The sequence below is a fragment of the Apis florea genome, unplaced genomic scaffold (assembly GCF_048593485.1).
Source record: "Apis florea isolate Af1SG1 unplaced genomic scaffold, ASM4859348v1 contig_3203_pilon, whole genome shotgun sequence".
Taxonomy (NCBI): Eukaryota; Metazoa; Arthropoda; class Insecta; order Hymenoptera; family Apidae; genus Apis; species Apis florea.
In genome coordinates this window covers 2899136-2971224 of record NW_028256723.1, presented here as the reverse complement: position 1 = coordinate 2971224, position 72089 = coordinate 2899136, and the positions used below count along the sequence as shown (strand labels likewise).

Here is a 72089-nt window from a genome sequence, read left to right as displayed (position 1 = left end):
ACTCGATAACGAAACCATAGGACCCTATCTCGCCTCGGTATTCTAATGGTAATAGGCATGCAGTGAATATTACTGGGAGCATTCGGCACGATAGATACGGATATAGAGGGATGCGAGTAAAATGAATGGGAGAGTCAGGGGTTAATTTGAGACAACGCGTATAAATGTAGTTAATACTGGTTGGAAGGGGACCGAATATATCGGCCAGGGGTGCCACCCCCCGGAAATCTTGTCACCAGACACCCCCTGCAATCGAGTCTCATATGCCACATCTGTCCCGATTTTAACGTATTAGAAAACGCGTGTCAATGCGTGACAATGCGAATTTTTCATTAGGTTGTGCCAATCGACGTTTTGAACCCACCCCGTTCATCCATTTATAGATATAAAAAATTTCTTAACGTTTCTTAAAATTAATTCTTTAAAAGTTTTAAAAACGAAAGTAAACTTTTTATGCCATTCGTTGTTTTCCAAAGGAAAATCAATATCGATTAAAACGTATTTAGATTAATTTTGAGCTGTTTTACGATTCTCGGAATATTTATTTCCCCTTTCATCGCGTATTTCGATTCGTAGAATTGCTTCAACATCTCTACCTTCTTTTTGCTATCATTGGAGACCAAATAGCGGTCCGGAGAATTACTTCCTCGCAATATCTAACTGCAAGTGTTATTGTCGTCGCTGCATCACATTCAAGGTACACATTCAAGGTACACATTCGTTACTATTTTATCCTAGCATATGATGTATTCGGCGTAAAGTATCTAAAACTCAGAAGCAAGCAAGCGTTTCTTTTATCTCTACGATCTCCGCGATACAAAATCTCCTAATTATTTAAAACTGACGATATAAAAAAATATATACTGCTCGCAATACGCTTCAAGTCGGTGAAAGACACGAATGTATGAATGTAGAATTTCTCATAAAAATTGTACAAATTTCCCGTTGTTTTTCAATCGATCCGTTGATCGTACGTGGGCAGCTCGTAACGCGAGATACACCGCGATCAAATTGGCCGGCTCGAGTCGCACAATTCCCGTGGCGCATAAAAGTCAACCTGGACGGACAAAGTTAGAAGATGATCTTCGTTATGGGCGCCGTCCAGTTACAGCGAGTTAGGGTGCGATTCGGACAGGGTTGAATGTGGCTGCTACGTATAATTCGATTAGACGTTAACCTTGCAAGGCTGGGAAAAGAGGCGGACCGAACGAAGAAACTCCATGAACCTTCATTATGTTACCTTGCCTGCTACCTCGGCCGGCATTAGTGTTAGCCGTAACGCTTCCCTCCGCTAAATTAAAGGAATTAAACGGACGTAAGATGACCGGAGGACAGACCTGGCCCGGCCGGATCTGATTATATCGCGTCTTGCGATTCGTATCTTCTTGGTTAGCTAATGGGTAACCGCATTCTGATCCTTTAATTGGGAAATTATTATTGGAAAATCATCTAAAAAATTATCTAAAAATTGGATAGAAAAATTACTTTATACGTCTTTTTAATTTTTTGATTTTAGAAGACAAGATTGGATTTATTACTTTAATTTTTAATAATTTACATTTGCGATGAAATAAATACGATATAAATAGAAATATGAATAGTAAAATCGATTCTAAAAGAAATTTCGCTTCAGCAAATGTTGTTTAAAATATATATTTCGAGTTTTTTTAACAAAAACTAGTTTGAAAGACTGCGATATTTCTAAAATATATCCGTAAGAAGAATTAAAAATTTATTAAAATCTCTTCAAGCTTAATGGAACGATGAAAATTCTTCTTCGAAGAGAGTATATATAAATATATTTCCGAATTGCACGGGGTAAGCTTTATCCCGTAAATTTCAAGAAAGGTCGAAAACTCCATAAGCCCAGCGAATAATCGAATGCCCGGTTTAACGACTGCTAAGTTCCGTAATGGGTGGTGGTGGAAGTGCAGGAAGGACCGCGAGGGCATCGGTGAAAAATGGAGACGGTGGCCCCGGAAAGAAACACTGGTCGGTTCGCATCATATATCGCCTGGAACCGGGAAGGAAAACCGGTCTCGAAAGGAGGGCTAAAGACGCTGCAAAGATGGCTGTCTCGGTGGAAAGAAAGGGCGCGCAGGCACAGCGTCACCAGGAGGCGTAAGATTTGTTGCCATAAAGAAGATTGCTTGGTGCTAATGAAGAAACATTACCACGACGATATTGCGCCCTCTTTTACCGCGCCTGCTTGTATTTATGGATGAGGAGATAAAAAGGATCGATCGGTTCGAACATTACCGTCTTCGAGAAATTGAGTTTGCAGTTCGATGGAACTTTGGCCAAATGGACGGGGGTCGAATTTAATTATCCCATTACGCATTAATCGTTATTCCTACCATCGTTCCATCACGTTGTTAAGCGTTTTCATCTTTCGATCGATAAATATAACGAGAAGGTCGATAAATTTAATCGTATTGTTAATATAATTAATTAAAAGAAAAAGAAAAATCTCGAATTTCAGCTCTGAATTTCCCTCAATATTATCTTCGAATCCTGTACTCATTTTTTCTCCGTTTCTAACAACAAAAAAGAAACGCACATCGAAAACTTCTCGAACCCTTCCTCGCCAAGAAATATCAATCGAAAGATTACAATTATCGAGAAATACGAGTTGCTCGAATGCCAAATATACTGGAAAACGAAGCTTTTACGCATCGATCGCGCGCTCATCGAGCCAAGCCACGATTAATACCGGAAACTCGAACTCGCATCGTGGCAAAAACCGCATCGTGTACCACGAGCGGCCTGCGTAGAAAAAAGTCGGTAATCATCAGGCTGTGGCCGATCGGTTCTCGTGGCAGCGGCGAAATCTATCGGGCGCTTTCACTCGCAGCCGAGAGATCGATCGTCCGGGCGAGGAGTCTGACAACGAGAGATACATTCAGTAACACACCGATGATTTGTGAAACTGTCCGGTCAGCAAGTATGCTAGAACGTGTATGGGGTCCGCGCAAGCGCAACCCCTTTTTCCGACCCCATGTATTGACGCGGTGGTCACCCTCAGTGACCAGCACCCCTCTGTTCCGTTCGACCGGAGAAGGCTGTATGTCTTACGGAATGCCTATGATGCCTTCCTACCAAGCCCTTCCACACGTCCCCTCGCACACACACCCCCTCCACACACCGTCGAGCCTCGTCTTCTGCGACACGCCGGTGACAAGTGCGAGGCGGCCATCCAATAACCCGCACCGGCCACTGCCCACCACCACCACCACCACCACCACCCAACCCTCACCTCAACTTATTGAGAACTAGGGAGGAATTAGGAAACGGAGAGTGCCTTCCTCTTCCTCCTTCGCTTACTCTTCTTCTTTTCCTTCCTCTTCCTCTTTCCTCTACTTTCTTCCTCCCCTCTCGTCTTTTTCCTTCTACTTTCGCTATGTGTTCCTCGATGTCCATCCCATCTTGGCTCTCTCTCTTACAGGGTTATGACCGGCGACCACGAAATACCCGGAATTTCGCGTGGCCGCTCTTCTGAAATTCGATCGGGGGAGATACGATCTTTTTACCCGATAATGAAGGCTTGTCCACGTGGAAAAAGATCAGGAGCCGGGTGAAAGAGATGATACGGAATGCCGTTATTGCGACCTTTGACCAGTTTCTGATCTACGATTGTTTAATCGTGCTTTGGAATCTTTTCTTTTCTTTTTTTTTTTTTTTTTTTTTCATGGTCGAATCTTCATGGTAGATTCTGAAATCTTCGTGTAATTTTTCGATATCCTTTTTTTCAGTGAACCTCGCATCCGTGATTGATAGAATTGATTGAAATGAGAGATTGAAAGCGATCTATATAAAATATTATATAATTTATCGTTTATACGAAACAGTGTTCGATTATAAGTCTATCTTTATAAAAGAGAAAAGCTAAATTCATATTTAACATGAATTTTTCGGGCTGTTTCACGAACAAATGTTTCGGAAAATGTTTGGACAAAGTTGACAGAACGAGTCCCATTACGTGGTCCTCACACGTAACTCATTTGTCAGCAATTCCTTCTTAATCTTTCTCCATTCGACCTTACAACCGCTCCTCTGCAAGTCTCGACCCGTAAACTTCGAAACTAATCTAATTTACGGCGAGCAAAAAGGCCGGTCAGCATTCACGATCAACCTTGCACCTTCGAGCGACTCGTTTGTCCCGAGATTCCGAACAGAAAACAACCGCCCTCCCTCCGTTTCTCTACGTGAGAACGAACCGCGCAAAAGTTTGGACGTTGATTCCATGGCTAATTAATTCGTTTCAACCGGAATATTTCCGGAGAAATGTCTAATTACTCTCTACAAATGTCTTGATAATTCCTCTTAGAGCGAAATTAATAATTCGGCAGTGACAAATTATTAAAATGTATAAACATTCTCCGTAATCTATGCACGATAGATAAATATTCGAGACAATTAATTTTAAACTCGTCAAAATATGTGTAACAGGAAAGAAAAAATTAAAATAGTTTCTATCGTATGATCTAGATTCTAAAATTCAAGATATGATAAACGATCGTTCTAGTTGTTTTAAGATTTAAAAATTACGACGAAAGAAAGGAATCGATGGAAGTTACTACAGAAATGCTTTATATTTGTATAACGGTTAATAAAAATGTATAATTTATCGATATAGATATACATTTTTCAGAGAGAGCTTCTCAATTATTATATATCGTGTAAAGTGGTAAAAGTGATGGCCGCCGATCAAATTGGAGCTGCAACGTTAATCCGGTAGAATCGAGCAGACTGAAATATTTTGCGGTTAATTCTGAGGAACAAGCTGTCTCGTTGCAGCAACTGCAAAATGACAATAACATTTCCACGATAATCGGTTTAACCGAGCGGCGTAACTGAACGCCGCGGCGTAATTAACAAAGGAAAAAGCAATAGCGGTGGTCGCGCTTGTATGGCCCCACACGAACACAGCCGTGCTTCAATCTGATCGCAACACAGGGAACCGGGCTGCAGTTCCAACGAAATACTCGTTACATTGTAACGACAAACGGCTGTTTTTAACCATTTCGTCACGATAACGGTTTTTCGATATTTCCGTCCGCGAAGGCTTTGAAGTGTATTTTGCATTTAAACGTTTCTCGCCCCTCGCCCTCTTTTCTTTTTTCTCTTTTTTTTCTTTTTCCTTTTTTTTTTTTTCACTCCAATTCAATTTCGAGTTCTGTCGTTCCTGATGACCGCCGTGGACCGAAGATTTTTTGCCGAACGCGCCCCATCGGATATAGGTAACTTCAGTCAGAGAAAAATTAAGATTAAGGAGGAACGAAATATTAGCTCGAAGACACTAATATTGCACTTCCTTGATATAACAGAGTAGGATATTTTTTTCTGAATAAAATATTATACAAGAGAACGTGTATCTCCGATTTCTTTATTTTCTTTTTAAAAGAAATTATTAATATTTCGCCCTTCTCGAATTCCTCGAATTCTGTAGAAGAAAATTAAAACTCATCACCAGTCGTCAAAAACATGGATAAGAAGATTAAAACTTCCGGAACACCCTCGAAACCCAGCCTCCCCGTTCCATATCCCAACTATTCCAAAACATTCCCCAGATTCCGTGTCCAAGGATCGATCTCTCTCTTCTCACCGATCGTAATACAGGGAGAACGATCATTTAAAAAAACACGAAACACAATTCCTCAAACACTCGTTCGTTCCACTTACAAACTTACTCTCATCTTTCTCCTCGGAGGAGAGAATCGTCTCGAAAACGCGCGATCCTCGACACCCTTCGCTCTCGCTCCGTATAGCCGCTACTTCGTTATTCCTAAAAAAAAAAAAAAAAAAAAAAAAGAAAGGAAGGGAAAAAAGAAGAAAGGAACACTTACACATCGAAACACACATCCTCTCTCCTGTCGGGCAACAAAAGAACGAAAGAAGGAAAGAACTCTCGGAAGAGAGCGGTATTCCTCTCTCATCGTCTCTACGCGGTTCACTCGGGGTTGTTCGGTCTCCGCGTGTGTCTCGCGCACACGCACACGCAGAGCACACAGACACAGCCGCAGAGGGAGAAAGGACGGAGATGAGGCACGTTTATATGGGCACGCACACGCGCAAGCAAGTCCGGCGGTCGGTCCAGTGGCCTGTGCTGCGGCCGGCAACTGCGGGGGTGGCGATCGGGGCTTCACCCCCGTAGAGGGTGGCGAGGCGTTGATCAATACGTGAAGATAGAATCCGATGCTACCCATCCAGCCCCGCAAGCCCCCCTTCGAGCCTCGACCGCTGCCCGGTCCGGCTCAGGGTATCGCGGCTCAATCGACTGATTTGTCACCCACGCATCATTTTCTTCGACGCTGCGGGGAACAACTGCCGCCTCCCCCCCCTCCCTTGAATCGCAGACCTTATGGCATCCGCTTCGTTAGGGATCCGTTATTAGGGATTGGACGGGGACTCGACGAGAAACCGGAGGCATTTTCCATCCGCCGCGTTCAATCGGCCCTTTCGGCCGATTATTCATTCGTATTTTTCGTTTATTTCCAAGCGTCGGTTTTAACGAATTTATCACCCGAATTGTTTGTTTTATTGTACGATGTGAGGGCTCGTTTTCAATCGATGGCCGTTCTTCGATTAATTTCGAGTTTCGATTAGATTAGGAATAGGAGAGAATAAGGGGATAATTTTTGAAGATTTAAATTACTCGGAAACTTAACGTGTAAGTTAATTATATCGATTTTCTGGTTGAATCGTTTTCAAATTCAATTCTTCACAAATAATTTTAGGGAAACATATTTTTCTTTACAACTCAATCATCACAAAGGAGTAAACTTTTTATTCTATTATTAAAGGATAAAAGAATTCACAAAACTTCTGATAAAAGAATGCCTAATATTCTTCTTCATTGAACGAAAGATTATATATACGTAAATTCCAAAACGTGGAAAATAGACAAGCTCGCAACAATTGTATCACCGTTTTCCAGTATTCACTGTGTAAGGCTGGCCTGTGGTACGTCTAAACTTCTTTTTCGACGATTCGACGCGGGGGATGTCGGTAATGGGATATGAAAGCCGGGGAAAACAACGGGCAACAACGCGACACGGAGGATTAGCGCGATAGAAGGGCCGGTTGTCTAGAATTTTCGTCGGGCAGACGAGGAGGGTAGGGGCGAGCCGGTTAACAGGAGAGAGTCTCATCGTGAAAGGAAAGTTAAATCCCTTTACAGTTTATACGACAGGCGCTGCTGTTTCCAACTTGGCTGTTTTAGGGTTATAAAGCTCGGCCGGGCATGGAGAGAGGTGAGCGCATTTATAACTAACGTAACGCTCGCCCATTTAGCTAAATAATTAAAAGATACGGGCACGTCCTAAATACCACCGACCCCCATCTGACGATTTTAAAGTGACGAATTTCCATCCGTAGTTTCGTCCGGATATGAATGGCAAGGCGACGAGGTGTATATTCTTAAAAAGAAGAACGAGAGTTTCGAGTAGAATTTAATTGTGGATAAAGTGGATTCGATTAGAAAATATATGGAAGACTTCGGTATTTTCAATCAATACGTGGATTCGAGTCTTTTTAACTTATATCAAAAATTATTGATATTATCGACTATTTGACTTTTTTAAGAAAAAAAAAGAAAAAGAAAAAGAAATTTTAAATGCGTTAATATCACTGAATATTGAATGCTAAGAATGCTTTTTTGAATACAAGGATAAATGTTCAAAACTAGTCAAACATTGATGAAAAACGTTAAATGGAAAAATAGAATTTAGAGCAATGGCTCCCATGATTCCCGAAATCAAGAATCACGCAAATTTGGAGCAAAGAGCCTCTCGAGATAACACGAGCGAGTGAAGGAAAAGGAAGCATCAAAATTGATGCGGCTTTCGGTCGATCGCTTATGGCCGCCACGGGAGCAAACTCGTTAAGGAATCAATTGCCTCGGACTACGACTTTAGTTGGCCCTCTTTTCCACTCCGTTCGACGCAAGAAACTCGCTGAACGAACTCAGCAACCGGCTTCGAAGGGGATCGGGCGCTACGTGGTCAGACACGTCACGCAAAATCACGCATCGATTTCTTCCCCATCGTCTTCTTCTCTTCGTTTCAAGCACATCAAGTAATAATTAACGACAAATTTGATGGAACTTTATCCTCTCTTCTTTCTTAATTCCAATAAGAAACTTTCAAATATTTAACAAACTTAATATCATCCATAATACAACATAAGCGATAACAAGTACAATTCAAAAAAGTAGTAGTTCTCCTAAAATTAACATCTTAAGAAACATTGCGTTACACTCTCGCGCAAAAATAAACCATCCATCCATCCAGTATCCATCAAGAAAACAAAATTCGAGACAGATTTCTGTTTTAAATTAACACTAAACCTACCAATGACCGTTTTTGAAATTTCGTTTAGAATTTCTTGTATACAAAGTTACTGTATCGTCATATGACTTATTGACTTTTCCTATAATGTAGATACAACCCATTTTTCAATATTCACAACTTTCTGTATTGTTTACTTTACGAATCCGATTAGCTAAAATCTCTTTCTATATTAAGATACAAATATTTTTTTGCAGCGGTCATTTGACCGCTCATGGTAGGAATAGGTATAATGCGAAATGTCGGTAGGTTTAGTATTAAAAACCCACGACACGCGGATACAAGTGTCCCTCTTTCTACGCGCCTCACCTCTCTTAAGAAGAGAGATTCCGCGCGAAAATTCTGTGAATGGTGCGAATGATTCGAAAGGAATCCGATGGATGGCGGCGGGAGTAGGCCGGTGATGAGACACGAAGCTCGATGCTGCGCGAGAGGGAGAGGAGGAGCGTAACGTTAGCTTTATGTTAATCCCGGCCGGCGCAGCACTGCGGCTGATAACGATGCTGTCGCTGTTAATATCGCCGGCTGACGTAGTAGTAACTAGTTGCTGGTATACCTGCCGACCAAACCTCGTTGCGCCAGGGGCTTCGGTTGAGCGGTATATACGGTGAAACGTAGTAGCTCTCTCTATGCAGCGTACAGGACGGACTGGGTGGCGAGGTGTACGAGGTGGGGGGGGGGGGGAGGAGGAGGGGGACATCGGTGGTGTAGCAGTGGTGAGGGGTGGCGACAGGGGTGGCAATCAATATGGGCCTCAACGCAAACACGGCGCCGCTGTTGTACTAACATCAAATAGGCGGATAGCGACCGGTCGCCTGCCTCGTGTGCATTGTCTGCTCTACTGCTCTGTATAAACCGGCCGGCGTTTTTCAGACACGAGTCCCGCTGATCGCCCGGATTCCGGACGCTCCAAGATGGAAGGCGGAAAACGGTTCATCGGTTCGCGATCGGCTCGATTATTACTCGATTCGATTGATTTTTAAAAAAAGAAAATCTGACTTTCCTTCTCGTCTCTCTCTTCTTCTTTCTTTCGCTTTCTTCGAGAAGTTGGGATCGATCATTCGTCTCAATTTGAATATTAATTTCAATTTCGGAAGAGTATCGAAACTCTTTCTTCCGTATTTTCGGAACGGAATCGTTGGATCGATATTTTATGTGAAAATCCTTTCTCGACCAACGAAGGCTTCCTCCATGACTCAAAGAGCGAAGATTTCATGAAAATTCCTAGTCGAGGAGGAGGGGGAGGCAATTCGAATTAATTCCTTGCGGTACACATCAGTGGTTGAAAACGAAAACTTCCACGGTTTTGCACGAACGAAAGAAATTCGACGTAGGAATTCCTGTCTGCGAATTTTCTTTGACGAATTAAGCTCCGCTCCCCTGGTGATTGTGAGGAGGAGGAGGAGAAAAAAATTCAAGACCGAGGAGGGAACAATAGCGGGAAAATAAATTATGCAAGATTACAAAGAAGGCAGGGTTCGAGGGGACACTTTATATTATCCGGGGACAGCGGTAGCATAATTACCACCCTCCTCGACCCTCCTCCTTTCTAACCCCAAGAAGGAAGGAAAGAAGGCGAGAGGAAACGAACGGCCCTGTTATGAGATGCGAGCTGGTTTTCTTGGCCGCCAGTTTTCCGTGCCATTCTTTAGTAAGATTTCCCCAACGTAAACAGCCGAGGCTGATTCCACCACGGTACTCGACTTGATTCCACCCTACCACCCTTCGAAACGAGCGAGCGCACTCCACTTTGTGTGCTCTCGGTCAACGGATACGCAAAACAGTCGAATTACGTGGACTTGTGTTCCACCACTTCAGCTCTCTCTTTTTTTCCCTCCTATTTTTTTTTTTTCCTTTCTTCTTTTCGAACGCTTTTGGGGTTTTCGAGAGCACTCTTTCGAGGAACAAAATACGAATTTTCTCTCGGTTTTTTTTTTCTTTTTTCGTACGTTGAAGTCGTGCTGTGAAAACGATTCCGCGATATGATTAATATTTCAAAAATACCGTGTCCTATAATAGGTAATTTAAAATGGTATTTTGTAAAATATATTTTTATAGATATAGGTTAATATTAAAAAAGAAATTAAAATTGTTTTAACGAACAAACAAGATCGACAGGGTATAAAATGTAAGTAGATATTGATTTAATAATGTATATTAAATTGTGTATATATATATATTCTTATGTAATAATACGAAGTAAAACATCTCATCAAGCTGTCGTTATAACATCTTCTTTTGATACGTTCCGACTTTGTGCTTCCCCATCCGCAAGCTTCTGTCAATTTGAATATTGAAGTCGCATCTTTGAATATTGAAGATGGGTCTTTGAACATCTCAGGCACGATCCTCATCTATTATAAAATCCTCGAGTATCCTGAAAGAGGATGACACTTTCAACAGACAATCTTAAAATCCTTGTTCCTTTCTGCAAACCTTCATGTCGAATTTAAATATTTGTCCTCAATTCTCTAAAAAAAAAAAAAAAAAAAAAGAAAGAAAGGGACATTTCTTATTGAATTTCAATAAGATGCATTACAAAAATTAAATTTTTCTAATTCAATTTTCTAAATTGTTGTATTGAGAATAAATGAGAATAAATGAACACATTATACGCGTAATATAATAAATACATAGACCATAAGAATGTATTCCCTACGCGAAGATATGAAAGGAAGTTAGCACGAATGAAGACGGCCTCCTTGAACTACGGAATGGAAAGGGTTGAGGGTTGATGGAAACGCAAGATGTTAATGAGGCTGGAGGGTTGGCATTCCTAGCGGCCTCCAAGACTTCCAAAGATTTCTCCTTGGTGACGTCAAGATTTTGCTCTTCCTCCGTTCTCCGTTCAATTATGATGCATGCTGTTTTCAATAATTTATTATTATTAATATCTATTACTGGAATAGATATACTACGATGAAAAATCTTCGAATATAATAAATACAAAAGGAATTAAAATATGAAAGCATCTTTGAATTTTTTTTTTTTTTATGCAAAAAATTAATTTTAATATATCGTCACTTAACAGTAACATTTTATTTCTAATTTATATAACATCATAACAATGTTATAAGAATGTTACAATTTTAATGTTATCGTGTTGTAGATCTTCATTTTTTTTTTTCCACCTTTTTTTTCTCTCCAGCAATGGCGGTTGTGGCCAACCCCTGCTGCTCTTAAATTATTGTCCCTCGGGGTGGAGCGATACCGCGAGGGCGTATCATCGGAGAGATATGATATTTCCACCGTTAAGGGTGGTTCCATGTGATGGACCAACGGACCAATAACGTTCCAGTTTTTTGTCCATTCATATTCGGTTTCATAACCGAGCTGCGCGCACCACCCACTTCGTACGAGTATCATCGATCGTTGATTAAACGATCAATTTAATCTGATATTTTTTTATAACAATAATAATAATAATATTAATATTCTTTCTCATAAATTCTATTCTCTTTTACGATTAACCGATTTTTATTAAAAATTTTTCCTTCTCATTAAAACAATTATAGCATAGAACAAGTTTATTCAAGAAGTTTTGATAGAAGAAGATGGGAATAGAAGAAAGACGCGCAAGACGGTCCGTAACCATCGCAGAGGGCAGAATTGTCTGGACTTATAATTTTCCAAGAGTTTTCAGCAAAATTGCAAATGTCAAGTACAGCGCAACGTCTAGAAGATCCAGGAGAGGGTGAGTTGCGGTGAAAACGCAAGGCTGCGAGGGCTCGGTTAAGGGGATAGGGGAATGCTGTCACAAGCACACCAGCTGTTACTTCTGCTCTGGTAAATTTTGCGCTCACCGAATGATCTTCGCCATCTGCGATCGGTTTCTAATGCCTCGGCGAATCCGCGTTTTGTCCTTCGTTGTCACTACCTCCCTTCACCATCTTATATCTCGTGAGAAAGCAATGAATTTTGGATCCACGAGCACCAGAGATTTAACTATAAAAGGGGCTGAGAGAATAATTATTCGATAGACGGAAGTAAATCTACGAATAAAACTTCGTGTTTCGAGTTTATATACAAATAAAGATTAATTTTATGAAGTTTTTATTTACAATAATTCATTTTAATAAAAGCCAATCTTTAATTTTGACCGAACATTACGTGTATTATTGAAGAAAGAAAAGAAATAAGAGAAATCCTATTAATCGTTTAATTTTCTCTCTCGCTTAAAAAATTAATTTCTTCTTTCCATTCTCAAAAATTTCGTTTCCCTGATTACGAATGATTACAAATTTAAATACAATTATTACAATCTCGTTCAAAAATGTGTTCCGACAAATGTGAAAGTTTCTCGAGTTGGAAAGTGATCGAAAATTTAAACACGTCATTTTTCACCTCAAGCAAAACACGTTCGGGCGGAGTGCACAAAGAAGCACCGCCTTAATGGGAGGAAATTACGCGGCACCCCCCGGGAACGCGGCGCTGAGCCGCATCCCCCGCGGAATATCGGGGCCGTTTAAAAAGGGAAACGCGGTTTTACGGTCCCATCCCCCGCGCTGGCGTATCAATTTATACACGGCATCGGGAAATCAAGCGAAGGAGCCATCCCCAAAGCACATCGAGGGGTCGAAGCGGCGGCGGATCCGCCAGCCTTTGTTTTATACTTACACCCGGTTTCAGATTCGTGATGCATTCAAACGAGCGATCTTCCCTCCTCGTATCCGGGAAAACCTGGGGCGAAGAAGGGGTGAAGAAGAAGAGGGGGAGGGGCTCGGCCTCGGTAGCGGAAATCAAACTGCGATTGCCATTTTTATTTCCGCGCGATACCTCCGGTGATTTTGATCCGCGCCGATCTTCTTTTTCTCCCCGATTGAATGCTGCGGGGAAAGTGAATCGAGTGGATGAACGATTGCCACGATTATTCCACGACACACCGTCTCTCCTAGAAATACGTTTCGCCAGCGAGGATGTAGTTTTGAGGAGGAAGAAAAAAAGCGAACGAATCGAGTGATTGCGAATCATAATGGGGAATAATATAATTCGAATAGAACATAGAAACGTGGAGGAATGCAATTAATGAAAATAATTTCATCCTTGAATTAATATTATCAATATACAGATAATTACAAATACATAAACGATTTCCTTCGTAATTTTAACTTTTATCAAAATTGAAAATTGTCACTTGTCCCAATTAATTTTATGCGAATTTACGCATATCCGAGATCAGCTCAGGGTGTCGCGAAATTGCGGGACTCACGAGTACGGAATCACGAGTACGGCACCGGTATCTCGTCCAGAAGGGATCGCTTCCGACCGAATAAGCCGAATAGAAGGAGGAGGAGGAGGAGGAGAAGGAACACCCTTCCTCCCTCCTCCTCTCTCCCTCGCGAGAATAACGGCGGCAGTATCGTTCGGCAAATATTTCGATAAATCAGCGCGGCGGAAGGCGGCGTGGCGGTAAGGTATACAACGCACACCTTAATGTCGCATAAATCTCCCACTGGAAAATTACACCGATGTGAGACAGAGGGGGGGGGGAGGGAGGGGGGAAACAGACGCGAACGGGGCGAGAAGGAGAGGGACGTAAGCTCTCCGGGCCGAGGAGAGGAGGAGGAGGTGGAGAAGGAGGGGGAGGAGGAGGAGGAGGAGGAGGAGAAAGAAAGAGTCAGAGAGAGAGTCTTTGGGACTGGGAGGGTTGGCGAGATGGGCGAAGGACGGAGTCGAAGGGGTGGCGGAGCCGAGGAGCAAGGCGCGCAGCTTCGAGATCCAGAGGGGTGAGGAGGGGAGGGATGGGGAGGGAGGGAGGAAAGGGGGTGTAAAGCGTACGTTTTCCCCTCTCCTTCGCCGGGGCCACCACCAACAGAGGCAGGGACGAGGAGAGGGTTTCCTCGTCTCTTTCTCCAGCGCCATTGCAACCCCAAAGCCAGGGGCAGCAACAGCAGCCGCGGCGACGCAGCAGCTTTCCCCACTTCAGAAGAAAAGCACTTTCATAAATCTGCCAGCAGATATATGTGCGCACAATTTCCGAGATCCGGCCATTAAAGAGCCGCTTCTCCGCTCCTGCTCACCCCCCCGACTCGGCCACCCACCCACCCATCCCGTCGTGAAACAAACCCTACCCTGCCTACCCCCTCGATCCGGATGGGATTTATTTGTAATCATATTTTGAGGGATTAGCATTGTTAATTAGGTAGGTTTCTCGTTTATCTGGATCGTACGTAAAACTTCGTTAAACGTAAGTTGTTGTTTATTTAGATGCGCGGAACGGAGATGTTTTCGTTGGGAATGAAAGTGAAAAATTATTTTATCACCAATGCGAAGAAATAGGGATGGATCTCTTTGTTAACTTTGAAACGACGATACGGGGTAACGAGTGTATAATAATTTTGTTTCTTCAGTTAGGTTTTACTTTTTATGTAGAAATGATTATTGATATACTCGATGATAGGTAATTTCAGAAATAGGAATAATTCGATCGGTGTCGTTAAACGATCCTCGCTAATATAACAGTGCAAGTTTCGTGAAAAATAGAAATTATGCGCCATAATAATCGGTACGTTTTAATTGAATTTTTCTTCAATTGCTTCGTCAATCGGATTGACTCGGGCGAAGGGATTAAACAGAGAAAATGCGAGCCGTTTCGTAATTTATTTATCACGCTTGAAATAATTGAAACGTTTTGTTCAAATAACAATAAAAGCAAGAAAAATATATCTCCCTCTTCAATTTCCAATATACCCAAAACATCGTTAATTCGTAACAAAAATTAACGAAATCCAATTTCCCTATAATAATCATACAAATACATAATACAATCTCAAACTTTTTTTCACACACGATCACATATCTACACCTCGAATGAACTAATACGTTAAACGCCAAATTCGCCCGTCAATGGAAAATATTGAGCGGCCAAAATCCAAGGAAACACCCTTTCTCGCGAGTAATTTTCTCTCGTGGTTATATCCCGATTTCATCCCCGATTCCTCGTTTTGGGTATGCAGCTTGCTCGAAATGCTATGAAGAATAAACAGCCAAGCAATGCCACCCCTCTCTACCCACAGCTCTCACCTCGACGAAAACTCGACGCGTTTAGATAACGCGGCTTGAAACGGCTCACACCCCCTGTTACCCTCGACACCGAGCGCCACGTGGAGTTCACCCTTTCTCCGGCAAGAAAGAGCGACCGAACGAACGAAAGAGAGAGAGAGAGAGCAAAGTGTGAGGAGGACGGAGAGGAGAAAGGGAGACGGTTGGCCCGCGGACCGAGAAACACGCTGTAAACAGTTTACTTCTAAACCGGAGAGTTACCTATGTATTTTCAGATAGGGGTGAGTTATGCTCGCCGACGCCCCCAGTGAACGCGGACCGTTTTTAAAGATTTATCCCACCCGTTGTCGTGGAGGACCTGCTTGATAAATAAGCGAGATACGACGAGTTCGGAGGGAGTTTCGGGGCTGGCTTCGCCGGATGGGGATTCTTTCGATTCTTCCTGCTTCCTACCCTAGTTGAAGGGAAGGACTCTTTGTTAACGCGTTTTCTTCGACGTGTTGTTAACTTTCGGCAACAGGAAATTTCGATATGATATTAATAATTAATCGTCGATTAATTTATTATTAAATTTATCGTGTTGTATTGGAATGGGGAGGAAAGATAAATGAAGGAATCCCAAAATATTGATATATCTACTCTATATTTATTTGGAAGATTTTGTTATTATAAGATTTCCAAATCTTATATGAGTTTGAAATTCGTATGGATTTTTTTTTAAATAAGTTTGATCGAGTTAAAAAGTTTGTTTCGTCTTATTGGTAATATCTCGGGATTTCGTAAAAGGGTATAACGGATTTTCATATATTCGCAACAATTAAGATTCTTAAAAACAATTTCTTTTCGCTTCACTTTTCAAGAAAATATATATTATTCGAAAAGTTCATCCTATATACTATACCAAAGAAATATCTTTATATATAAATCATCCTCCTGATATTCGTTCAATTAATTTCCTTCTCTGACCAAGAATTTAATTGGAATTGTTCCAAGTTTTGAGATCCAGCTCGTATCGCGTCGTTCGAGCTTTGAGCGTCGAAATAGCGAGGCGAGGGGGGTGGCTTCTCCCCACGAGCAGGGAGAAACAGATGACCGACTTAACTGCGGCATATTATACGAATTAATTACCCTGCTGGTGAATGGGACGGACATATTATTTATCTGCCCAAGTTCCACCCCATCTTCGGCGAAACATCCCCGGGTTGTAGCCAGCTACCCTCATCGCTGGACGAGCCGGCATCGTTTGTCTATCTTTCTATATCCACGCTCGAGTAACTCACAATTCCACCTTCAAACCGGGACAAAGGGCAGGCCAAGTTTGCTCGAAGCTTCCCGTCCTCGTAGATAAGGGGAAGTTCTTTCCGGGGGTTTTAATCGGCCGGATTTTTGCTTCAAGATTTCACTGTGCGAGGCGCTGAATGAGATCAGTCTTCGCTTTTTTCTTCTTTTTTTTTTTTTTCTTTCTTTTAATGCGTAATCGCTCGTCGTTTCGCTTTTTAAGTTGAAATCGAAATCTAAGTAGAAGTAATAATTAATATTTTAAGACAAGCTATTGTAATATACAAATCTAAACGCGATATTAATGGAAATCACACGATCGAGAAATATTTGCCAATATTAAACGAAACGTCAAAATAAATTTTCAAAAATGTTTAAATTACTTTCCATTTCGTACGGGTTTCAACATAACAAAAAAACATGGAACACAAACATCGTCACTGGGGAAAAAATCGAGAGGCAGAGAGAGAAATGAGTGGAGAAAAGCGAGGAGTGATGGAAAATAAGCGGACGAAGCACACGGGTAAAAGGGAAAAATCGATATGGAGTGGCCATCAGCTCCCAGCAACAATCAAATTCGAGGAAGAAGGAGAAAGTTTAGGATACAGCGACGGGGGTCTCGCTTCTGCGAAGTTTCCGCGCGAAACGAAATAAAAAGGGAGAGGAAGGGCTACAAAGGGGATATTGCCCTTCCACGTATAAGCGTACCGAGAGATCGTTAATTCTGGCCGGTGATTACGATCTAAATGAAAGGAACGCGTCCTGAATAACTAGCAACGTGTTTCCGTACTTTTTTTTTTTACCAAATTATCTCGAATAATATTTCAAGGATACTTGAAAAAATTATTGAACGTATAAATAGCATAAAATAAAAAAATAATAATATATCCATTTTAAAAATCTTTCATTTTTCATTTTTGTTCTTCTTTGATAAAAATCTACAAGAAAGAATAAGGTCTTAACGAAATAATTTTTAAATTCTGGCAAAAAAAAAAAAAAAAAAAAAAGGAATCGATTTAAAAATCAAATATGTCGAAAAGAATATAGCATCGATACATATGTCTCTGAAAAAAAAGAAAAAAAAAAAGAAAGAGCAAAAATTACACAGAGTGAAAATTTCTCGGAAGAGCGCGCTGTTCAAAAAAGCCGTGGAGAATGTGGGCAAAAGGCAGAGTGGCCGGTAGACAGTCGTTGAACGGTAGCGAAAACTGGCCCAAACCGTCGAGTCCATTTGCCACAGCAAAGCGCGATCTCACCCTCTCCCCCTCCCTTTCCTTCTCCTCTCCTCTCCTCTCCTCTTCTCGAGTCTCACCTGTACCCAGGCGAAGGGGATGGCAAGGAAGGAAGGAAGGAAGGAAGGAAGGAAGCAAGCAAGCAAGCAAGAAGGGTGGAGAAGGCGAAATACATCAGGATTGCATCCCCACCACCAGACACCTTCCCCTTCTCGCGGTCGCGCAAGGGGTAGGAAGCTGGACGAGGGGGTGACTCGGTTGTGGCTGCGTTGAACGGGGTGTCGGCAGCCCCGCCCGTCATATTCCGCGAGGGCCAATCCCGCGTGTGCTTTTTATTAGATCCATAAATCCATCATATCGCGCTCATCCCTCCCCTCCTCCCCTCGGGGCGCAGCCATTGGCCAGGCTTATGACTTCGCGGGCCAAAAACGCGTGCAGCCGAGTTTATGGCGGTGGCGCATTGCGGACGTTCCTTCACCCCGCCTCGTTATTAATATTGAATTTTTACCCGCGAACGAGACAAGAAACCCCCTGCGGTGGGTTAGTAGACGCGGGGCGCACGCGCACGCTCCCTCGCTCTCAACATCCACCAGCTCTCTGCTGTCCACCGCTTTTGCTTTTCTCTCAGCTATCCAGCTATCCACCTACCTATCTACCACCTTCCCACCGTGAGACAGAGCCGAGCCGTGCAACCAACCCTTTTCGAACCGATCGGTCAAACGCTGGCGCGCAAACAACAGCGGCGTCCAAACGCGACGCGTGTCGTCCGGCGATCGTCTCGTTGAAAAACTGCACACCGACGCCGGACGAGATGATCGCGACTGGTACAGCGCGATCTTTCTTCTTTTCGGGGGGTGGGAGGAGGGGGAGGAAAGTTGGAGGGTGGAGGAAGCGGCTGAAAGGGGGATGGCGGTGCGGCTGGAAGACCAGGGGACTCCTTGACGGACGCGGGGATCAATAACCTCCGATAGCATACTCGGAAAGCTATATACGGGGCCATTTCCAGCGGCAATAAAACGCCATAGCTACGTGTATTGCGATTCTCTTGCCGGCCTCCTATTGGCCGTAAAACACTGGCCGGCTGAAAGGTTGAATTTTATCGTGGGGGGGGGAGGGAGGAGGGAGGAGGGAAGAAATATCGATGGGAAAAGGAGAACGGCCACCCCGGTCCCGTTTCTAGAATACATGCATCGGGGAGGAGGGGGGGGGAGGTAGGGGGGTGTCTTTGGGGTTGAATTGTTGCAGGGGGTGCGTTTACGTTGCTCCCCGAGTATTTGATGGGGACAGGGATAAAGAGTGGAAACGAGGGAAGAGTGGTGTGTATGGTTTACGGTCTCTCCGCGCGAAAGTAGTCGCGATTTCGGGGTATAATTTTTCCTCGATAAATACCGTTTCGATGTATTTATGGAGATATTTGTTTCGGGATAGATTTCAAGGGATTTCGTCTGAATGGTATTTCAGAGACGGGAACTTGAAACTTGGCCTTTACACGAAGGTAAAAATCGGTATCGATGAAAACTATTTTTAATCCCTTGATATCGGTCGATAAAACGGTTTACTACGTATCTTTATACGGCGTATCTATATTGGAATTGATTGGGCGACGTCGAGAAGACGTCAAACTTTAATTAGCAATAAATGGTATCTTAGAAAAACGTTTTTATTTTCTCTTCTCTTATATAGAGTAATTACACGTAAGTTGCTTGGCGCTTATAATAAATTTATTTTTAAACCGATTCGATGAAAACGTTTGTAGTATAAAAATACTTTGTTGGTCTAATATTATAAATTAGTTAGTTAATTATTGGTATTAGTCAATAATGCAGTAAATTAATTCGCTGATGAAGTAGGAAAAAAGGGCAAGAATTCTTCAGGGAAACATTTTATTTAACTACGCTGTTGAATCGCGTGACAGGATTGTAACACGAGATCGATTCAAATACATAAACATCGGGAACAGTTAAATCGAAAGGAGAGGGAAGCAAATTCATAGTTAGCATTTTTTTGTTTTTCATAATGTTCATTTTACGTTCATCCTACGTTCTAAAAAATACTTTTTATATTTACAAAATATAAGATATTTTATCTTTCTTACAAATTGGGGAGAAAAAAAAAACAAATCGTATCGAAATCGTATTTTCCTTTCTATTTTTAATAAAAAATAAATAAACACCAATAGAGACGATTCCTAAAAATCAAAGATAAACTCTTACATCCATCTCTTCACAATTTTTTATCGCGACAAAAAAATAATCGATAAACAAAATTACTACCCCAATCGATCCAGTTAAAAATACATCCAATACTATAACTCCTCCCAATATGATATAATATACCAATAAGATTTCAAAGAACTCCGGTTCTCAAGTTACCCCCAAGAGTTCAACTTATCCCCCAAGTGGAAGATATTCGCGTATGAATATGAACGAAGCTGGTGGCGCGAGTTCATTGGACGATGCCAACCTCCAATCATAAAATGGCTCGATATGAGCCGAGCTATGATATGATATTATCATAACACGGCCGGATTATTATTGGTCGGAGTCACCCTACTCCGGTTTTCCTTGCTCCTTCCTTTCTTCCGCCGTTCCAGCCACCCCCGAACGCATACGTTTCTCGGCCGTCGAGGTGGGGCTCAGCCCCGCCAGCAGCCGTCTCTCAACCCTCTTCAACCCTCCCTCCCAACCATCCACCCCGCCGACACCCTCCAACCCCCCGAATTATGAGGATCAATACACGAGGAAGCTTGCAAGGGCAGCGCCGACGCTACTCGCTTGTCGACCTCCTTCGAGCACGGACTCCCTCGACAAGCTGGACCTTCCACAGCCTGATGGCTGCTCGACGGCTCGCTCCACCATTCGATCTAAAGTAGCTTTTACAAATGTTCGATCGTTGCGTTTTCGCCACCACTTCGACCATCGATTTTTCAAATTTACATACCCGAAAGTTTGACGCAATATTCCCTCTCTTTTTTTTTCGAATCTTTTCTCTTATTTATTTTTTTCTTTTCTATTTCTTTTTTCTTTTTTTTCTTTTTTTTTTTAATCTTTTGAAAATTTATCATTGAAACATTTGAAAGGCGAATTAAAACTATTCTAGTTTTTAGACATTTTTTTGAATGGGATTTAAATTTTTGGAAATATCGAGATAAATAGGATTTCATGCGATTATATATTTCTAATTATTGATTCTAAGTTTTAAGAATATTTATCTTTTTATCCGTTAACTACAATTATTGACAATTATTTATTACGTTCCCATTTTCTTCAAAATGATTTTTTCCGTTTTCAAAATATTCTAAAAATACGAGCAAGCTATAATATCCAATTGTTATCAACAATTATCCAAACAACTCTCTCTCTCATTTTCAAACATTCTACATCGCGATTCCCAACTCAATAAAATATTCAATCCTTCGTAATATCCAATCAAACCCGAAATTCTCGCCCCTGTTTTTATCCAAACACGTACGTCTTCCAACTTCCATCGATTTGTCCGTATGCCGATTTCCAAATCCTAAGGGCACTCGCCCTTCCTCGAAATAGTAAAATATCCATGGACACGCCGCCAATTTACCGGCCCCGAAGACAAAAGAATCGCGGGGAACACGCGTGGAAAGGCAAACGCAAAAACGAGCCTCCCCCTATCTTTCTCCATCCCTCTTTTTTCGCGAGGGGCGAGAGCAAGGGGTGAAAGCGGCGCCGACTGAACTTACCTATCCCTCGCCAGATCGGGACGTATCAACTGGTGGGGCACAGGCTGAATAAAACACGCTGGAAAAGACGCGGCGCGGCGCTGTTGGACACACGAATTCATCCCCTGTGCGGGGTTGCGCGGTCTCATATGTGCGTGGCTGGCATTATATCGCGGAACAATCGATACATGCCGTCAGCACCACCAACTCGCCGCTCCACGAACTAAGCCAACCAACCCTTTCCATCTTCAGACCGCAAACTATCTCGTCTTCGCCGCTCTCTCTCTCTCTCGTGGCCTCTCGCTCGACTTACTTCAACGAACGATGATGTCTCGGCGAATATTTGTTGATATTCCACTCGAATTTAACGAAGAAAAATTTTCATTTTTCAATCTTTCGAATTTCATTCGAATTAATACATTACATATAACAGATCCCCGCGTTAATCTTTTGCAACGTTTGCTGCTAAATGATTTCTTCTTTTTAAGACGTTATCAATGATTGCAATTTATATATATATATATTTTTCGTTTTAAAACATATATAATCATACACGTCAAAATAATTTCATAATCTTACAAAATTATTTTAAATTATTTGAAAACCTTTTCGATAGTCCGAGAATTGTAAAAAATACGATAAACTCATCTCGTTCCGTCCCCTGCCACGAAAAAAGAAAGAAAGAAAGAAAGAAAAGAAAAACCTTTTCGCAAAACCTCCTCCGCCAACTGTGCTCGCGTCTCCTGTACAGTCGTCGCGCAGTCTTGCGCGACGGGGAGGGAGAGAGGAAACCCTCCACCCCCCTCGCTTATAACGGTCCGTTTGAACGGCCGTGCACACCGCCAGCGGGCCACTCTCGACGAGACATCGTAACAGACGAAAGGTGTCGGCGTGTAAGTATCCCCCTAGAAAACGGGACGGCCGGGTGGGAGCCGGCCGGTGGCCGAGAAGAGGAGGGAAGCGAGTTTTCCCCGGGCAAAAGGAGGAAGCCGAGTGAATTTTTTATCGGTAAAAACTCCATTAGAGAGAGAGAAGTGCCGGTGTTTGTTATTGGTCATCCTCGGGAGGGAAGACGCCGAGCTGGAGGGGCTTGTCCGGCGCAGAGATATCCATTGATCGAGGGGATGGTAGATCGCGAACGCTCTCTCTCCATCCCCTCCTCAACCATCTACAATGTTCCTTTCGTGCGGCCGCTATCAAAGAAATCAATTACCCGGCAACACGCGCGAGTTCCAAACCCCCTCCCTCTCTGCCCCCGGAGCGGGAAGAGGTGTATATAGGGGGAGGTTGAGGCGTTGAAGGAGGAGGATCGAGAAAAGGGGTGGAACGGACCGCTGGCCGTCGCACATATTTATTTTATACTGGCCGCTCCTTACGCCCCGGCACGGATGGAATCCTTTATCAAGTTGCGCCCCAAGCGCGGAGAACTCCGCCTTTTTCTTTCGCCGCGATCGATGCAAGTGTAGCCCCCTGCCCCCCCCCCCTCCCCCGTACGCCGATACGAGACAACCATCCATGCCCGATGATTTCCAGCTTCGTTTCAATTCTCTGCTCCTCGTTTTCCAAGAATTGTCCTTTCGAATGTATCGATTTTTCGAGTTGATAAATGGTGTGGATTGGAAATTATGCGAATTTGAATATTGTTAGGGGGGGAGGGGGGAGGGCTACGACAATGTGTGTTGATACATCGTTTTTTTCACTTTCGAGGAAAAAATTAGAAGACAAAGGTAGATTAGGTAAAGATGTTCTTTTCAAAAGTGGAATGACCTTTTATCAAAATTAATGAAGATTTTGTTGAATATCTCTGATTTCTCGAAAATCAGGCGGACACGTCAAGTTGTGACACGGGGTATAGGTGGGGCTGATCAGACAGGTGAACGAGCGAGGGTGGGCCAGCACGATGAACGTCGGTCGGCTGCAGGAGACCGATAGGATACGGCGGGGATGGTGGTGTAGGATCTCTTGACGCGTGCATCGATGTCCACCGGCTCCCAAGGGAAATCCACTTCATGATGGGAATCCCATTATTTCCCGAGCGATATAAAAGTAGGTAGTCCACGTGCTGTCCAGTTCAGGCCATTCCACTAGCCCTCTCACCCCCCCGGCTCTCCCTTTCCTCCTATAGCCGCCGTCTCCTTTCAACCGGCCAACCTCTTCTTCCTCCCTTCGCGATTGTCTCTCGATCCATTCGCAATTCATTCTGGATTCGAAACTGCCCCCCTCCGTCCAAGACGACATCGAGGGTAAATCGTTTTTACTTTCGATTAATACGTCGTCTTCGCTCGAAGTGAATGGAAATCAAATCGTTTTCCAGCGTGTTTCTCGCTTGAAAAATTCTTGTACTCTTGCTTGAAATGAACGTGAAGTACGTTCAAGAAGAAGTAATGATTTCGAGAATTTATTTGTACGTTTTGAACCGAACCTCTAATCGATAACTTTGTATTTTTGATCACTATAAGATAAGAAAATATTAATTTTTCGCGTATTCACGAAAGCCGATAATTGATCGTAATAATAAAAATGAAAAATAAAAATATTTTATTGTTAAAATCAATGTCGAAGTTGCAATAGTTTTTTTATCTTTGTTCTTTCCTGCCGGCTTTTGATTGTCATTTTTATTAATACGAAGTGATAAGTGAACAACGACGTGAACACACCACACATATTTGTTTTCTCATATTGAAATTATAATTGCCAAAAATATTTCAAATTTAGATGGAAACCAAATTCAAATTTGTCACGAGATTGTCAAATTTCGGTATATTTTTCTATTGAAATACTGGCAATTCTATTGTAATTGTAGCGCATGTATAAACAAGGAGAGCGAATAGAAGAAGAAGGACAGAGATAGGATAAAAATTGGGGAATCAGCGCCATCTCTAGAGTGCCGTAAATGAAACACAGAAATAAAGGACAACAAATAGTAAGAGAAGGACAGAAATAAAGTAAGAATTGATTGCTAGCTCCATCTTTTGAGTATTAAAAATATCTCTTAGAAAGATAAGTTAAAATAAATGTTCAAGAGATGGCGCTGATACTTATCATTCTATCTTATCTTAACTTTGAAGAGATGTCTTTGGTGCTCAAGAGATGGCGTTAAGCGATACTTATTCTATTTCTATCCTTTTATTTTATTTACACTCTTTATCTATATTAGTATACTTTAGAGATGGCGCTGATTCCATAATTTTTATCCTATTTCTGTCCTTCTCCCACTATTTGCTTTCCTTGTCTATACTTACTCTTGGCGCGTACAATCACGATATGTCAATTCATTATTTCTCTTTTAGAATGCTTAATCTTTGATGTAAAAAATTATAGATATTATATTCTAGGTTTTACAATATATCTTTAGAAGGAAATCTTGGAATGAAAACAATGGTTTAAAACCCAAGTTGTCGATAAACTGAATAATGATAATAGAGAATATTGATATAATTACTTTTTTATAATTCATAATTTCATAAATTAATCTCAAATAATTTAAAAGTTTTATCGAATCAAATATATTATAAGCGTTATGAACTAATTTTGGCACAAATTCATACTATTAAAAGTAATCTTATCGTTTAATATATAAAATAAAATATATATAATTCTTTTCTTAAATATACTTCTTTATCTCTTCTTCTAACCTCTAGATACTAAAATTCTTACTTAGTTCTAAAGTGATATATTAATTTTCACGACTATTCATATTAATATAGGAGAACTTTTTATGGATCTCAATTGATAAATGCTATAGCTTAATGCTATATTTTGTCTGTAATCTTAATAATACTACGAACGAAGATGTCTGCTCTGATGATTTTGGCGCCCTAACTTCAGGTAGTATATAGAGGGAATTGCTGCTTTGAGTTTGGACACTCGTTTAACCTGTTTGCAGTGTGACAGAAGATTTAAAAGAGCGATAAGTGTTTTACAAAGCTTTATTTCGCTTAAGACATACCAAAACATCGTGTGGAAAAACGAGCATACAAAGAGGTATATTATAATATTTATTTCTTTCACATTTGCTTAAACAAGTTGCTTTTGTTTATCTGAAATACATAACCTATGTTTTTATCTATACATTTATTTAGTAATTAATGCTTCCTAAAATTATTTCTTATTATTTAATATTATTTTTTTAACAGATTTTATATTAATATTATATTTTGGTATTTTTATTTACTATAAGATCGTTATTAAATGACGATACATATTTGCGCGGACTTCTAACCTTTAAATTGAAATGTTATTTACCGATCACTTAATTCATATTTGTTTAATATTTTTTAATTTCTCGTGTTTTTTACATATGAAAATAATATTTTTAAACTTAAATTTATATGTTATATAATAAATTTTATTTAATATATAATAATATTTATATGTATATTTACAGTGATATGAAGAAGGTAAAACTGTGACAGTGGGAATTAAACATAAAAATAGCTCCGGTGACGACAGGAATATCTAACCTTATGCCCTCAGCTACCGGTATGTATTAAATACATTGTAAATATATAAATATTTTTTTTTTTTTTGCAAATTTGCTTTACATATAATATTACTTTACATATAATATTTTTGTAACTTCATCTTAGATCAACAGGAATTACAGTAAAGTTTAAGTCAAATTAAGCCTTGAGAAGTGTTGGACTTGACACATATTTATTTAAGTTAAATAATAATTGATTGTATAATGAATGCCAAAGGTATATGCCAAAGTTATATGACATTTAAATAATGAATGTGGCACATACGTATTGCAGGAACTGTGAAGCAAAATAGATAAAGTACTTTGGATTTGTGTGGATGATATTACGTCAAACATCCTTCCAGAAGAACTACATAATTGAAGTCCTCTTTGAAAGTAGTAGAATAGATTAAAACATGCAATGAAGTTCCCAAGAAATATTCAGTCGCTGTTGCTGCAAGAAAAGGTGTGCGCTTTCAGAGAATTTCAGAAGAATGCACAAATCATAGAAGGTGCAGTTATACGAGCCATTATGTAGGCTCTGTAAGATAAATAATAAAATTATTAATTTATAAAAAAAGTACTTCAAAATATTGCAAATATAAATAGTATTTATTATAACTTCGTATAATTTGATGATAAATAATCTTTGTATAATAAGTTATAAATCAATAATAACATAAGGTATACGACCATTGATTATAATAAAATAATAAAATTTTGTTTCCATAATAAGATTTGACTGTATATTAAAAAAAAAAAATTTAGTACAATCTTCATTTATGGTTGGTCTATACCTGTGTGTAATCAGTTTATGTTATTCAAGAACTAATGCTTACTCAAGGCAATTGATAAGAGTGTTTATACAAATAGTACCAACCAAAAATGGTCTTTTCCACAATTTAAAATGAAACAATTAATTACATTATAAAATATTATTATTTAACTATGTGTTACTATGATAGAGAAAATTATTATATGGAAAAATTACATTAAAATTTATAATATATCTTATGTAAAATAATATTTATATTTTTATATATTTTCAGGAGGAACTAACCCTATAGGGCAGCAGAAGGGTGGGGCGACTATGCCCAGTAATGAAGAATGTGGGATCCGAGATGTTTGGGGTCATAATCTCGAAGAAGAATTTCGAACAATTCGGCAAGTCGTACAACAGTATCAATATATTGCAATGGACACTGAATTTCCTGGAGTAGTTGCTAGGCCCATTGGTAAGATATAAAATGATGATATTATAATTCAATTTTAAAATAAAATTAATATTTTTTTTATTACAGGTGAATTCAGAACTAGTGCTGATTATCAGTATCAGTTATTACGATGTAATGTAGATCTCTTACGAATAATTCAACTCGGTCTTACATTTCTCGACGAATCGGGAAATACACCTGGTGGTAGTTATACGACATGGCAATTTAATTTCAAATTTAATTTACAGTGAGTTTGACATATGTTCCAATATAGAATAGCATAAAGACAAAATACGATAAAATACGATAATAATAATATGTTATATATATATATATAATTTTATAGAGAAGATATGTATGCACAAGATAGTATAGATATGTTGCAAAACAGTGGTATACAATTCAAAAAACACGAAGAAGAAGGCATTGATCCATTAGATTTTGCTGAACTATTAATGACATCGGGAATTGTTCTTGTTGACGACATAAAATGGTTATCCTTTCATTCTGGTTACGACTTTGGCTATCTATTAAAACTTCTTACAGACCAAAATTTACCACAGGAAGAAAGTGAATTTTTCGAACTTCTTAGGATATATTTTCCAACAATATATGATGTAAAAGTATGTTTTTTTAAATTATTTTCCATTAAACATTAAAATCTGAATGTATAATTTTAATATGTAACGTTTGGTTCACAGTATTTAATGAAATCTTGCAAAAATTTGAAAGGGGGCCTACAAGAAGTAGCGGAACAATTGGAAATTCAAAGAGTTGGGCCACAACATCAAGCTGGATCGGATTCGTTACTTACCGGAATGGTTTTCTTTAAAATGCGAGAGGTAAAAAAATCTTTTAATTAAAAATATGTATTAAAAAACATATTATAGATATAATAATAATAAAATTGAAAAAAAATTCAATTTTAGATGTTTTTCGAGGATAACATTGATGATGCAAAATATTGTGGTCATTTGTATGGTTTGGGAACATCATTCGTTGTAAATGGTTCAGGAGGATATCTAGACAGTAATGGAGATAATTCTTCGTCTTCGTAATGTTAAAAGCTATCACATCTCAGTCGGAACAGATTATTTCATTACAAATAAAATGTTATAAATAATGTTTCACTTAATGATCAAGCGTATAGTTCATATTCACAATATTACATTCAAATCACTGCTGTAGATTATAAAATATCACTAATTGAAAATGAAACTATAGGAAGATTTTTTCATATTTGTGCATTTTTTGTATCCTCGAATTTGAGTCTTTCGTAGGTTTCTCTTCTGTGATACGTGCTATTAATCGAAAATATTTACAATACTGAACAACATAAAATATGTAATATAGTTTCTTTACAAGTGTTTATGACAATATTGGTATACAAGATACAATTGCAGTACAAAAGAAAAAAAAAGGAAACAAATCTACTTTTAAGAATTTTGCAAAATCTCTATTGGGATATGGAAGGTTGGCTAAGTATAACAAAAAGAAAAAGTTAAAAAAAAAACAAGATTGCATTGTTTAAGTACATCTATCAGTGTTCATATGTACATTTATCACGCAATGCATTTATAGATCAATACATTTTTAAGCCTGATTTCTTATTTAATGTTTTAATAAATATTCATCAAAATTATGCTTTGTGCAATTTTAGATCAAGTGAAAAAAATATTAATATTTGTAATATTTGAAAACAAAATTCTATAATTTATACTGAATCCGATTTTATAGAAAACACAATTAGCAAAAAAAATTTTTTTTTATTATTATTATTATTATTATTTATTTTTCAGGTAGGATCTCTTATATTATACTACATATTTTTTATTGTGAGAAACGCAATTATGAGACTAAAGATAGAATGATCTTCTGCCACACTTTAAAAATGGACATCGCAAAACACATTTCTTTTGTAAATAACACGTCGTTCCAGAAATACAATAAACAACTTACTTAAAAAATTTATGACTTTAATTGATTGTATATAACAAAAATAACAAGAAAAATTCTATCAATTAACATTCCGTGTTATTCGACAAATAATAAAACAATTTCCAATTTCATCTCGTTTAAAGAGCGTTTCGCATCCTCTAAAAGTAGGGCAGTAGCCCTTGCTTCATTTTGTTCGTTCAAATTATAACGTTACCTTATCCACCTGTAGTAAGAAGATAAACGCGTTATCACAATATAACTGATATCAGTACTGTTATCATTACTTGTTACCTGAAATCAAGCTCAGTCTCTTTTAGTAAATTAGACAAATCGGTTCATTTACCCTCATTAAAAATGCGGAATGTATCCCATTTTAATGTTTTTGCAATTCCAAAGTCTATCTTTTTTTGGTGCTTTCTTTTTCTATTGACCAGTCAGATATCGGCGCAAATCAAAAATGAAACGTTTGAAAGTGCATTTGGATTAGACGATAATCAATCCAAAGAATTGATCTTCCCGGAAAATGATGAAAATAACGAACAAATATCACCAAAAGATGCGTTCAATAGTTTGTCAGAAGTAATGGATTTGAATAAAGATAGAATTAATTACAATGAAAAGAGCGAAGAAGAAAAAGAGGAAGTTCCAATTGTCGATGACAATTCTAAACAACAACAAAATACAGTTAAGAAAGAAATCACGGATAATGGCCTTTCTGTTAAAAGTGATCTGGCTGCAAAATATGTAAGATACGGTAAGTATTTCGATATCAATAGGCGTGACTATTATTAATTCTCTTCTTTTTCTTTTAATTCTCAAAAAAATATGAACTAATAGAGAAGAAATGAAAAATTTATTTTAAATTCAATAAAAAGATTTTTTATTGAAAAATTATTATTATTATTAATATTATTATTTTTTTTTTTTTGATTCTATTTTATGTTAGAATGATAAATGATTATAGTGTTATTATATAGTTTAAATAAAGAATCTTATCTGTTTTATCAGTTACTCACTCAAACGTGAATCGGAGATGAATCATTGGATTTGTATCGCAATGAGCTTTCGTAACACGCTTTTCAATCTACAATTCTACATTCCTGATATCTGAATTAAAATTATTTCATTTGACTCTCTCTTTACATTCGACTTAATCAATGATTGCATTATCATACGTGTAAACATATTTAATTTGTTAATTTTGTTTGTAAAGAGTGATATTAATATTAATAGAAAATCCATCAAAATTAATAGCATTTGAATTTTTTTTACATTGTACAGATATCAATGCATGGAACTATCGTATACATCTCGTATTACAGTATCAAAATTAAAATACATCTATTCTTATAGATTCCGATTCAGCGGAAGCAGACAGATACGCGCCTCGCTCGGATGATTCAGTTCCAGATTATGTCTTAACAGAGACAAGATTGAAAGAAATCAGATCCAAATTCATGTATTGGTTTTTCGATAAAGGGGGTGATAATAATGAAGGCGATTATCAAAAAGAAATCCAAGCTTCAACACCTCAAACGCATAAAAATTTCAATTTTCAATTGCCCTTTTTTGGATTTAGATTTAATTATACCAGAGTACGTTGTTATTTGTTATTCTTTTATCAAATGATGTCTGACTATTTACTAATCTAATCTGATAGTATTTTAAAAGATTACTTGTTACGTTTGTTATATGTTTCAGGTATCAATGAATGGTTTCTTAGAGTTTAGCGATCCTCCGGTACATTATACATATCCTCTTGTTTTTCCGGTTAAAGACTGGCCAAAGAAGAACGATCCTAGTTTCATAGGGATATTTTTCAGTAAATGTCGCATAGGAGAAATACGGCCAACAGATATAGATCAGAGAAAACCAGGTGTATACTTTAGGTCGGTTAATATTGATAAAAATATTCCAATAATTAAATAAATATAACTTTTTAAAAAATGATTAACTTTCTATCGCTAAAACGACATGATTAGTTCGACTCTTCGAAGAAATCGAACGACTTAACTTCGATAAAGTTAATCCGTTTAATTAATCTTGATAATTCAAATGTTTTTAGATGATGTTTTATAATCTATTATGAAAATTAATTTTTATAGAATGGAACGAGATTTACAAACGAGAAAAGATCAATTTGGAGTCGAAATGCGCGAACGTCTTAAATGGGATATTCGCGAGGGTATTATTGGTACCGACGCTTTCGAACCTAAACACGCAGTTATAGTAACGTGGAAGAATATGTCCTTCACCGGTGGTATCGATAATTCTTTGTACATCACTAACACTTTTCAAATGGTCCTAGCCACTGATGAAGTGAACACCTATGTGATATTTAATTATCTGGATATTCAGTGGACCAGTCACACAGAAGCTGGTGGTGATACTACGCGTGGTGAAGGTGGAGTTCCAGCATTCGTAAGTTTGATATTATATTACTATTACTACATTCAATAATGTAATATATTCAGAATTTTTCTTACTATAATCATTTAAATTTATCCCTTTTTTATTTTGAATTGAAATAATTTAATAAATTATGATAAAATATCACTTGTATTTAATTTTAATTTTCTTTAAAAAAAATGATGTCGAATTAATTTATAGGAATTTTTTTTTTTTTTTTTTAGATTGGTTTTAACGCTGGGAATGGTACACGAAGCTACGAATATAAGCCTTATTCTCAAATGTCATCCATCCGTGATTTGACCGGAAGAGGATGGGCAAATAAGTTTCCAGGACGACATATGTTTAGGATAGATGAAAGAATACTGCCTGCAGTTTGCAATAAGGATATTGGTAAAATTGAACACGTAGTAATAAATTATTAATAATAATATTGTCATTGTAAATATAAAATAATAATGTTTTATAGCTGGATCAAATTTGCCTCTTATATTTGCGCCCGAAAGTGGAAACATGTTGGGCGGTACAATTGTAAATATTACTGGTCCATGTTTCAACGAGACTGAAAAAATTCGATGCATGTTCGAGAATGAATGGGTGATAGGTACTGTGATCGATAAAAACCGAGCGATTTGCGTTCAACCGTTCGTGAAAGCGCAAGGATACATTAGATTCGCAATCAGTGTCGGTGACAGTAAAAGTTATGATTGGAAAGGAAAATATTTCATTGGTAAGATATAAATTTTAATTTTAGTTCAAATCTCTTATTATTAATTATTTATTAATATATAAATACTTATTCAATTTTATATACTTATTCAATTTTATTATATTAATACGTATTCAATTTTATTAGAGACTCCAGCTACAGCGGCAGAGAAGATCTTTGTATCAAATTCCGTTCATCAAGCAAGTCCTGCAGAAATAAAAATTACTTGGGTTCCATACAATTTAACCAGTAATTTGAACGCAGGAGTACAGATATCTTTATGGGGATACCGTGAAACAAAAACTACTCCTGAATTCGAATATATCACTACTTTGGAGGTAGATACAATATACAGAATATCATTTCATAATCGATTCGAAAAAAAACTTGTGATTAAAAAATTGTAGAGAGCATATACAAATTTGGGATACTACATTATTAGACCAGCTGCATATCGTGATGAAAACAATCCTTATCAACAAGATATGACTTTCGGATTTCTTCAGCTTAATTTAACAGATCCACAGCAACATACTGGTCTTGACATTACACCGTATGTATATTATATATAAAAATAATTATATATATTGTAAAAATTATATGGATAATAATAGGAAAAATTTGTATAGAAATCTATGGAGTAGACCAATTCCATTAGCCTGGTATTTTGCTGCCCAATGGGAAAGAATGTATGGATCGAAATGGTCTCAACGACTTTGCGACAAATGGATTATGAATGACAGATATCTGAAGAATTTTGCAGCGGAAGTATCTTTGTGTCCGTGTACCTTGAAGCATGCATTAACCGATAAAGGTCGTTTCCTTCCGGATTACGATTGTGATAAGGATGCAAATTTGGATTGCATGTACAATTTACATGCGCATCATTGTGTGAGAACCGGTGCACCAAAGTAAGTAATATTTTTATGTAAATAAATTTGTAATTATAAGAGATATATTTATATATTTTAGTATGGATGGTTCCGAGCAACAATGCTGTTACGATAAAAATGGTTATCTGATGTTGACATACGATCAACAATGGGGTTCAAGACCACATAGATCACACAACTTGGGTTACTATCCATGGGACGAGGCAAATAAGGTTCCAAGTTTGTCACATTGGTATCACGACGTGATTCCATTTTATATGTGTTGCATGTGGCAAGAAGAACATGCAGTCGGTTGTGAAACATTCAGATTTGAAAGACGACCAAGTCAAGATTGCATTGCATATCAATCTCCAGCTATTGCAACAGTATTTGGTGATCCTCATATCGCAACATTCGATGGTTTGGAATACACGTTTAATGGAAAAGGAGAATTTGTTTTGGTGCGTGTAAATGATTTGAAAGATAAGCTCGATGTCCAAGCAAGATTTGAACAACTACCAAATAACGTGTACGGTGAAGTTAAAGCTACTCAATTGACATCTATAGCAGGTAATAAAATAATAAAAACTTAAGAATTCTATTAAAATTCTATAATTTTAAAAATATCTTTATGTTTCTTAATACAGCAAGAGGAAATAATTCTGCAACCATAGAAGTTCGATTAAGACCTAAACACGCGCAATGGAGATATCGTCTCGACGTTTTCGCGAATAAACAACCAGTATATTTCGATAGACCAGCTATAAAATTCCAACACTTCACTGGCGTGGTCGTTTATACGCCTACGTACATTTTGAATCAGAGTCAAGTGATCATTATGTTCGACACTGGTGCTGGCGTGGAAGTAATCGAAAACGAAGGATATATGTCAGCCAGAGTTTATTTACCCTGGACATATTTGGTACAATTAAAAAGAAAAATATGAACTTATAGTTTAATGATATATTATACTTATAAATTTATCTTTATTATTTTAGAATAAAACCAAAGGATTGTTTGGTAAATGGAACTTTGACATCGCAGATGATTTGATAAATCCAGATGGCCAACAAGTAGCAGCGTCCAATTTAAACCACTTTGAGACTGTGCACAAAGATTTTGCAATTCACTGGATATTGGAAGATAAGGAAGACGATGCTAGAGGAGCTGCCTTATTCAAGAGAGAATTTGGCAGAACTGCAAGTTATTATTTTAACAAAACATTCGATCCTGAATGGCGAAGAACGCCTGAAGAAATATTGTCTCCCAACAGGTTTTATTTAATATTGTTTAATATCTCTTTCAATAATTAAATTTTGAATTAGTTATAAAAATAAAAATATTATTTTACTTTTTCGCAGATCGTATGATATACAACGAGCTGCTGATCTTTGTGGAGATTCATATCAGTGTCGATTTGATTATGCTATGTCGCTTAATCGTGACATGGCTCATTTTACAAAAAATTATTATAATACATACACTGAAATAAGAGAAATTAATATGAAGGAAACAGGTGAAATATAAATATTTTTAATTAACTTTAGCTGATGATTAATTATTTTTCTAATTTATACATTTTATATTTTATTCTTCCTTGTTTCAGTTGTGTCATGTGGTGTATTAGAAACGCCACGTTTTGGGCGAAAAAGTAATTTCTTTTTCGTACCAGGTACAAAGGTAACTTTTGAATGCAATCAGGACTTCATATTAGTTGGTGATCAACGTCGTGTTTGTACTCCTGAAGGTTACTGGAATATTCCAGAATATGGATATACAGAGTGTTTACGTGAGTACTTTATATTTAAATGATATTAAAATAATATCTATATTTAACATCGATGCTTAATGCCTCGCTAATACAACAAAGCATCACAGATTATAAGAATTCATTACTTTCTCATTTTTTTATTTTTTGCTCTCATTTTTATCTTTTAAAAAGTCGTATCAATCATCGCATTTTATACATTGAAAATGATAATTCATCATCAAAACAGTAGACAAAATTATGAAAAAAGAAAAATAAAAATTTTGCTATTACATAAATAGGTCAAGTCGAATATACTCAACGTACAGCATGGACGACAATGGGTATTATTTGCGCCGTTTTAATTCCTGTAACAGCATGTGTCGCTGGTGCTTTTCTTTATATACGAAAAAATCAAAAGCAAGAAAGTTCCGTGAAATCGTGGCGTTATTCTGAACACGGGTCTGGTATTGACAATGATTCAACATTGTCGAAACAGACCACGCCGTTAAAAATATACGATAGACCAATTTCACCTATTAGCGATACTAGTAACAGTCCTCCAACTGGGGTTAAAAAACCTCTTTCTTATGACAAAGTATATCGTACTAACGAACCTTTGCCAAACAAACCGGATGTTGATTTCGAGGATAAAGATTGGGATCTAAAAGAACCTAGTTCTCCGACAGATTTGGAAAAAAATACAATAGATTCTACTAAAAAGGCTGGAAGTCCCAGTAAAGAAAGTGACGTGTAAAATAATTGACAAAATATCACGAGGCATTAATAGCGTCAGAAATATTTCATGTGTACATTTTTACTTAAATAATTTTCCTATAACATTAACTTAATATTTCAAACATCATTACATTAAACTTCTTAAAAACATTCCCTTTGTATAAGATAATGTTTAGATTTTTATAATTATAATTGCGATTATGTATTTAAAATAATCGCACGCAATCAAATCATTTGCACAAAAATTAAATTTATTTAAGATATATTGATTAAATTTTAATATAATAAGTCAAATATTAATAAGAAAATTTAAATAGTTATAAATAATAGTTTATAAATAATTTTTTATTTTTGCTGTGGAATAGAAATATTCATTTATAAAACAATACAAAACAACACATTATAATATCATAAATGACCTTTATACTTTTATAAAATATAATACATAATACAAATAATGCATTATCTTTTTAAAATTTAAATAATGAAGTTTATTATAATATTATTGTATAAAATATTTGCTAATTAATGTAAAATCATGCAATGTAATAAATTTTTCTATACCTTTCAATATTTGGGAAATTTCTATTCCACATGCATTTACTATAAATTTCATAAAGTATTTGAATAATTTATTAGTCTTCAGTGGAATGGAAATTTCCACCAAAAATATTATTTTTTCTTCTTTTTTTAATTACTCTTGTCCTTTTTCCTCTATCCTTCCTTTTTTATATTTGTTTATTAATTTTACATCAATTATTAATTTTTTCATTATTTAGTAATCAAAATAATTTTTTTTATTTTTTTTATTTATATTAATGATATAAATTATATTAAAAATCACAGGTCAAGAGGAATATGATTCACGTCAAGCAGGTATTACAACTGGTATAGTGCTTGCTTGCCTAATTCCAATTTTACTTCTAATTGTTTTTGTGGCATTCAGAGTTTTAAAAAAACAAAGAGAACAAAGAGAACAGGAAGAAGCATTAAATAGGTATTGCAATTAATATTAAAAATTAAAAATTATAAAGTAAAAATTCAGTCTAATATTAATTTCTAAAATTTTTTTCTATAGGTCAAAAAATGCAGAACTTTTAAGACTATCAAAACTTAAAGAAGAAGAAGAAGAGGAACCTGCTTCATTTCCTAAAGCAACAGAAATAAATTAAATAATTTACATATTTTTTTTTTAAATTTTTTTATGACTTAGTTCATACCATTAAATACAGTATATTCTTTTCATTTATTCATTTTAGGATATCATATTTATTTTAGGGAATTATTTTTAGCATTTAATAATTTTAGCATGACTAATTTTTAATTAATTATATATTTAGTTAATAATTAAACACACAAACTAAAAAATTTATTTGTTAATATAAATAAATTCTATTCTATCTTCAAAATATATTTTATGATATAAATTTTACGTGCAAGATAGAATATATATTTATTATAGTATTACTTTACATTATAACATATTTAATTCAATATATATGAAATATGTATTTACAATTTTATACAAATCATGAAATGTGTGAATAGATTATAAAATATAATTTTATACAATTCCATAGAAAATTATTATTTAAATTTTATATATATAATTATCTGATTGCGATTATACTTAACAGATATATATGTACATATAGGAATTTCCTGTTAATACAACGTTCAATACGATAATTTAATCATAGATATAATGGAAGATTATATCATGTATAGCTAAATAAATCCATATTATTGAAAAATATTATTGTGTACGTAGTACAAAAGTTGTGCACGTACTTACAATTTAACCACGAATATTTGTTGCACGTAGCGAAGTTTTATTAGATACCATTTAGTTTTAAATATATAATATTATAATATATTCGATTAACTTCAGATTATAGAATGAACTGTAGCCCTCTACTAACAGAGGTAAGTAACTACATAATAAGTTACCGACTGTTCGACATCTCATACTATGTTGCGCGACCGAGTAGTAATTCTATCACTGCGTTATCCAGTGATTAAACTATTTATGTTAGATTTCCTGCTTGAAGTGTTTAGAATGCATACTGTTCCGTCATTGTTCCTAAGTATGTAACAGTAATTACGTGAATTTGCTTGGTTTACAGTAAACATTCCAAGACATAACAGTGATTCATTAAAGCACAAACAAGTGCCAATATTTGAGGAAATTCGTGTGTACAAATTCACATATAAAATTGATCATATTCGAACTCAGTTTTCAAAGTAGTTTGAGCATGGATTTAAGTGCGTGACAATCGAAGAAAAAATTGCAATATCAGAGGTATGTATTTCTAGACATTCAAATATCGTACAATAATTCAGTTATATGTTCAGTTATATTATTTGTATTTTAGTATTGTTATTTTCAACAAACCGTTTCTATTGTATCAAATCATATTAACCTATTCCTTTTGTTTTTGTTCCATATGTCATTCGCGCATGTCAAGTAATTTGATTTAGATAACATTTTTAAATTTAATTTACGTTACGTATAAAGATAATAATAACAAAGCAATAATGTCACAACAATTTAAAAATATTTTTATTTTATTATATATATAAAAAAACTTTATCCATGTAGTTTTTATATATGGAAAATAATAAAAATATAGAATGATAAAAATATAGAAATTACAAAAAAATATGATATAATTACAACTTGTTTTACATAAACCATAAAGAATATATACATATTTTAATTCTCGATTAGTTTACTTTATAAAATTTAAAGATGCAGTTAATCGCTACATTAATTTTAAATTTTTATTTATAGATATTGGAATTAGCTCAATAAATTTAATTCATTAATCATTCAACGAATCAGGAAATATGTCTGTCATATTGCAATGGCTCGATCATGGGTAGGATGTTTGTTCGGTGTTTTAATACCATCCGCAGTTTTTTACCTGTATTTATTATTAAACGGTAATACTCATGTTTTTATTATATTAATTCCTGATATTGATATGCCATATATTATTATAGTTCCTTCTGCCGAAATCAGTTCCTTCAAAATTAATGGTAAATTGGATTCATCCGTGCATATAGAAAAAGCAAGTCCACATATAGCTACTTTCGAAAAGTTGCGCTTAGAAAATAATCACAATGAGGTAAAAATTTATAATCGATTTCTTGAAAATTAAAAAAATAAATTAAAAATTAAAAAAAAAATTTCTATAAATAGAGGATATCCCGTTATCCATAGTATAACGAATTTATTTTTTTCATGAGAAATATATAATATAATACAATTATTAAATGCGATTCTTAATTGTATGCGATTCTTAATCATCAGTTTTTTTTTTATAATTAGTTTTATTATAATAATTAATGAAATTAATTAATTTACTAATTACATAAGAAATAGTAGATAATAAAATTTGAATTGAAAAAATCTTATTAATAAATTATTTATTTTCATTTTCAAAAATAAAAAAATTTAATTTTCTAATTGTGTTTTAAATTAAGTTTTTTTCCTCTTATATTTTAGAGAAAGATATTTATTCAGTCTTCTATTTTAATTAAAATTAAAGAAATTATTTGTGACGCTTCTAATTAAAATTTTATGTTTAATAAACATAAAAATGTTTTACTTCTAATATAAATATTTATTCAATAAAATTATAATTGTTATATTGCAATTTATATTTAAAGTATATTAAAGACTAACATTCCTTTGTATATTTTAAAATATCAACATGCAATTAAGAATCATTTTATATAATTTTCATTTAAAAATAAAATAAATTTTGAGAGAGCTAAAAACATTGAAACGTTGAAGGTTAGCGATTTATTTTAAGGTAAAATGCGAGACCGTGCATATTGCGATGGTGTGCGCCGGATACAATTCAACATTCGCTCTGGTGACAGTAGTAAAATCCGTTTTATTCTACCGCACTAAACCTTTGCACTTTCACTTGCTCGTTGATGAAATTGCAAAGAGGACTTTGACAACTGTGTTTCAAACATGGGATTTACCACATGGTTTGTAAAAATTAACCGTGGTAACATTTTCATCCGTTGCTTGAATAAAAAATTTAAAATTACGTACGATATTTTATGTTATTAAAATAAATTACTAAAATAAATTATATTTAATAAAAAAAAATAAAATTTTTTAAAGAAGATTTTAAGAAAAAAAATTAAATACTTAATTTAAGATATGTTTTACTTCTTTACATATATCAGTGGTGTAAATTATGCATTACAAAAAATGACATGATTTATAATAGTAGAATATTTTTAACATCTTCATACTTATCGATTTTCTATCATCAATTAATTTTAGCTTTCATTTTGTACATTTACTTTTTTTAGGAGGATATCACTTTCAACATACATCATTTAATAATTAACCTAGGTCACGTACTTATTAAATACGGTTATAAAATGAAACCCTATCCGATTTTTTTTTATTGTCCTTAATTTAAAATATTGAATTGAATCTTCTTTCCTCTTACAAATTAATGTTACACGTATAAATCTATTAACAATAAAAATCGTGTGAAAAATGTCAAATAATCATTGACTTAATTATAATGATTATTGTGATTATCGTTCAGACATGAGATAAATTTGAACGAAACGTTAAAAATTTAAAATTTAATATTATTTAAGGAACGGATGACATGTATACAATTTATCTTTTTTTTTTTTTTTTTTTGTATCTATTATCAACGATCGTATTAAAATATTCCTTCGATCGTTTCAGTGAATTTAACATATTACAAAGCAGAGAAATGGGTACCAAAAGTATCTTGGATACCGAACAAACATTACTCCGGTGTTTACGGTCTTTTGAAATTAATTCTGCCGGATGCGTTGCGGGAGGATAAAGTGCTTGTATTCGACACGGATGTGACTGTGCTGAACGATGTTAGTTTACTTTGGCATATATTCGAGAAGTTCTCGAGCGATCAAGCGCTAGGGTTGACAGAAAATCAGAGTCATTGGTACATAAAGGCATTGTCTTACGGTCAACGACCATGGCCGGCACTGGGACGAGGCTTTAACACTGGCGTGATGCTAATGCACTTGCAACAACTTCGTAAGAGAAAATTTACGAGCCTGTGGGAAGCTGTTACGAAGCGTGTGCTGGCCCATATACCGGAAACTAGTTTAGCTGATCAGGATATAATAAATGCCGTTATCAAAGAACGTCCTTTTATCGTATATAAAATAAAATGCACGTGGAATATTCAATTAAGCGATCATACAATTAGCGATATATGTTATCGTGACACTAGTCAAATAAGCGTAAGATTTTATTTTAAAAATATATTTTCATTTTTCAATTTTTAACGAATTTTTTTATTATATTATACGATTTTCATTGGAAAATGTAGATTATTCATTGGAATTCTCCTCGCAAACAAGATGTATATAATAAGCATATTAACGAATTTCGTAAGTTACATAGAGTTTTCCTAGAGATGGACGGGAATTTATTACGTAGACGCTTATTTGGTTGTGATAAACACGAAACTGTGTCTCAAGTAAGTTTCTTTTTTTTATTGAAAGATTCACATTGTTCGTATATTACTTACTGATTAGATAACAAGAAGATTAAGATAAGATTGAAGATTATTTTCATGCTAAGTTTTCTAATTTGTTTTTTGTTCAAAGCAAAAAATATTATGTTCAATATATTTACTATAGATAATTCGATAATTTATAAATCAATTAAGATTTTAAATTTTTAGTATAACGAGTCAAGTCCTTGTCGAGACTTCACAAAAGGTGCTACCATGTTGTATCGTACTCATCCTTTCCTTCTTGAGTATGAATACAATGTATACACTCCAGCGGATGTTGCTCTAATAACTCAGTGTAGCGTAGAGAGAATACCGTTACTAGAAGACCTATCGAAACATTGGCCCGGTACCATAAGCGTTGCACTGTATCTCACCGATGCTGAAGTACAGAATTTCCTAGAGTTCGTACGCGGTTCCATCGAGTTGAGAAACAGGAAGAACATCGCATACCACGTCGTTTACAAGGATGGGGTATGTCTAACCAGGATATTCTGTCTTGTACACAGTTTATTAGAAAGTTTATTCGTTAGTTTTATATATAATTGAATCGAGATATATGATTGCATAACTTTTAAATTAAAAGAAACAAATAAAAAGAACATATTTAATGTATATATAAATATATATTTAATTATATAAAACTCTTTTCATTAGGAACTTTATCCAATTAATTATTTACGAAATATTGCGATGTCATATGTATCAACTCCATACATCTTTCAATTGGATGTCGATTTTCTGCCTCAATATAGATTACACGAAACTCTTATGAATTATATTGTTAAATTGAATATTAGTGAATCAGATAAGATAGCTTTGATCGTTCCAGCGTTTGAAACAGAGCGTTATAGGTATTTCTAAATTTCTTATTAAAATCGAAACAAAGAATCGCATATTACACATACGTTTTTTAGATTTACTTTTCCTGCTGATAAAGATGAACTCTTGAAATTTTTAAAGCGCGGTGTTCTATATACTTTTCGTTATCACGTTTGGACCCAGGGTCATGCTGCCACTAATTATACTTATTGGCGTAATACAATGGAGCCATACGAAGTACGTACATTAAAGAGTTTGATCGTTTTATTTGAATGTAAATTATTAAATTATTGTCATCATAGGTTACTTGGGAACCAGATTTTGAGCCGTATATCGTGGTCTCAAGATTAGCGCCCCGTTACGACACCAGATTCATCGGTTTTGGATGGAACAAGGTGTCTTATTTGACGCATTTGACAGTATTGAATTATAAGTAAGAGGCGTTTTATAAATATCTTTTCTAAATGATTTTAAAACATCGAACATTATAGCATGATGCCATAAATTGAAGATTTATATAGGTACATTGTCTTACCGGATACATTCATTATTCATCGGCCTCACGCCCCTAGTCTCGACATCGGCAAGTTCAGAACTGATTCTATTTATAGAAGGTAATGCTAATAAATATATATATATATATAATCTTTAAAATAATTAAAAAATCAAAATCCTTAAATATATAATTAAAAAGAAAAATCTGTAAGTTAAAAATGAAAATATTTTCATATTAACTAATGCCATTTAACATTCTATTCAATTTAAATGGCGTATATTTAACAAATAAACAAACTATATTATATTATATTGTTATTTATTGATTAAATTTTAAGTTTGCATATGTTATAATATATATATATATATATATATTATAATTTATTTTTCATTATAATGGTATTTCAGCTGTTTAAAAAAATTAAAGGATGAATTCGTTGAAGAATTAATGTCGAAGTATGGTGAAAATGCATTATTGAAATTAAAGAAAATGACCAAAGATGAAAGAATATTGAAGTCTGTTGAAACCAAAAAGTAATTAATTATATTTATAATGATAAGAACGCGAAAACTGCGAAAATGCTGATATTATTGCTATTTTCTCAATAAAATTGTATTTAAAAAATTATATGTATATTTTTCTCCATTCTTCTGAATTATTAATTGAAAATAGACAATAATTTGGGGTTGGGAAATATTTATTAAAATTTAACCATCGTGGAGTGTACAGAGTGGTGCTTTCAGTACATTCTCTTAATGTTACAGTCACGCTAAATATTTCATTTATAAAATATGTATAGTATTTACAAGTGATAGTACATCGACAATGGCGTATAAATTATAATCGGCCAAAAATGTTGTACATAATAAAACTAAATTACGTTAGAAAGCAAATAGTACAATTTTTCTGATAAAACTTGCTAAAAATAATCACGATCACAATAATAATAACAATATAACATAGCGATATAAATCCGATAGATCGATAGGAATATTAAATATTAACGATATTAATATTATTAATAATAATATCTAATAATAATAGTTGTGATAATAATGATAATAACACGAATATTAATAAAAAAAACGATATATTATAAAATAAAAGAAAAAAAGACATGATCATCGTTCGCAAAGATTTTTTACCTCGATTATCCATCCTTAACATTCCTATGTCATCTAGAATCTAAAGTAAAAGAAAAAATCTTGATCGCTCTACGTTTTCCCTAGAGAGTTTTTCTTACACCTATATCGTGACACGTAAACATAGTTCCTTTACATTTATAATAATCCCTATTTACGATAAAAACACTTTAAAGCGTTCTTATCCTGTACAACTTAGAGCTGTACGAGATACGAAAATATGTTAATGAAACATCATTTATTCATAACTCGGCCCCATGAAAGTCCGCGTCAAGTATCTGAGAAATCTGGACGCGGCTGGATCCATAGAAAACGGCGCCCTAACAACTCTTCGTCAGGAACATGCTTTACATTCTGCACGGTATCATCGTTACACGTTACAGTATACATGTGGAAAGTTCTTCTATAATATATATATATTTTTTAAACAAGTGGCGATGGAATGAGTTAGGCAGTTTCAACGATGATTAGGACACGACTTCAGCGATCAATCGAGAAAGCACAATTATTATTATTATTTCTTTTTCTTTCTTTTTTTTAGAACTATTCGCAATATAATTTTTTCAAAATCAGTTGTCTACTCAAGATTATCGACGAGTAATATCTATTATATTATTTATACTATTTCGTATCTCTTTGTTCCACTTTTAAAGGACATAAAGTTTCGATTCTAATCTATGCTTTTTTATACTTTATGTCACAAATATTTTTGAAAACTCTGAAAAGTAATCTTGAGTAACCAATTGATCTTAAACTTGTACCAGCATTGTCCACAAATAGGAAAAATCTATTGTATCTTTGTCTCTTTTATTAAGCTCCTTCATATCTTCATCAATATATATATATTTTTTTATTTTTCATACAGAATGACATGATCTATGTTCCCACAGTCGAAAGAAATATTTTTAAGGAAAATAATTTCTAAATTTGTATAGTATCAACAATGCTGGTTTACACCAAAATCTTCTCGTATCATGTAACACTTTCTGAAATTTTCCTAGAAGCGTTCACACGTTTGTTCGAAACGTGGATCATTTATAATCGTAGTATACTTTTGCGATTTGATATTTTTCAATGTTCAATTATTATTATTAAAGAAATTATTTTAGAACGAACATCGCATAGATCATTTCGAGTTTTTCACTTCGCCATTATGAATTTTTTTCTTACGAACGCAATTCCTTATCGAGAAATCTATAGAACTAAAGCTAAATGAAATTACACAATTTTCTCAATTTCAAAAGTGTCAGTCTTCGAAGAATGGTTACGACAGATCGATGAGTAAATAAATGCAACGATATATAATTTCACGCGATTTACAATAATATAAACGAACGATATTGAAACATATGATACGCATATGGTACACTTAAATCTAGATGATTCACACGATAATATATCGTTACCATACGGTAATTTGTGTGCTCGAAAATTAGATTTAAAAGTTCACATTTATCGTTAATTTTTCATGGTCTTTAATGTCAGAAGAAAATTAATATTTTTATTGAATATAATATAATAATTCTGCTATTTTTTATATACTCGACCATATCAGATCAGCGTTTTACATGTCATTCATTCAAGAATTAATTAATTGTTATGAACTCTTTCGCAGTATTACGTTTGAAAGAATCGTTTGAGAATACGTTTAAAAAATTCATTTTCAAAACAGAAATAACATAATTAGGAAGATTATTATCATCCTTTTTTGGAATGAATTCAACGTGTTTCATTTGTCTTGCAAATGCTTCTCGAATGAATACATTATTTCTGGAATAAATCTAGCAAGATATTTAAATTTCCCTCAGTAAGCACAATTAACTAAATTTATTTGTACTGTCAAATTTGTTATTTAAATGTGCCATATTATAATAATCTATCAATATTTGAAAAAACATTATTATTTGTTCCTATATTATGTGTAATTTTATTACATTTTCATCAATAATCGTATTTTCGAAATCAAAGAAATTATTTTAATCGAAATTATTTTTTATTTTTATTTTATAGCGGATAAATATTATAAAAATTATAAAAATCTTTCATAAAAAACGATCGATTTGAAATTCGTCTCGAGGTATCTAATACATTTTGATCCAGTCATTCCCATCCAGATGCTTTCGCACCCATCGTGAAATTAAATTTTATTAAATTAATTATGTATCTAATCTCCAAGTATGGTCGGATTTGTAAATCGGACGGTATACTCGTCTGCATCTTTATGATTGCAGATCAAGAATTTCGCGCTAATACTTCGACGACAGAAATAAGATTATTCGTTGATTAAAAATTAGTTTAATTTTTTTTTTTCTAGATAGATAGAAATAATAACAATGTGTTGTTGTGGAGCTTCGATGAAATGAGATGGATCAAAAAGCTACGAGATTTTTAAGTATATCTATGTAACAAAATAACCCAATAACGATATTTCTTATTAATAAAAGTTTCTTCCGGCAGCATGAGACGGGGAATAGAACTGGTCGATTTTCTTCTACGAAAGAATTACGATCGATTAATGTATAATACAACAAAAAAATAGATTATCTTTCCCCCAAAGTGTATCAAAATTTGTGTCAAGAATTTATCGACACTACAAGACGAATAAGGAAAAACTTTGTCAACGTCAATTTGTGCCTACAAATTACTAAAAAACAAGAATCATGAAAATCGTCTACATTTATCGGAAAACGATACTACAATTGTGCCCATAGAAAATTCGCTTCTACCCGTGAATACCCGTTTTAGACAAGGGTGTCGCGGGTAACAGTAACTTCTAAACCAATTTCACATTAAATCGTGTATCACCCTTTCTTCCTTTCTTCCCCCGGAATGACGATCGTCGAGCTGAACCAATACACCACACAAACAAATCGACCGAAACGAGTTCTTAATATCTCCACATCAGGCGAACCCGGTGCAAAAGTTTATCTTCCAATTAAAAAAAAAAAAAACGTAAACTCGCTGGTCTAATCGACTGTGATATACAGAACGATACGATAACGAGAAACACAGAGGGTTCGTTAAGCGAATTCCTACCCCTTATAGGCGCTCGATAATTCCATAATTGAACGAGAAAAGCCGGTAACAAGTGCCGGCTACGTACGTACGTACGTCCTTTCACCGCTCCCTCCATTAACGTCCTCGTCGAAGTCGCGAGCTGTCTTTTCATTCCGCGGGATGTTCGCTATTGGATCGTTTCTCCTCGAACGAGAGAAAAATCTCGCCTCATTAAAAATACACCGAGCCGAGATCGTGGTCCAGGCGCTTGGCAATTACACGGACTTTAGACACCTTCATCTTTTCCCGCTCCGTATCTATTTCCCCTTTAATTCCCTAAGTCCCGGCTGTAACGACCTCAAGCGGATATATACCTGGCACAGTAGATACGCAGAGTCGTTACGAAGAGACAGACGTTGACGAAGCGTCTGTTGTGCAACACAACTCTCCTCTATCGATTGGAAAAAAAAAAACTACTATCCGAGGAGGGCGAAGGGATCGTCTCGAAGGGGACGTGGGTGAGGAGGAGCAGGGTAAACCTGGTGTTATTGCAGCAAGTTTCCACCCAGTCAAAGGGGGCGCCTCATTAATGCGAACAGCCTAACTGCGCGCACAAAGTATCCTCGGCATAATAATTGCACACGGCGACTGACGCTGCCTCGTCATGCGCATCCCTGGTAAACACGCCACGGCTAATACAGTACGTATATGGGGGGGAGGGGTCGACCTCCCCCATATAATTGCGGGGAGATCGCGCGACACGTTCTATTTTCGCGTATACGCTCGTTGTACTTGGGAGGGGAGAAACAGGGGGAGGATTGGAGGCGCGTGACGAGGTTCGCGCGAATGCATAGAATGGGGAGACAAATCTCGTCAATGAGTAAAGGTGTTTTGCACTTTTATATCTTTGAGAATTTATTTTTATTATTATGCGAATGTACCTTTGATGACGTGTAAACGTCTTTGAAAAATCGAAGGATCTATTATTTTCGGACGAACAAATGCTTTTATTAATATAATATTTTGATTTTATTTTCTTTAATTTGATTTTAGAAGCGATTAGATTTTTTTGATATTAGGATATTATTAAATGATAAAAAGAAAAGGAGACAATCCTTGACGAAATTTTCCCCACTCAAATCGAGTCGCGATCTCGACACCGTTGAATCAAGAACGTGCACATACGTGCGACGACGAGAGATTAAACGACGAGGAGAGGAGGTGAGGATGGCGACGAATCGTGGAGAAATCCGACGACCGTTATATATTTCGCCGGCTCGTTTTCTGGTGCCTCGAATCGTGACGGATCCCGGTTTAATTCCTTGGGAACGTGAGACGAAATTATCTTCCCCGGCGCGATAATCGTGGGCGTCGAAGCGATATATATATACACGGAGAACACGTCAAAATACAAAATTACAAAAATATACTCGTGGCGCCGTACCAACCGATCGTGCCGCGCTTGTTTCGAACGTGCCCACATTTACATATAAACAACGTCGTGAATTAGCGTGCAATTAAGGTCCGTGTGTGTATTTACAGGGCGCGGCAGAACGATTGGATCGGACGAACCGCGACTCTGCTAGGCCGCTTAAAATAATTCACGACGATACTCGTGTAACCTCGCTTCCGGCGATATGAGGTCGCGGCTTTTTTGTGCGGATTTGGGGATGATACATCGTTAACTCGATCAAGTCGAGTTTCTTTCGTGTTGAAACTTCGTGTTGCGTGGCAATTCTGCGAGATTTTTAACGAATTTTTAATTTTATGTAAAGTGGAGTGAAATTTGTGAGAATTGTTACGTAAAATAATTAATCCGAAATTAGATTTCATCGATTCGTAGATTTCGAACTGGATGATTTCGAGTCAGGTGGTTCAAAAAATAATTTTGAAAGAACAGAGACAGATGGATCTTTCCTTCGATTAAGTATCTACGACGAATCGTAATATTACGATTCTGTGATTCTATCTGGATGTACATACACGCACGTTTATTCTCCGTTGAATTTTCCTCTTGAAAAGAATTTTATTCGTCTCTTAAACTCTTGCTTCCAAAACGATCACTAGACAGGAGATACACTGTACATTGGCACCTATTTTTTTTTTTTTTTTTAGTTTTAATTTTATTCTCTTTTTCTATTCTTTATTTTATTCATTTATGTTTGCAAGAGATCGATTATTTGTCAGAACATAGCCGAGGAAACGAAGTTACACGATCACGCCGTGATTTTCTCCGCGCTGTCCCATCGACATCGCGTCATCGTCCTCAGATTTATTTCGTAATACTGTTTGCAATTTTCGGGGAAGATATTTCATCTACCAATATGGATCTGTCTATCGAAATTTATAAATCGATGTCGGTATATAGTTCTTATCTATGAAAAGATTCCTTATCTCGAAATAGATATAAGAAATCTATTATTTCTATTTGGTTGAAAATAGATAAAACAATAAAAAAGAGGTGTGATAACGTTTATGTTTCCTCGCTGTTTTTCTCTCTTTTTTTTTTGTTAATCAATAAAACTATTAAAATTATTAAAATAAAAAAATATCAAATTTTAATAGATTGTTCCCTTAAAAATTTAAGTATCTTTAGGCAGCCTATTTTACGTCCAGTCTTCGATCATTATACAATGATAGAAAAGTTTGTAATTTCTGAAATATTTTGAAAAAGTATTATTTTATTATTCGTGCTCAAAAAAAAAAAAAAAACAGAAAAAAAAAAAAAAGAACACGTATTCCCTTTTCGAGTAAAAGGCAGGATAAAATTTATACCACTCAACGTTTCCCTCTTCCATTTGTCCTATTTTCAAGCAAACAGAACGTTCAAATCCCTTCAATTACGTGACATATCCTGTGCTTTTAACGAGCAAATTCAGATTATCCTGCGCAAACTGTGCTGCTTAAAATAATTAAGAGATCGCTTTCGGATAAGAAAAATCCAATAATGAAAAATTCAAAAGCAAAATCCCTTATGCATTAAACGTGCGCTCGTTTTCAACTACGAAATTAAACGAATATTTCACGAAGAAATAAAATATGTTTCAATTGCTCGTGGCGTCCCTTTGTGCGTCGAACGTTCGATCGAAAAAAAAAAAGTTAAGTAGCCGTTTGTTAGAAATATCGTAAAATCGTTGAAAACTACTCTTCCTCTTGAACCGACAGAATTACGGAATCGGTATATGTGTCGTGCTCGCAACAAGTTACGCGAACGATCGATCTTCAAATCCCCCCCCCCCCTCCCTCCTTCACCGCCGATAAAGTCGTGGAACGCAAGCTCCGGATAAGGCGTATCGAAAGTATAACAAGTTCGTGCGGCTTATAAATGTTTAGTCCAAGAACGATCTCTTTCTCCCTCGTATTCGCGAGGCCATTAAGGAAACTGAGTCGGTTAAAATTGTTTGCCTTTCGGTCAACCGGTTTCGTTCGACGTATGGGAGATCGATGGCCGGAAACTAACTCGCGAGAATCCCCCCGCAAACGCGGTGAACTTATCCGCAGTTATCGAAGATCGATGAAAAGAAAGACCGAGCCGCGTGGGAGAAAAGAAATTCACGATCGATCGCTTTGCACGCGTAGCCTTGTCCTTTCGTTCCCAGAGGTGGAATCCTGGAGATTTTGGACAACGATTCGGGCAAGATCGAATCAAAGGTGGATCAGATTGGTTGGAGATATAAGCAGTATATATGGCAGTATATACTTTAGATCGATTCGATTGGCTTAAATTATCGATTTATTTTGCCGAAAATTCGGAAATTTCGATCGTTACCGATCTCGGCCGATCTTGTCCGAATCTTTTCGATCCCGTTCCCGAAATTTCTAAAGTACGATTCCACACATCTCTATAGTTTTTTAGCAAGTTCCTATATGCGAGTGTTTAAATTTAATTGCGTTTCAATTGCGCGTGAATCGCATTTACAACTTTCACGGCATCACGTATACGACAGCGTTTTTTAATTAATAAAAGGTCTAAGTTGGTTGTATACCTGTCCCACTTTGTTGTATCCCTAACTCGAAGATGTGCCTCGCTTCTATTGTATCGCCACACGTTTCTTTCGTGCAAAACCGTTGTGTGTGTGTGTGTGTGTGTTTTTACGTACGATACTACGCAAAAGCGTAGTCGAATCGAACGATCAGAAGACTAACCCCTTAAGTAGTATAATATACATTTTATGTACAAGATGTACGATGATCCTTTTTACAACGCGTAATTCGGCGACTCGCCAACCCTCGCTCAAGCTGAGATCCATCTTTGTGAAGATGAAGTACGTAGTACGGCCTCGCGCAAATATTAAAATATTTCTGAGTACTGTGCTTTCAGAGAGGGTTTCTTTAACACGATAAAATACGGGAGTTCCGGTATCTTCTAACATCCGCGACAAAATTAAGGGTGCTGTCGTGGCTCACGGATCGAAGAGACGAAAATCTATGGAACCGATCGAATTATTAACCGATTTATCGACCTCGGTAAACACTCAGATTTGGAACATCCGTGATATCCGTTAAGAGCGAATCATTAGTCGAAAGATTTAGATACGCGTTTTTGTTATTACAAACAAGTCACTTTTTAACATGTTCATTATCATTGCTCTTATTACTAAACAATACGAAACCAACCACGCGTGGTTTCCTGTCTCTCTGTTTAATCTTGATTCCGATTTACATTAAAACGGATATCCGCTCGATGCAGTCAAGTACCAATGCGTAATATAAAATTAAAAAGAAAAAAAAAATATAGAAAAAAAAACAAGTATAACCTTAAATCTAACAGTAGCAGCCAGTTAAAGCATCGCTTTGCACTCCCCTGAAGAGATAAAATAAAAAACGCTAATAAATTCGAAATAATTCGTGTAAAAATGCCTGACGCGGGCACGTCGGCGTGTGGTGCGAAATTTAAATAAAAAATAAAAGAGAGAAAAAAAAAAGAAGGAATAAAAATTAAGAGGTATTAATCGCATGATCATCCCGACATAGTATAAAATAATGGATCGTTCACACGATGTGAAAATGTGGCTCGAATCCTCGTTTGGCATGCGACAAGCACGTCAATAAATAAGACGAGAACGTCTCTCGACATTATCCTTAATGCTAATTATCTCGTTAAGTTGTATCTTACACAAAACTGTCTGATAATAAATGTTCATCCAACGGCGCAAGACGTTATTTCTACGCTATTTCTCTCCTTGCATCGAGACCGTCGCAGGAACGTTCGTAACGAATCTGTCCATCGAATCCGATTGTTTCGATCGATCAAAAAACAAATTCCCCTCCCCCCTAAAATTATGTATACGATCGTAAGAAGAACGTAGTCAATTTTCGTTCTCCTCGCGAAATATTTCTTTTAAATGTCGATCTCACGAGCCACATATACACACGCAACGTGTCCGTAACGAACCCTGCGATATAAAATAAATTAAAATAATACATAAAGAGAGACATGGGGAACACGGATGGGCGAAGAAAGAACGACCGGCAAAAGGCGTCTCGCCCGAGGATGTTTTCGCCGCTGTATCCCGGCGAGTCGGCGGATCTACCCGACGATCCCTCTCTCATCACCGGATGTGGAAGCCCTCGCACGCTCGTTCGTCAGCCCATTTGCCGGCCGGACGCCTCCGAACGCGCTCCAACCGAATAATAAATCGACGATCCTCGGCATCCCCCGAGATCGTTTCTTCGAGAAGGCACTACCGGTTTATTGTGGCTTCGGTCACGCGTCCCTCGTGCTCACCACGGCCACGACCTCGCGGCCTCATCTTCGCCGGCCGACGTACATCGATCATACTTCCGTACCGTCTTCACCCTCGTCCTCGTAAAGAGGCCCGTTCGTCGACTTCTTCTTGGGTTTCGGCGGTGGTCTCGGTGGCACTTTCCTATTAAGCGTGTTACTACTGCCCGACTGTTGCTGCTGCTGTTGCGCCTGTTGTCCAAGAAGTTGATTCGTGCTGTCCGTCGCCTCGTCTTGGATCTTCGACGGCCATTCAGCCGCGCCCTCGGGCGCGGATCTGTCGAGCGGGCTGCTCGTCAATATGTTCGGGGTGCTTCGTTGTATGGTGCCGTAATGGGAGGCCGGCGTTCCGGGCAGGGGCCTGTTCCTCATCGTGGACAGTGGTTCGGGGCTCTTGTTCAACGACAGCACCGAGCTACCATCCGCGGTGGTCCTCAGCCCCAGATTGTCGTACACCGGCTCCAATCCGTCCGTGGGCGAGGTGGGGGGCCCGCTGCTCCAGCTGGGCGCTCTCGGCCTCCTCGGTATCGTCACGTAGCCGTGGCGGGGCATCACGGGTGCGATCGTGGAGCTCGTGATCCCGTACGGGGTTACGCTACGGTTGTGAGGCAACGTCTTGAATGCGGCCGGATATTGGTTCGAGGGCGAGCCGAACGCGGCCGTGGTGGGCGTCTGACTAGGAAGACGCGTGTTGTCCGGCGCCGTGGACGCCTGGCTAGTTGGCGATGCGCCCCGGCCCCCGGAGAAGGCCAACAAATCGGGCGGATACTGGCGATAGCTTCCGCCTCCTCCGCGGCATAAGGTGCCTGTCCCGCTCTCGAGCTCTGGCGTCGCTCGTTCTTCCCTCTCGTCGTCGCCGACGCCGCCGATCACCCCGCTGCCGACACCGCCACCGATACCATCAGCTGCCAGAACATAAACAAAAAAGAAGGGCGAACGTTAAGAAAGAAAAGTGAAAGGCGCGATAATGATGATGAAATAAAAAAGAAAAGGGGACGGGGGGGGGGGGAGAAAAAAGAGAGTAAAAGGGGGTAATTCATCGCCGAATCATTCGCGTAGGCATGGATTGTGTGTAAATACGAGATACGTCTTGCGGTTTTTCGAGTTGAATCTAGTAGTTGCAATTTGGTACAAGGACGTAGAGACAGATCTGGTGAATAGTCGGACGATTCTGGATTCTTGCGCTATTTACGTGATACCGCGAAACGTGAGTTACCATGAATCGTGAAAAAAATGATCCGATGTCTGAGATTCGAGGAAGTTTTCTTTCTTTTTTTTTTTCAATCAGAGAATATATAAATTATAGAGTTAAATTCAGTTTAAATATCATCCAAATATCATCATGGATCATTTCGACTCATCATATATCGTTTGAAAGTTTAAAATAATCGAGTAATGATATAAAATCGCATGCAAATAAATTTAGAAATGTTAGTATAAAAAAAAAAAAAGAATGTTAAAATAACGATAAAATTAAACTTAATTCTAAAACATACGTAATAAAGAGTATCGTAAAATTCAGTTCAATCAATCCCTAACATCTGTTCCTATTTCGATATACCGACTAAAAATACTCTTTTTCAGTATACCTTCGAAGCAAAACGTTTCTCGAGAAAGCTTCTTTCGAACTGGACAGACGTCTTACGACCCCTCCCATAACTAAAACGCTAAATTCGCAATTGTCGATAATGATAAAAAATATCCAAGCTTGATACCTTCATTTCCAAGGAACCACGTCAAATATCGTGTACCGCTATCGAGGAAGATTATATAATATACAAGAGCTGTCACGGCTTATATCTCGAAGACAGGTAAATCGATCGTACCCTTCGAGATAAAATTTCATCGTCAGAAAAGTGGGTCGTGATTCTTGTATGTTTCGCTCGGCTCCTGCTTCGAAGCTATTATTTAAACATCGACTTTCAAACCGTCCCTCCCTCCCCCTGTGTAACGAATCTGTCAAGAAAATGAAATGCAGATCGATATCGATATATTACATTACATACCTATTTAGTGTGGTTTTTTACCGTGCATATCTCACTCAGATATTATCTACGCACAAGTATTCTTAAGCGGTTCTAACACAAAGCTGGAAAGATAATTAGACAATGGATCTGATTCGTTATTTTCGATAATTGCCAATATGTAACCGTGCACGTTGGCATCGTATCTATTTATAATTAAGTTCACAGACCAGTTGTGAGTGTTACAATTCTATCTTTCCATCCCTTAGCGGGGCCGACTTACTTATAGTCTCTAGCGTGAAATCTTCGGTGGCGTGTAAACTAAAACCGGTAATCATAGAGGTTTTATCGGGGCTCGTATTTTTCACTTACTCGAATCCTGTTCAATAGCGGAGGAGAAAGTAGGGCAAGGATGTGAAAAGAAAAAGATTGCACACCAACCTTCCGCCAGCGGATACAAAGGGGTATCGGTGTACACGGAGGTAGTTGAGATGCGGAAGGTGGCTGTTTAGATACGAGATCCTCGACAATTTCAATTACTGTCTTCGAAAGTGCGCGGAGAAAGAGACACGGAAAATCGTCTCATACGTGTAAGTAGGTATACATGTTTAGACATAGTTTGCGGGATAGGAATATGCATGAATCGTCTCGATAAAACGGCAGTCTGCTAATTCAGAGGGGGGCACCGCGTAATGATTATTATACTCTCCCTTTGTTGGAGCCGAGGCAAATATTGCGAACCGCGCACTTTCCTTTTCCTTTATCGTTTTAATCGCCACTCTATGCGTGCACAATCACGAGCTCTCCCATTGTTCCCCATTGTATTTTCATTATTCACGCTAGAGACCGACCAACTCGTCGCTCATTTACTCTCTCGATTTTCCATTCGCGTTTCGTTTCTTTCGCGTCGTACTTCCTTACGCGGTAGAATCTTCCTTTCACGGTATTTAGCCGCCAAATCGAATTAATGTATTATAAACGCAATATATTCCGCTTTTCTCGTTGATCGCCATTATTATCGTCATCGTTGCTCTCTGCGAGAAGATTATGCACACTTATGTACAACCACGTCGCCACGATACGAGCAACCGTAAGCTAAACGACAAAAATAGTACTTCGATTTCTGTTCGACGCGTCGACCGCGTCGACGTTTGTAATAGAATTTATCCATTCGTTTGAACGATCGTGTATTTACAAGTCTATCAAAATAATCGTTTCTCGAATACGTCCGTGAAACACGGCGATTAGATTACGTCGTGTCTAATTAACGACCACCAGACAGAGGCATTCCGCATGCATCGTGTTTTCTTTCCGGAAAAACGAGATTGTTCGCGGAGGGGAGAAGAGAGAGAGAGAAAAAAAAAAACAAACCGCTATCGATAAGACGACCAGACACGAATGACGAATGCCTTTCTCTTTCAATTTTGCTTCACACGCATGCACACACTCTCGCTCCGCTCCTTTCTCACTTCCTTTCTCTCTGTATCGTAACATGTTACACGCTCTCATTAATCTTGCAATAGTCTTGGTCGATACTCGCTAACCTAGGATCGATGGCGCCTCATTTATCTGGTAGGGAGGGATTATACCGAAACCTCGCCAGCATTAATACGATTGTCTTAAAGTTAAATACACTCTCCATATACGTGCAATTCGATTAATCTATTCCGCCCCTTAATTAGCGACGATAGCTACGATACCGGGAACGAACGAATGTTTTCGAAGGAAATCGGAAGATTAATGATCCGAGCGTTAACAATATCTAAATTGGATTTCGTTTCGGCGTTTCACCTCCCCGTTATTAGGGGGGGGGGGTGAAATTCCTTTGTTCGTGTTGATTGATCTCCGTGTCAATATCAGCGCAGGATGATTCTGCTACGAATACTGCTGCTGCACCGCGAATATGTTGTACACAGAGAAATGAACAGAGGATGTAGTATCTCAACTTTCCTCGATTTCCAATTTTCCCAATGTTTTACCAAATGGAATATAACATTGAATGTTATATAATGTTGAACGTGAGTACTTTTTTGGAAATTTTTTTTTAATCTCTGTTCTATCGCAAATTGTAACGTATTATCATGGATGAATAAATGTACATAGTTAAAGTGTTTATAAAAATATTTAATCTTTATCCTTGACGTAGTTTGGTTTTTTGAGTTTGAAAGGCGCGAGAAAGATCGGGAGAGTCCTTTTCCCCCCTTTTTTCTTTTTTTCAAGAAAATTTAAAGCTAAAAAAATGTCCTGGATGAAAAAGTTAGATTGAACGTTACGCATAAATTGACACTTTACTTTTATTCGAAAACTTTCGATTTTTTTGTCGGATAGATGTCGAGATAAAAACGAGTATGTAATTAAGCTACTATCGGCTTCGTTAAAATTGACTTCTCATCATAAGTTTTCGTATATTTCGTACATTTCTAGTTTACTCTGTAGTTCACTAACATAATATTTAACATAAGTAAAAGAATACTTTCTGGAAGGAATATAACAATTCTTTCTTTTTTATTATTCTTACTTTGCATAGAACGTGTTACGAGACTTTTTCTCGTTTATATCCTTTTTTTTACGATTCATAATAAAACAGCCAATAGAAAAAGTCTGAACTTTAACTATACATATACATAACTTCCACTATAATTCGTAGCAAAAATTTAACAATTTAAAAAATATTCTCCTTATCCTTCCATTCTTACTTTTCCTTCTCGAATTACATTATTAACTTCAATCCTCGTCATCAACTGCGATACTCTCAAAATTCTCGGAATATTTTCTAATTCCAAAAAAAAAAAAAAGGAAAAAAAAGAGACATCTGCTTATTAGATATTGACACTCGGATCGATCGAAAAGATTCGTAAAAGTTATCGTAAACGTGGAAAGAATAACGGGCGAGTTCACACTCGGAAATCCATTACTCGTTCGATTTCCTCGTTTCGTGCTCGTGCAGGTTGCACGCGAGGCGAGAGGCACCATCGAGGCATCGAGGGGCCGTCCAAACGTAATCGCCGGCCGGAAGCTAACAAATGGTTAGTAGCTAGCACCTGGCCACGCACTGTTTAGTAATGTAGGCAGTGTACTGACCGAAGACCGAGTCGTTGTCGAGCAATGTACGATTCAGCTCCGTCATCTCGGTGCCGTGCGACGTCACCGAAGGCGCCTCGTACCGCCTGGGCGGCTTCACCACGGGATTTATGGTCGTGATGAGGGACTTCTCCTGCTCGCCCAGGCCGTGGTGTTCCATCGAGGCGGCCTCTAGGCTCTTCTCGTCGTGCCTGATACGACGGCGACGACAGTAGCACACGCAAAGGGTTACGGTGACGATCAGAAGCAGTAGCGCGGTCACACCTAAGCCCAGGGCGAGGGGCAGACTGATTATATTGTCCTTGCCGCCCAGGGCGTCGCCTGCGATCGTCAGGGTCACGTTCTTCTCCGTATTTCCGCCCGGACTTTTCGCCAGGCAGACGTAATCACCCTTGTCCGAGTGTGCCACGTCCGGTATCGTGAGGTTCAGCCACTCGTGGTTAGATTTCAGGATGTAGATCTTCTCACCGTTGTGCCTTCTCGTGTGATTGTTTATCACTCGCGACCGATGGACCCAAGATAGCTGAAATTAAACAGGGAATATCGTATCGTGTCGTAAGTTTGGATGAATGTTTTTTTCTTTTTCTTTTTTGTTATTAGATATAATTTATCATTTTATGGATGATCGTTGAAACGTTGATTATAACATGCTGGCTAGCGTATCGAGCAACGCATTATGTCATTTATGTCACTATGCGTGCTAGGTGACGTTATTTTAGCTTTGTGTACCGGCAATGTGTGGTAAGTACGTGCGAGTGAAAAGATTGTAAGGATGTTCTTAATTTTTCAGTTTTCATGCTGTAGAAAATTCGAAAGCGCTTCGTTATTGCACGCAAAGGTTCGCGTAACTACGTTCCCCGTTTGTACGATGATATTTCAAAAGACCACTATTTTCTCTTTCTGATCTTTTGAACCTTTCGCTTTCTACTTGGCCGCGTGTCATTCTTCGCGTAGTCAAAGAATCTTCGTTAAATCAAGGAAATTTCGTGACACGGTTTTCAATTAATGGTTCGCACACGGACTTCTCGTCAACTCGTCGAGAATAATTATTATACAGAAACAAATATTATTGCCTTCAAAGTGCATCTATTAAGATACGAAATTGAAATTAGAATTAATATAATTTCTACTTTATACAAAAATACAATATTCTCGTATAATACAAATGTAATAAGTGATTACAATTAAGGAAGAACAGGCATTAAATAAAAATGTTCCATGATCCAACTTCTCCCAACACGGGTTCAACCCTTGCAATCTTTTCAACCGACCTAACCTCTGCCTTGAGCCAGAGTTGTACTGTTCGCAAGTTACTGTGGATTACCGCAATCAACGTTTCTCCCCTCGAGTTAACCGCGTGCCTCGCTTTACAATATTTTACCATTTTCATTCCACTCCTCGTCCATCCCTTAAACCACCGTTTCTACGAACAAAAATTTAAATAACGTAAATATAGATCGTGTTACCTGCGGCCGCGGGATCCCGGAAGCCCTGCACCAAAAGGTGACGTTTCCCTTGCCGACCTCGACCCTCACGGATGGCCCGATCGTGAATATCTCCGGCCTACAAGCGAACTCGTCGCTGCTGATCTCGTCCCACATCTTCCCCGCCAAGCTCTCCGGCTCCTGGCACGTCGTAGGTTTCGTGTACAATTTCTTTTCTATCGTCCAATCGCGAAATCTCTTCAAACGGCAGTTGCAATTCCACGGGTTGTTGTGCAGCTCGAGGCTGCCAAGTTTGGGCAACGTGTCGAAACTCTGCACCTTCAACGCGCTCAGATTGTTCGCGTCCAGGGTCAACGAGCGTAACTCGGGCAGATTGCGAAACGTCTTGTCGTCTATCCGCTCGAGCTCGTTGTTCGACAACTCGACCTTCTGCAGATACTTCAGATTATGGAACAGGCCGTTCTCCAATACCTTCAGCTTGTTGTCGTTCAACAGCAGCACCCTAAGCCGTTGAGTCTCCTCGAACGTGCCCGGGTACAACGTTCCAATGTTGTTCGCCGACAGATCGATCTCGATCACGATCTTCAGACCGTTGAACGCGTCCGTGTGGATCAACTCGATCTCGCATTTTCGTAGCACCAGCTTCTGAAGGTTGACCAGATGCACCCGGCTGAACGACTCGTGCATCAGGTACGTGATACGATTCCCGGTCAGATCGAAATTCTGGATCTCGGGCGATAGGCCGGCAGGTATCTGGGAGAGATTCTGCCGGATGCACTCCGCGGCCTTCTTCCCGGAGATCCATCTGCACTTGCACGAGGATGCACACTGAGCCGTCCAATATTCCTGGCTCCAACACACCACCACCATTAGCGTCGAGTAAAGCAACAGTTTCGCCGTTCTTAGCTCCATCCCGAGGATTTCTGTTAACAAATGAAACACGACGGGGCCCAAGATTAGAACCTGTTCGGATCTACGCACGAAGTAGATCCACCTTTCCTTGTTCAAGGTGGAAAATCGGATCGGACGTAATTCAATCGGGTGGCTCTGTTCTCAGAAAAGTTTTCGTGTACACTTTGGCTGGATCTTTGTCCGGTTTCATCGAGGAACTGGAAATGGGAGGGGAAAATTGTTGATGTTGATACAAACTACATCATAATCGCGTGTTTGTTACGTTAATAAGAATGTAAAGAAAAAAAAAGTATTTCGGTTTAAAAAAAGCTAGCTTTTGATATTATCGCGCGTAGTTCCCTTTTACGGGAGATTAAATGCAAGCTATCCGATGATATATGGAGATTGCTAAAAGCTTTCAAGATATAATTTCAATACACAAGGCCAATTTGAAATCTTTATAGCCGGATAATGGGTTAAATATTTATTCGTTCGTTAAGTTGCGAATTCTTTTTGATCATCCAACGATTTGCCTCGTAAAATTCTTCTTTGGCATTTTCAAAACTTTATTGTATCATTCGATAATATATAGTAATTTTGAAACTGCATTATAATTTCACTTTATAATACAAACTATATAATTTTCTTTCTTCCAACGACAAATTAATTACCTACACACATTCGATGCCAATCCCACACGCGACAACCGCAAGCTATTAACCTCGTGCAACGAGCCGCCGCGCAACACGTCGTCGTCAATTAGTATTTCTTCCGTATAATCCTTCTCCGCGGGGCATTAACAGCGGAGCGATCTTAATTAAAAACATTTTTAACTGAAAGATCCACGGCAAAATCCCTATCCCCCCCAGGATAGTCGCATCGAGAGTCGCAACGCGGCCAACAAAAAAAAAAGAAGCTCAACTTTTCCCCGTTATCACTGAACTCCACGAGCGCAATACTTTCGACTACCACCTCCTGCATCTCCCTTTGTTGTGCTCCTTCAACCCCTTCCCTGTCTTCTTTCCTCTTCTCCTTCCCCCTCTTTCCGACCTTCAGCTTTTCTTTTCTTCCTATTCCTTGCTTCGTTACGTTAATCTCGAACCAAGTCGTGGAAGGTGGAAAGGCCGACCCCACCCACCTTCCCCAGCCTGTTGGTAATTTAACTTAATATCGTTTCAGTGTGTATACCACCCCTCCTCCCTCCCTCCGTTCGTCGGTGAACTTAAATTAATACAACACGACGCCGAGCACACACTTTAACCCTTTTATTATCGTCCGGGAGTTTCGAGGTTGTGCATCAAATTACTCTCTTTCCGCCGCCGGTGGAGGGTACCGGCGGGCACAATTCATTCTCTACCTCCCCCACTGGGAGGGGCGGAAGAAGAGGTCGTCGGGGAAAACGGCACGACGACGACGACGACAAATCGTGCCTCAGACGGGTTCTTACAATTTGAATTTATTTCGAGACTCCCTGCAGAAAGGAGGGAAAGAGAAGGGAAGGAGAAATAAGGAAGGAGGAAGGAGGGGAGGGTACGTATTTTCCCTCCGGCGAATGTGACGGGGAAGGCGACGAGGAGGAAAGGCGTGTAAACGCGTGAAGGCTGGATGCATCGATTCTTTCCGCGGGTTGTACACACCCTCGATATATACCGATTCCCAAAAGGGAGAGGGGAGGAGGAGCAAATACGAGGGAGCGCGTAATCCCAATTTGGTTATCGTTCGTTTCGACGCTGTGACGAAGGGTTGGTTGGGCCGACCTTTATCAAATAACCACGCAGCTTGCGTGTGCCCGATACCCCCTTGATCAAATATTTATAACGCGATCGTGTAATTGGTTGGCATCGAGCGTTGCGTATCCAAGCTTGACTTTCGTTTTCGACTATTTTCGGCTGAATTGGGACAAATAGGGTGTGCAGTAACGAAATTTGGTATACGAGCGAGAAATGGGAAAGGATTCTCCAGCGGGAAGAGTTTAAGGGGGGAAAAATTTGTGCGCGAATAGGAGGAATCTTCTCTGAGGACGAGGAGGAAGATTTCGTTATTATTTTTAAATATGGTGTATTAATATTTCTTAAGGATTAATTCTGCTTTTCCACATTCTCAAGCTTCGTTAAGAGATTGATTAGAAATAATTGTTACCTTCAATTTTAATTCATTCTTCCCATAATTATCCTATTCGTGTTGTTACCACGAATTTTTCCCGCGCATAAGAGAGAATACTGTTGTTTAAAAATTGCTTTTTCTGCGAATACGAAACAACGATTGTTTTTTGTCTCTATTGCTATAGAGATTTTCCTCTCGTTGCGTGTCGAATAACGTTGAGCGTTAATCCCTCTCGATAACGCCATTTTTTTTCAATTCCGGCCCGATTATCACGTAACACCAATTCACTGTCAATTAAGACGACATTTTTATATTCCTAGCCTGGCAGACAGTTTATTGGTAGCGCGATAAATAATGCGATTCGAAGATTGCGCCGATCCTCGTTGTGCCGATGATTGAGGGACGCGCAATAATTTGTTCCGATGAAAGCGGAAAGTGTAAAAATACGGCATAAATAATTGAAAGAATTTTCATTTCGATACTAGAGCTGTGTTTGTAAAAAAGAAATATTGTATTATTGCTTGTTAAATTGAAATGAACAAAGAAGCACTACTATTTACGAAAATAACTAAACTTCTTGAAGTTTTAAACGGCATAAAAGAAGAAATTAAATCATTACATTTCCCGAACACTCAAAGATACACATCCTTTATCGTGCATATGATACTATTGTAACAGTAATAGAGTCAAATAAGATTACTTTATTTACGAATCAGAGTACCGACCAGAGTAACGTTCAAAGAGACAAAGGAAGAGACAAAAGTTAAACGCAAAGATTGTATAATACGCCTTGACAGAAAATTTTCTTCCTCGAAATTAGTTTCCTAAGGATAAAGTTAGTTAAGAAAGAATACAACGTACAAATTCCTTTGAGCGATAAAAACGAATCTTTACCGGTAACCGGCAAGAAAAAAAAAAAGAAAAGAAAAGAAAAAAGAAATTGAAAGATTATTCGAAACCACTGTTCCTATCTCGATACACCGTTCCGATTTCAATACGAAAAGGACACACTTTGCTATCGGTAATAGGGTTCATTGAATCGATTAACCGATGCACGCAAAGGGTCGAAGGATACCCGAAGGAACCTCTTTTGGGTATTTATTTCATCCGGGAATCGAGATCCTTCGGGGAGTATAACCCTTCCCTTCCCCCATCTCTCGGATCGCGAGAAGTTTCTACATGCAAGGGTCGCGTGCAATTCCTTGCCCTCGTGCTGAACAACTTTTTGAAGTCTCCGCCCGTAACGGAAAACTCATGGTTCCCGTAGTTCACCTCCTCTCTCCTCCCTGCCCCCGCGGACTTTATCGTCGAAGAACTGGAGGCACGATTCTTTTGTGCACCGGGATATGCGGCGAACCATCGCTCCGAGACAAAATAAATACGGTAGTACGCTTCTTCTTTGCGTGTCCCATTTTTCTCGGTACATCGTTCCTCATGTTTTTTTTTCCTCGTCCCCCTTCTTTCTTTACCCTCCTCCTCCTCTCTTTCTCGCATAATTTTTTTTTTTCTTCACTTCACTGGAAATTTCTTCCACCGCGAGCCTTTTCTTTCCTTTTCTCTCCGTCCAATTTTTTGTCGTTACATCATTCTTTACATTTCTTTTCCCGTTCTCTTCTTATCGTTACTACTTTTGAAATTTTCACTATAAGTCTCTTCTTGCCTTCTTTTTTTTTTTTTTGTTATCTTCTTTGATTTCTTGTGTATTCTCCTTCGATTTTCTTCTCTCTTTTTTCCTATTCTTTTTTTTTTTCTTTAGTTCATTCTTCGCGTTTCTTTACTTCTTTCTCTTCTTTCTTCGTTCCTTCATCTTATTTTCTTATTTTTTTCTCTTTTTTTTTTTTTCGTATTTTCTTTACTCTAAAGATTCTCATCGTGAGTTTCTTCTCTCCTCTGTGTCGGTTTCACTCGATCCTTCTAACGCGTATCGATCGCTAGCATTTGACTTGTAAATATCCGGCCAACGAGAACATTAGATATGCATAAGGCGAAAGTAAAGAGTTTATACATATAGCTTCTGTGTATATACATCTATACATGTAACCTCGGGGCCTAGACGAGAAAAAAGACAGAGAAAATATTGTGACAATATTCTGACAAATATTTTGCAATGTCAAGAATATATGATCTTATTTGAAGAAGCATGGAAAGTCGAACTGAGAAAAACATCTTTAATATTCAAGTTTTAAGAAGAGCTTTAAATATAAGATTTTTCTTCTTCAAGTTTCTTTCAGGACATATTTTAATGATAGAGGAATAATAAATTTCGAAAAACGCGAAGAAAACGATACTTTATAATATTTTTGATTCAAATAATAATAAGAAAGCTTCGTTTCCAAAAAATAAAATAAAAATTCTTTATCAATTAAAATCTCACCTAACCAAACCCATCATTCTGAAACGTCCTGTTCATAGAGAGGGTGAGAAATAGGGAGGGTGAATTCTGTTGCAGCAAAACGAGAGTGGTGTCCTTTGGAAACACTTGCCGGAAGGGAGCCACTACCTTGTTCCAGAACGTGCACACTCGGAAGGAGTTTGACGTGGACATACGTCCTTTACGTAGGCACGCGTGCATGCAAGTCCAACCCTCTCGCGATGCTTTGCATAGACATAGGGAAGAGGTCGCGTTTTTTCCCTTCACCGGTCAGAATTTCAAATTTTAACCTTCTCAATCAAAATCGTCCGGTGGTCACGCTGCATCTTGTTCTGTTGCGTTCTAATAAAAACTTCATCCATCATTTTTGCCCATCATGTTTGAAAACAAGATTGTTATCCCTATCCTAAAAGTTTGCTCACTTTTATCGGTCGTTATTATATTTTTAGAAGAGATCAGAGAAAATTTTTTACAATAATACAGCAAATACAACGAATATAGAAGAAATAAAATGGAAAATGATTAATCCTTTGATTTTAAAAGTTTTTGATTCTTTTAAAATATAAAAGATTCGAACACAAAATATATATTTACAAAATGGATCAGAAATAAAACTTGTGAAGAGAATTCGCAAACATTTGCAAAGAAAATAATCGATTTTCAGCGATTCATCGAAATTGATTCGAGAAGTATATACTCTCGAGTACCGATCTTTTCACACGCAAAAAGCTTCCTTCTCATCGACGAGAGATCTTCTCGTTTAATATCCGCTATTTTGCGAGTAATCGTCAAACCGGCGCCCGATGAATTATGAGGTGATCGTTGATTTGCCAGACCATTATAGATCCTCTGTCATAGATACGTTCGAACGATATGAATGCCACGTTCGCTTGGGTCAATCATCAAGTGCGCATCGTCTAGTTTTCGCGATGCAATTATATCGTTATGTTAATTAAATCGAATCTCGGAAACCTGTTGTGCGTTAATCCGCTCGTGGATCGAAATTCATTCGCGAATAGGTGAATACGTATCGTTAATTGATGTTCGATGTATCAATTTTCATAAAATTAAATTTATTCTACTGTGAAGAAGATTTATTTTAATAATAACAAGAAATAATAATATTCGGATCTTGTTAAGGATCAAGTGATGTAAGACATTTTGAACAAATTGTTGATATTTAAAAAAAGGAAAAAACTCTTACGAAATAATATTAACAATATAATTTGACAACAACATATAACATTAAATTCAATTAAAATTGAAAATCAATGAATAAATTTGATTATATTATAAATAATTATTTTTATCATTATCATTTAATTTATGCGATGTTTAATTTAAACGCGGGAGAATCATGGTATCTCTCAATAAACCAATGGTAAACCGAGATACAAATATTTATTATTTAAACATTTTATAATAATCGGTTGATAATTAAAAATTCCTAAATATCAAAAATCCCGATGATTTCACGCAATTCTCGTAATTTCGCATCAAATCCTCCAAAAATTCGGCTGCGATGATATAAAAATCTTTCATCTAACGATATTCAGCAAGGAAAACCGCTAAGCCGGATCACCGAATCGTGAGCTTTCGTTCAATTAAATTCGTCCAAACTATGGAGCGAATTCTTCCTTCCTTTTTTCAAAGCCCGCACTCGAAAACGATTATCACCGCGCCGATTCATTTTATTTAATTCGTCTACGTGACGACATTATCGACCGAGCTAACGAAGTTAAAGCAAGAACGACAGAGAGACAGCTTCATCCCACCCTAGAAGGGGATGAAACGAGAATCGATCGAATATATATTATAATACTCGATATAATATATAAAAAATTTTAAAAAAGCTTCCACAGTTTCACACTCGATCCATCCGATCTATCGATCTTTTCCTTCGAGATGACATAAAAAAAAAAAAAAAAAAAAGTTGGAGGGTGTTTGTTCCTTATTACGCGAAACTTCGATCAGGAATATTTTCACACATAGCCGGGAACTGACCTCGAAACGCCACGAGCGAAATAAGTTCGTGGTAATTATTCATCGGGTGGAGGATGGTGGAATCGATTTCGGTGGAGAGATCATTGAGGGATCCTTCTCCCGGGGGTGGCCGTCGTCTATACACGGTACATTATATTCCAGTTAGGGCGAGAACTTGGGGAAGATTCAGTTTCGAAGTGGGTCCACCACCAGGGACGTAATAACGAAACGGGAGCGGTGGAAAAGTTTTTACTAAATTGCTTGGTCGGGATACAAATCGGTGGTCGGTCGAAAGTGAACCACTGAGAGAGACTGGGAGTTTCGGTTCCCTCGTGTGATTATATTATTTCGTTCGAACATCGTGTTTCCGCCACGTATCATCCTTCGATTTAATCTCGTGAAACATAAATTCGTAATCGGAAATAGTAGTTCGGAGGGGGGGAAAGGGCGAGTTTTAGGGATGAGTTAGCGTGGAAATTAAATGGGAAATGTAGAGAAAAGAATTAGATTTGAGACAGGTATTTTTCAATTTATATTTGGGATGTGTTTTAAAATTGATTCTTATTTTTTTGCGATTTTCTTTTATCAGATTTATATTCAATAAAGGATCGAGATGTCTCTCGAGAATTGAAACTTATCATCCCTGAAGTGAATCCTCTTTATTCTTCCAAATTGTAAATTTCTCGTAGATGAAGAATATACATTTATTTGAAATACTAATATATCATTAAAAGGCAAAACAATGATTGATTATATTATTGTCCATTTTGTTAAAATTTATGTTGCAAAAGTTGCGATAATAATATAACAAATTTTATATCGAATTAGGATTGAATATAAATTTCCAAAAAAAAAAAAAAAAAAACGATTAAAATTTTATGAACACGATTGCAATTTTTCTCGCAACTTTTTAACATCGAATACACCAAAAATTCTGTTTACAATTTATTTTCAATTATCTCAGAATTGTTGAAAAAATTCATTTATATTCCTAACTCAACAAAAAAAAAAGAAAAAAGGAAAAAAGGATAAAACGAAAAAATTCAGAAAAAGCAATATCTCCGCTCATAACTTTGAACCATACACGAATAACCATTTCACATCCCACATCCAATAATTAAACACACCGCAACGGTCGTTTATCACGTACGCAGCGAATGCAAAAACAATGGAAACGTTTCTGTTTCAGAGAAAAGGGAGAGCCGATTTCAAAAGGCCAAAACACATCGCGTCACCGACAGAAGCGGAATTCAAATATCATCCAGACTTCGTTGATATTTCATCGGCCAAAAAATCCACGATTTTCGGTACTTTAATATTTTCATTGGCCGGTGGGAAGCAACGCGTATCCCTGGAACCGAAATGTTCCGTTAAAAATCGTGGAAGCTTTCGATCCGGGAGATAATTGTAGCCCCAAGCGAAAATTAATGGACCGCTGTATATTAACGATAGAAAATACGTTATTCATCCAATAATGAATATTCCCCGTGTTCGACGTGAGTGGTATCGAAAAATAGAGAGAAGTATCGAACGATCGACGCGCTATAGAAGGGTGCAGAGTTCGAAAGATATTTCATAATTTGGTCATTTTTCGAGCGGGTACATGTCACGCGCGAACGTTCAATCTCATTTCGAGCTACATTCTCGTGTCGAAGAATAATGAAGGATCGATGATATTTTAGTTCCGGATAATTAAGTAATCCTTTCCTAATATTTAAACTTTCGAAAATGATTTATCAATACTGTTTAATACCTATTAATATCTTTGATGTTAAATATTTCTCTTTCTCTCTCTCTCTCTCTCTCTCTCTCTTTCTCTCTTTTTTATTAAAAGAATTTAAAGAAATATAAGACATTTCGTTTATGCTTCGAGGAAAGAATCGGAATTATTTTTTTAACAGGGAACGTATCATTGCGGTAAAGGCGCCGCGTAATCGACTTTCTAATTATAAATGAGAAGCGGGCAGAGACGGCGGACAAAGCGCGAAGGGAAGTTTGAACTCTCCACGCGGGGTCACTTTCCATCGATAAGCTGTTAATACTTAATTACCAATGAATATCGATACCGCCGACGCCGGCTCCGTTCGAATAATGGCGTGCGTTGATAATACGTAGCCGCCGACCCCTGCACGAAATGCTTCCGCAATTATTCCCGTATTTTTTTGTCTGCGCGAACTCGACAAATTTTTATGACCACGTGAGGCCCACGATCCCTTTTCGAAAGGGCAAACGTGCTCGTTAATAGAACTAGGGTTGTTATCTCGATTCTGATCTCATAATATCCGTAACACGATGGGGAAGGTCGTATTTATAATTTATGTCATAAATGGTGAGTCATAAAATAAGTGGCTGATATCTTTCTACGTTTTCTTTTTTTCCCCTTTCTTTATTGATTTCGAAAGTAAATGGAATAACCATTCTTCTGTATTCGAGGAGTTACGTGTAATTTCATTATGATATTAATTAATTAATGATTGAGGAAATCAACGTATTATTTTAGAAGAAGAAACGAATACGAACTCTACCTTATCGAAAGATAATAACGTTATTTTGATCGCGAAAAAATTACGCAACTACTTATCAATTGAAAAACCATTTTTCTTTTTTTTTTTTTTTTGTAAAAATGATAAAAATCATTTGAAACCCTGCACGTTCATTCAAACAAATCCAGCACATTGATCATTAAATAATTCTACAGATATTCTATCTTCGCTTCGTATAAATCAACAAACTATATATAATACTATATAAACGTCTGCAAACGCATGTGCGAAATGGGTATAATGAAGAAACGTGCGTAGATGGCGGTAGAGGCGCAGACCTCCGCCATTGCGCTCGCTTCTGGTTACAGGCTCGTATTCCTGTAATACGACAGGGATATGGGGAAAACCAAGACGGCACCCCAGAAGGCTCGAAGCAGGATATTAATATGGGTGAGGAGTCGATATTACACCTGCTGCCTCCCCACCCGGGACGACACCCTTTATGTAACTAAACCTCTCGACGTGTGTTTGGCCACACGCACGTAACGCAACCATGCGCGCACACGGATATAGGGAAACGGCAGAATACTGCTTGTGATTACGAGATACAACCGTCTCCGGGGAGGTTTCTAAGGAAGAACGATGTCGCGCCAAGGGAACACGCACACGTATATACCTGTGTATTTACGCAGATGGAGGATCACATGGGTCATCATATAGCTCCTCTTTTCGGTGATCCACCTATCCAACCTTTTCCCATGTGCTCCCTCGAGCAAGTTTATAAGGGGAAGGGTTGGAGGCAAGGAAGAAGGCGAGAATTTTTCTGGTAACACGTTGAGATTTGCGTTAATTGGGAACGAATGGGGTGCTGAAACGAGTTGAAAACAACATGGTTGGTTAAGAAATACGTAATGCGTTCCTCGTGTTTGCCCAAACTCTTTCTGATGTTGTTTGGTTTATGGAAAGTTGAAAATGGGGTACTGCCCTTTTTGTTAGTTTTTGGAGAAGAGTTAATCTTGATTTACGAGGGGATGGTGAAACGTTATGTTAGTTGCTGGCCTCGTTTCTTTCTTTCTTTCTTTCTTTCTTTCTTTTTTTAGTGATGATTCTTTTGACGAAACGAATGATTCAGAAGTTTTACATTTAGAAGTAGTACTTTTGATACAAAAGTAAATATAACATTTCTCTATACGTAGAAACGAAATTTGGAGCAAAGGAATATATAATTTTGCATCCATATATACTTACACGAGCGAAATTGCACGTCGCTTCCCTATTTTCAAACGTATCCACAGAGAAGATATTTGACCGACACGAAGTTGCATATTTCGTTGCCGTAATTATGCATCGGGGGAGCATCATAATGAAGTTTGAAATTCAGAACACAAAATGCAACTGTTGTCGAACAGATGATACGAAGATTATATTTCACAAATTCGATATTTTTCCTCTTCTCTTTTTCTTATCCCTTCGATATCTACTTATATGACGTACATGAAATACACAGTAATCACTAAATTTTTGGAAAATTACGAAAAAAAAAAAAGTGTTCGTTCGATTTAATAGAATGTTACTGTTTCAAAACCACCGATCTTTTTAAATTATTAAAAGTATTCTTCAGATGACGAATTATTCACCGACAACAATTACAACAATTCTCTTTCCCAACAAATTTTACATTTTACAACCGTTTTCGCAACCGTGATCTTTCATTTCTCGAAGACACTTGTGCACATTACGAAGGAACTTGCGAAACTAATCGACGACGAATGGTGGCGAGCTTTTGTTATTGACGTGATTGAAGCGCGACGTTATAATTCTCCTTCCTATCTCTCTATCCGTATGAACACATAGACACCGCGATATAATAAAGTGCACAGATGTCAAAGCAAGACACAGCTGTGCTCCGTAGGAAACTCGTATTTATCAGCGGATTGCTAAGATTACGCGGCTCTATTCATCTAATAGGATATCCTCGGGGATCGACTTCAACTGTCCGATCGAAACCAGTATATACGAAGCGAGTATTTGTAAGAAGGTAATAAAAGACAGGATGTATTGTCCTCGTTCGTTGAAATGCTTGGAACGTATGGAGGATAGCTTGTCTAAGAATAACATGAACCCTAAGAAAGGATCGTCATTTTTTTTTTTTTGAATTTACAAAAAAGTTACTTAACATAGAAATTGACCGATATCGAAGGGAACATTTTAATTTTAATCGAATGAATGGTCGATCTTTGTTCGTATATTTTATTTATTTTAGTAAAGGAAATTATTGATTTTAAAAATTGAAAAATTTCGAAAAATTTTGAATGTAACGAAGATTGAAAAAAAGGAGGAAAGAATCGTTTTGATAAAAATGCGTTGTTTAAATATAATTAAAGAATATTCAATTCGAGAGGAATCGATACTTTTGAAACACGATCACGAATTATGTGGAATTAAAATATGTGGAAGTTTTTCATCGTGGTATGATTTATTCTTCGAATACGAAGTTTTGAGTGATTTATAAATAACGGTGATGTTGGCTTTTCAATTTATCGGATCAAGCTTCGTAATTCTGATTCAATTCCAGAAACTAATGAATCAAAATGATAACGTGACAATGGCAGTTTCAGCGCGAAATGAGAAACGTGATTTACTTTTTTAAATTAGACGATCATTATTTTTATATCCTATTCTTTCCTTCCTTTCAATCCTTTATTATACAGATCTATATATTTGACTGTGGTCAACGACACAGCGGTACCATTATAAATTTTCTTATAAAATATAGGCGTACAATACAAATTTAACATTTATAAAAAAGGCAAGATTATTTGATGGATAAAACTTTTCCCCATTTTCATTATTCTTCTTCACAAGCCATCGTAAATTTTATTTCACAGTCTTGCAACATAAATTTCCAAGAATGGTAATTAGAGAAAAATTCGCTTAGATCTTTGTCCTTTGCAGTCAAAGATCGTATTATACGAAATGAAAGTAGAAAAATTTAGCGACTGATCTATCGTACTTTTTAATCGTGATGGGAATCTTTCGTAAAAAAGAAAAAGAAAAGAAAAAGTAGAAAATTACGAACAAACGATAATGAGCACGTTATGGTAACGGGCCAGATAATGAGATCTGCTGGCGTAAATCTTCGGTTGCAGGTCATTTATCTGACGGCAGTATCAAGGATTTAAAGCCTTTACTATGACATTATGTTCTTGGTAATTTTCTTTCGAGCCATGAGAAAATATAAGAGGCGGATTCGTTCTTGAGTCGAAAGGGGTGGATTTACATGGAAAAAATACTTAAAAAAGTATTCGTTCGTTTGGAAAATTTATCAACAAAATTTCTATGCTTCTATGTTTTTTTTTATTACAATACAAATGTAAATTTAAATAATAAT

At 37.2% G+C, this 72089-nt stretch overlaps 4 protein-coding genes across 9 annotated transcripts; 3 read left to right on the top strand and 1 right to left on the bottom strand.

Moving 5' to 3' along the window:
• Positions 1-24166: 24166 nt before the first annotated feature.
• Positions 24167-28469, top strand: Pop2 (CCR4-NOT transcription complex subunit Pop2). Of its 3 annotated transcripts, XM_086910928.1 has the most exons (10): positions 24167-24312; positions 24890-25110; positions 25262-25538; positions 25942-26036; positions 26312-26528; positions 27066-27251; positions 27318-27477; positions 27577-27853; positions 27932-28072; positions 28160-28469. In XM_086910928.1, exons 5-10 carry the CDS (start codon positions 26438-26440, stop codon positions 28286-28288), a joined length of 984 nt encoding a protein of 327 aa, XP_086767054.1. In that variant the 5' UTR covers positions 24167-24312; positions 24890-25110; positions 25262-25538; positions 25942-26036; positions 26312-26437; the 3' UTR covers positions 28289-28469. The 3 variants fall into 3 exon arrangements, with proteins under 3 accessions (XP_086767054.1, XP_086767052.1, XP_012342456.1); XM_086910926.1 differs by lacking the exon at positions 26312-26528; XM_012487002.3 differs by lacking the exons at positions 24167-24312; positions 24890-25110; positions 25262-25538; positions 25942-26036 and having other exon boundaries at positions 26346-26482.
• Positions 28470-29440: 971 nt separating this feature from the next.
• On the top strand, positions 29441-37215 carry mesh (sushi domain containing 2 mesh). Of its 2 annotated transcripts, XM_086910925.1 has the most exons (16): positions 29441-29922; positions 30522-30763; positions 30870-31057; positions 31274-31589; positions 31802-31970; positions 32047-32307; positions 32434-32624; positions 32694-32839; positions 32916-33197; positions 33259-33728; positions 33806-34080; positions 34157-34431; positions 34520-34674; positions 34765-34947; positions 36490-36640; positions 36722-37215. In XM_086910925.1, the coding sequence occupies exons 1-16, from the start codon at positions 29523-29525 to the stop codon at positions 36813-36815; spliced, it is 3798 nt and encodes a 1265-aa protein (XP_086767051.1). In that variant the 5' UTR covers positions 29441-29522; the 3' UTR covers positions 36816-37215. The 2 variants fall into 2 exon arrangements, with proteins under 2 accessions (XP_086767051.1, XP_086767050.1); XM_086910924.1 differs by lacking the exons at positions 36490-36640; positions 36722-37215 and adding an exon at positions 35208-36214.
• Positions 37216-37656: 441 nt separating this feature from the next.
• Positions 37657-43629, top strand: LOC100871816 (xylosyl- and glucuronyltransferase LARGE1). 3 transcript variants are annotated; one of them, XR_001112162.3, is made up of 12 exons: positions 37657-37945; positions 38438-38589; positions 38650-38774; positions 39465-39648; positions 40376-40920; positions 41010-41159; positions 41367-41669; positions 41853-42049; positions 42113-42254; positions 42320-42450; positions 42529-42631; positions 42921-43140. XR_001112162.3 is itself a non-coding variant. In XM_012487018.3 (12 exons), exons 2-12 carry the CDS (start codon positions 38511-38513, stop codon positions 43048-43050), a joined length of 2079 nt encoding a protein of 692 aa, XP_012342472.1. In that variant the 5' UTR covers positions 37657-37945; positions 38438-38510; the 3' UTR covers positions 43051-43629. The 3 variants fall into 3 exon arrangements, 2 of the variants coding, with proteins under 2 accessions (XP_012342472.1, XP_031772510.1); XM_012487018.3 differs by having other exon boundaries at positions 42539-42631; positions 42921-43629; XM_031916650.2 differs by having other exon boundaries at positions 37678-37945; positions 39451-39648; positions 42539-42631; positions 42921-43629.
• A 7955-nt stretch (positions 43630-51584) lies between these two features.
• On the bottom strand, positions 51585-59785 carry kek5 (leucine-rich repeat, immunoglobulin-like domain-containing kekkon 5 protein). Its single transcript, XM_003693972.4, has 3 exons — positions 58889-59785; positions 57423-57945; positions 51585-53282 (listed from the first exon to the last, which is right to left on the bottom strand). Exons 1-3 carry the CDS (start codon positions 59777-59779, stop codon positions 52429-52431), a joined length of 2268 nt encoding a protein of 755 aa, XP_003694020.1. The 5' UTR covers positions 59780-59785; the 3' UTR covers positions 51585-52428.
• Positions 59786-72089: the final 12304 nt, after the last annotated feature.

Bases quoted from the DNA above. Each gene is read 5' to 3' on its own strand.
- Pop2 (XM_086910928.1), top strand. From the start codon at position 26,438: ATGAAGTTCCCAAGAAATATTCAGTCGCTGTTGCTGCAAGAAAAGGTG. The intron at 26,529-27,065 runs GTGCAGTTATAC...ATATATTTTCAG, and splicing joins GAATGCACAAATCATAGAAG to GAGGAACTAACCCTATAGGG. The intron at 27,252-27,317 runs GTAAGATATAAA...TTTTTATTACAG, and splicing joins AGTAGTTGCTAGGCCCATTG to GTGAATTCAGAACTAGTGCT.
- mesh (XM_086910924.1), top strand. From the start codon at position 29,523: ATGCGGAATGTATCCCATTTTAATGTTTTTGCAATTCCAAAGTCTATC. The intron at 33,729-33,805 runs GTAATAAAATAA...TTCTTAATACAG, and splicing joins TCAATTGACATCTATAGCAG to CAAGAGGAAATAATTCTGCA. The intron at 34,675-34,764 runs GTGAAATATAAA...TCCTTGTTTCAG, and splicing joins AATTAATATGAAGGAAACAG to TTGTGTCATGTGGTGTATTA.
- LOC100871816 (XM_012487018.3), top strand. From the start codon at position 38,511: ATGGCTCGATCATGGGTAGGATGTTTGTTCGGTGTTTTAATACCATCC. The intron at 38,775-39,464 runs GTAAAAATTTAT...ATTTATTTTAAG, and splicing joins TAGAAAATAATCACAATGAG to GTAAAATGCGAGACCGTGCA. The intron at 40,921-41,009 runs GTAAGATTTTAT...TGGAAAATGTAG, and splicing joins GTGACACTAGTCAAATAAGC to ATTATTCATTGGAATTCTCC.
- kek5 (XM_003693972.4), bottom strand. From the start codon at position 59,779: ATGGAGCTAAGAACGGCGAAACTGTTGCTTTACTCGACGCTAATGGTG. The intron at 57,946-58,888 runs GTAACACGATCT...GTTTAATTTCAG, and splicing joins CCGGGATCCCGCGGCCGCAG to CTATCTTGGGTCCATCGGTC. The intron at 53,283-57,422 runs GTCAGTACACTG...ATGTTCTGGCAG, and splicing joins CGACAACGACTCGGTCTTCG to CTGATGGTATCGGTGGCGGT.